Source organism: Arachis ipaensis, chromosome B3 (genome assembly GCF_059453495.1).
Source record: "Arachis ipaensis isolate K30076 ecotype BB chromosome B3, ASM5945349v1, whole genome shotgun sequence".
Taxonomy (NCBI): domain Eukaryota; kingdom Viridiplantae; phylum Streptophyta; class Magnoliopsida; order Fabales; family Fabaceae; genus Arachis; species Arachis ipaensis.
The window spans coordinates 119,301,300-119,373,388 of record NC_142438.1 but is presented as its reverse complement, the minus strand read 5'-3'; the positions used below and the strand labels follow the sequence as shown (position 1 = coordinate 119,373,388).

Genomic DNA, 72,089 nt, shown 5'->3' with positions numbered 1-72,089 from the left:
TACACATCGATGGTCTTTTTCGCGAGTCACGCGGACGCGTCGGTCACGCGCACGCGTCGATGTGCAAATCTTCAAATCACGCGTACGCATCAGTCACGCACACGCGTCAGCTTGGAAAGTGACAAATCACGCGTATGCGTCAGTCACGCGTACGCGTCGCTCCTCGCTGCCATCTCCTTTAATTCTCGTGCTACAGAAACTCCATCAAATCCAGCCGAACGCTACCTAAAATAAACAAAATTGCAAAGGACTCAAAGTAGCATCCATATTGGCTAAAAGATAATTAATTCTTTATTAAACTCAACAAATTAGATGCAAATTCACTAGGAAAAGATAGAAAAGATGCTCACGCATCAGTTAACCCAAAGGACATTACAATATATTCGTAGTGACCATAACGAGTTCTGAAAGCGGTCTTCGGGATATCTTCATCTCTCACTCTTATCTGGTGATAACCAGACCTTAAGTCAATCTTGGAAAATACACTAGCTCCTTGCAACTGATCCATTAGGTTGTCAATTCTCGGCAACGAGTATTTATTCTTCATGGTTACTTTGTTCAGTTGTCTGTAATCTATGCACAACCGCATACTTCCATCCTTCTTTTTCACCAACAACACCGGTGCTCCCCAGGGAGAAATGCTCGGACAAATGAAGTTCTTATTCATTAAATCTTCCATCTGAGCCTTAAGTTCAGCCATCTCTAAAGGCGACATTCGATAAGGTACAATTGAAATTGGTCCTAATCCAGGAACCAGCTCAATTGCAAACTCAATCTCTCGGAAAGGAGGAAACTCGGGTATGTTTTCAGGGAATACTTCCGGAAATTCACTTACAACTGGAATCTGATTCAAACTCTGTTCGTCGCCTGACACAATGGCAGCCAATAGTATGAATCCTGAACATTCACTTCTACTACAATTCACCATGACAGAATTCAGGTAATATCCATTCGCCACCACCGGTCCTTCAGACCCTTCAGACATAAATTGCACTGACTATTCAAAATAGTCTAGCATCACGTGATACTTTGACAGCCAATCCAAACCCAGGATTAGATCGAGTCCAGTCATCGGCAAGAAAATTAAATCATGGACAAAATTTCAGTACTTAATTCAAAACGGAACTTGTTGACAGCCTAATCTAGTTACGACAGCCTTAGAGGCAGGAGTATGTACTTGCAAATCATAAGTTACCATGGTTATCTTTAATCCTAACTCACTGGCTTTCTCAAACGATATAAATGAATGTGATGCCCCAGTATCAAACAAAGTAATTAAGATTTTACCACCAATTTCACAATTACCTCTAATTAGAGTATCTGACCTCTCAACACCATCTGTCGACATGGTAAACACACATTCCTGCTACTGAACTCTCTCAACTTCCTGTCTCTTCCTCTCTAGACAATTCCAGGACAGATGTCCGGTTCTACCACAGTAGTAGCATACACCCAGTCCAGCTCTGCACGGAGTATTCGGGTGATATTTTCCACACCTCATACAAGTCAAGTCATTCTATGGAATCTGAGCTTGCTTTTCTTTGCCTCTTCCCTGGTTGCTGTTATTATTGAATCTTCGAAAGGTGTTATAGCTCTAATGTAGTTGTAGAACATAGCCTCCTCCCTTGAAATTCTGTCCTCTAGGCGCAAAGTTCCTCCCTTGATCTCTCCTAACGAAGGCTTGGTGTTCACCCTTGTCTAATGCCACCATTCTCACACAATCCTCAGCCATTCTGCTCTTGTTTACTAGTTCAGAGAAAACTCTGATCTCTATCGGGCCCACTGTACTCAGGATGTCATTCTGCAGACCACCTTCATATTTTATGCATTTGCACTCTTCAAAATCCCCCAGAGCATCCTGACAAATCCTAGAGAACCGGCATAGTTCCTCAAACCGACTGGTATACTCTGCCATTGACATAGGACCCTGCTTCAGCTGTAACAACTCAAGCTCCTTTGCCGTCCTGGCTGAATTAGGGAAATACTTCTTATAAAACTTAGATTGGAATACATCCCAAGGGATTGCAACATTATCTCGCTGCAAAAGGCGTCGGGTCCCCTGCCACCAATACTGAGCTTCACCCATCAGCTGATAAGTAGCAAACTCGACACACTAGTCTTCAGGAAATTGTTGCGCTCGCAAAGCTCGTTCCATCGCCTGAAACCGATTATCAGCCTCTGTGAGATTTGTTGTTCCTCTAAAGGTTGGTGGGTTTATCTTTAGAAAAGTTTCCAACATCATCGGCCCATTATCTCTGATACCACCGTTTCCATTATTAACTTGCTGACCAACGACCTCAACTGTTGCCTACATAGCATCCTCCATATTCTCCAGGGAGTTCATGAAGTTCATGAGATTATTCATTGTTGTCTCAGTTTCCACATTACTATTCCGACCTTTACCTCGACCGCGTCTGCGTCCACGAGTCATCATTTAGTTCTTATTCACACGAAACAAGTGATATCAAGGTGATCAGTCTCAATACCTTTAGTCTAATGCTTCAAAGTCCCAAATGCATGCTCATAAATAAATATGCCGCATATATCAACTAAATATCCTAATTAGCATATACACACCCAAAGTATGCCTAAAAGCATAGTTAGTTCATCCCTCGGGCTCAACAGAAACAAACTGCTTTGATACCATAATGTAACACCTAACCACGCAAAGCCTTACGCTTAAGTCGTAAAGCAGAGGTGACAAGGTATTACGACCTCTAAAAGAAAAGACGTATATAAATATAGTTGAAAGAATTTTATAACTAGGAGTCTTGAAGAAGAAGATAAGCAAAAGCGAAAAATAGAAAATCATGTCTCACTTGCGTGGAGAATCGTAAAACGGATAGGTAAGATCAAAAGAAGGCTAAAAACATAATATACAGATCAGTATTTCAAAATACAGATATCAATCTCCAGACTCGACCTGCGAAGCTAAGGCCAGCCAAAGTATGTAATTATATATATCTATACAACCCAAAATAAAACTCAAACAACAGAATAAACACATGTTTCTCCAAGTCAACCTCTAGGAGGGACAAAATACAAAATATACATGCAGAGATTCTATATACATATATACATAGCCTAAAACAAAATATAACAGCCCAAGAGACAGTTCTTCACTTGTAAGGAGGTTCTCCAGACGCTTAATGAGGTGCCTCTCAACCTGCATCTGAAAAATATTAGAAATATGTATGGAATGAGAATCGGGGTTCTCAGCATGGTAAAGATGCCTGCATAATTAATATAAAAGGTCCCGGAAAAGCTAGAGGCATTCCTAGAACTCCGACACTTAGATTTTCAGCTTAAATATCCAACTAAACCAAAAATTAAGTAAGTTATCTGAGGCATTTCAAGTTCTGAATTTAACCTTAACCTAACACTTCACTTTCTGTCTCTTCCAGTCTTCCGAATCACCGGTGGAACAACCCCTCCCCCCTCCCCCACACCTCCACCAAGAGGGCTCTCTCAGAAAACATACACATACAATTCAAGTAAGGAAAACATAGATAGAGGTGCAATTACAGCAAGTAGAATAGGTAGCAGATAAGCAGAGTTAAGCAATTAAGAAAACTAAAACAATGCACACTCAAGCAAAACATACAAATACACATGATGTATGCCTGTCATATAGCTTATGAGTCTCATTTGTCAGTTGTACAGCTAACCCGACATGTACTGGTAGCTAACCATTGGACAGTCTCTCTGTGCGCGCATCCCCAAGCTCTAAAATATCCATGCGAAAAATCCCAACCTCAATTTCTATATATATTTGCATGCCCATGGGGGAACCCGGAGAGTTAAAGTGCCCGGTCACATCTTACAACAGAAGGTCAACAATTAGTCTCACATATATAAGCCATATAATAATCTTTTTCTTTTTAAAATAATACTTCAAATCAAAACTCCAATTTTTATAAAAATTTCAGCGGCATCTCCTCTAAAACTCGAACATCTACCGCTCTTCAAGGGTCCCAACCACCAAACCAAACACCTCTCAGTCATTCAAATCATTTCCAGTATCAGATCATTTCAAAATCAAACCAATTCCAATATTAAATCTTTTCTCAAGACTAACCAACTCCAGTAGCAAATCGTTTACAAAATCAAACCACGCATTTCTCAATCAATCCATTCAATTCAATTTCACAAACCTACCATCAACCCTCAATACATCAACAATCATCATTAATTTATATTCATCAAAATCATAATCCAACTCATACAAATTCATTCATCCTTTATACACACATCATATACCATATACACAATCCATCAATAATTTATTCAGTTCATTCCTATCTTAAGGTCTTCTAGCCTAAGTTTTCACGTGACATTAAACATTAACTACGAGAAACCAAGATCATACCTTGGCCAATTCCTCCCTAAACTTAGAACACCTCAAAACCTCTCCTTTCACAAATCCCAAGCTTCCAAACGTCAATTCCTCAAGCTTAATCACCTGAATTTCATTCCAAACCGCCAAATTGAACTCCAAATCAACAAGAACACAATCTAATTCATACAATATCATTATAATCATCGTAGGATTTACCAATTCAATGATTCACAAGGATTCAACAGTTTCTTACCTTACCTACAAATCAATTGGATAAAACCCAGTGATTACTCGCTGCTAGAGTTCACCTAAACCATCAAAATCATTCAATTCCTCAATACCCAAACTCAAAATTCACAAAATTGAGGAGAGGAAGAATTGGGCAAGAAATGCAAATTTCTTACCACTTTGTTCAGATAGAACTGAAGATAATTTCGAGACGACCACATGGCCAAAAACGGCTCATCAATCAGAGTTGAGAGTTATGAACGATTGAATTTTTGGAGGTGAGGTTAGGGTTTTAACGTTATTTCTCTCTTCTTCAACGTATCCATAGTGAAAAATGGGGAAGAAAGCTTCATTTGGGAGTTTTATAGGTTGGACCTTGAGTCCAATTTGGATCCGCTCCAACCAATTTGGCCTGTTAGTCTAATTTTAGGTCAAAAATTTTAAAATTAGTGTCAAAATTCATATTTTTAATGTTTCTACCTCTCTAAATTATAAAATTTAATTTTTTTATTTTTAAACAATAGTTAATTTATTAGCTAATTTTTTATTAATTTCGCGAGGTTTACATTGGGCCCTAAGATAATCAACCTAATTCGGATTTGGAATCTTAACAATGGACCTAGGTTGATCTTGCTCACTTGAGTTATTGTTTTGAGTCATTACTATATCAAATACTATACTATTAAATATTATTACATTTAGTATATATAAAAGTTAGATATACTTACAAGAGAATTTTTAATCAAATAAACTAAAAAAATTTCTAGTTATCTTTTTTTTCTTTTTTAGTTTTAAATATTATATACTAACATAATAAAAAAATAAATAATAATAATTACTCACATAATTAAAATAGATCATCCTAATATATACATGACATTACATATATCAATAATTATTATATATGATAATTTTTTTGTAAAATAATTTATGTGTAAATCAACTAATCTTTATAACTTATGATTTATTACATAATTTTTCTCCTCTTATTAGGATAAATTAATAAATTGAATATACAAAATATATTTTATATTATTTAACATAAGAAACTTAAGTTATTATCTTGGGCAATAAATATAATAGTATAAATATTTATTTATTTATTAATATTAAAAAATATATAAATAGTATAAACGTGATCTTTTTGGTAAAAAAATAATAATAAAAATTATTAATTAAGTTAATTACATAATAAAAAATTTTAAATAATTTTTTAAATAATAATAAAAATAAGATCACTATTTTCACGTACTATAAAGCTTATAAAAAAATTTTGGACAATAAACTAATCTTCAATAAATTATGCATTAGACTTGTCAAAAAATTAAATAGATTATACATTAGATATTATTATTTGCATACTGATGTGTGTGTAAATTATTAAATGACAAATATATTGCACCTAATTAATTTTGTTTTTGTTATTAAAATTAAAAAGGGTGAGTTGTTAATCCATTATAAATTCAAATTTAAATTTGTATAAAAAATTATTTTAAATTTTATCTCACTAACTAGAATTAATTTTAAAATAGAAAATTACTTTGTACATTATATTATAAGATGAGTAAACTACCATTTGTACCCACGAAAGTTGAAAACGCTGACATATCTACCCATTGAAAAAAGAAATTACCATTTGTACCCATAAAAAATTGTTTTTACAGGCAAAATTATCCAAACCCTAAAAAATTATCTAAAATCCCTAAATTACCCTTCTCTCCACACTATCATCTTCTTCCTCCCTCCCCTCTCTCTCTCTTAATGTTCTCAGCCACCCAATCCCAGCATCAACCACAAACCACCGTCTCACCCTCCTCATCATCGTTCACCCTTCTTCACTAGCAACGTCGCGGACCTCCGCCAGCCCAGGAGCACCGCGCCAGCTTCTCCTCGCCACCATCACCATCGGCCTCAAACCAGAGCCTACCGTGTCAGAGACCCTCCTCTTCACGCTACCTTATCGCCGCTATAGCCAACCCTCTTCACCTCTTTCTGCGTCGTAGAACCACCACCGCCGCTGCCCTTCCAGTTGGGAGGAATAGCGCCAACCCTCTCTCTCTGTCAGGACAGGTGTCAATGACTCCAATGACGAGATCTGAACCGAAATTTGTCTCCTTGAGGAGGCCGGCCCTGTCAGCATTTTTGAGGCCCAAGAACTGCGGCAAGCGGGTAGTGCCGTAGTGTGGAGTTGGAGAACCTGCTCCGGGATCACTGCGATGATGTGGGACAGGGATTCCAGCTTCTGGGCCTCTAAAGGTGAGAGCTTTGTTGAGAAGTCATGAAAGACAGTGTCATAAGTGTGAAAGACGGCGGCAGAGGCGGCGATGGTGGTGGTTTCAGCTGCAATGGCATGGTTGATAATAGAAGCGAGAGAGGATTCGTACCAGTGCTTGTGGGTTGGGAAGATGGAGGACTTGGCTTCATGGTGGACTTGCACTGTGAAGGTGCTCTTCTTCTCCGGGGAAGCGGCAGCAAGTGTAGCTGTGACTGTGAGGATGAAAGAGAGGAGGGTGTGGCAAGGAGCCATTGGAGCAGCGGTGGGGACTGAGTGGGAAGTAATAGTGAGAGTGTGTTAGAAAGAGAAAGAGGGGTGGTGGCTGGGTGAAGAGGGTAGTGGTGGGATTTAAGATTAGAAAGGGAAAGAGGGGTGGTGGCTGGGTGAAGAGAGTTAGGGTTAGAAAGGTGATTGGGTGAAGGAGGTGGTGTGGTGGTGAAGATAAGGGTAATTTAGGGATTTTAGATAATTTTTTAGGGTTTGGATAATTTTGCCTGTAAAAATAATTTTTTATGGGTACAAATGGTAATTTCTTTTTTCTATGAGTAGATATGTCAGCGTTTTCAACTTTTGTGGATACAAATGGTAGTTTACTCTTATAAGATAATATAATCATTCATTTTTTTAATGGTAATTATTGTCAAATAAAATGGTGTAATAAATAAAAAAAATATTTACCAATTTATGAATAATGATTTATTTTTCAGTAGAATAAATTATATATTGAATAACAAATTATCATTGTTTCTGTTCACAAAAACTAATACTCAACAATGATGTTTTAGTAATATTACCAAGGAATATTAATTAATCTAATAGTTTTTGTAATGATATAAGACCATAAATTTAAAAACTTAAAAATCTTATCATAATGTGAAATTTTAACGGAAGGTGACCACTTAACCAATTCAAATTAGTTAAGACAAAACTAATTATTTTTAATATTTTTAATATTAAAATCGTTAAACTTTGATTTTAATTATAATTTTGTAAAATATTTATAGTAATAATTATTTTATATATTTTTATTTAATTTTTAATAAAAAATTTCATAATTTTTATTAATTACTCATGCAGTTTATGGAAAATATACACTAATTTAATCTTATAAAAATAAGATGACGATAAATCTAGAGAATTTTACAAATATGTAGTATTATTAATATTAACACGGAAATAATAGTTGGAACGTTTTAATTGTAGCACCCTAACTTTTAGCACCTCATAATCGCACTAAAAGTCCAAACGTTACTTACCTCTATACCTTTTATTTAGTACTATATTTATTTAATATTGAGCCTTCACAAAAATACAGCCGGATTTTAATTATAAAAACAAATGTCTTTATTTTAAACCACTTGACACATAATCATATTCCCATAGTACATAATATATAGCATTATTCAACCATCCTCAAATACAAGTCTTGTCCCTCTAAAAACTCAATATCAAATGACTTTGAAAAAAATCTCAATTAAACAAAAAACAGAAAATATATATATATAAAAGCTCTAAAGTTCGGTCGCGGCTTCATGCCAAAGATTTCTGAACCTGTCACTGAAATGTTGGGTATAAAAAGGGATGAGAACAAACCACACGTTCTCGGTAGGAAAGAGAATACCATCAAAGCAAAGAAATACTTGCAAATAGAAAGAATTTCATTATAAAAACAATTTATCTTTGAAATAACCTTTTGGAAAAGTTTTGTGGGAAGACTTACTTTGAAAGGTCGTAAAGAAACTCTTTTAGTTTACAATTATGTAAAGTAAAATGTTTAAAAAATGAAAGGACCAAAAATGCGCCTAAGGGCTTCCTCCCCAATAAACTTATATTGCTCATTCCTATCCATTCAATACATAAACTAGAGAAATAAAATAATACCTAGCCCAATCTACCTCAACCTCCCTCACCACAACAGAAGCAACCCTCAGCGTCACCACCGCCAGCATAAAGAATCTCTCAATTTTCAAACACATACAAAATATACAATGAATACACAAGTATGGAGAGCAGATACAGCAATTAGATCAAGTAGCAGGTAAATACAATATAGCAAGTAAGAAAGCCAATTACCAATGAACTTCCAAACAAAATATACAAATACAAATGATGCATGCCTACCCTATGACTAATAAGCTCATATGTCAGTTATACAGCTAAATTCGACATGCCCGGTAGATAACCCGGATATGAAACACCACAACACGGAATAAGTATTACTCGTCCACCCATGCTGGTGTTTCACCACAATTTGGAGTAGGCATTACTCATCCACTCAGGTGCCTCAAACCATAACTCGAATAAGGATTACTCATCTATCCTCAGACCATGACTCGGATAGGAATTACCTATCTATCCTCAAAACCATCACTTGAATAGGAATTACAGATCTATCCTGAAAATCACAATCCCATTCAACCATATTAACTCATCGTTAATTCAATCCTTCACTTCTCAATCTCTTTCAATATCAATCTAATACTCCCAAAATCCTCAACTATTATCTCATAATTCTTATAAATCACAACTTAACTACATATTCTGCAGTATCTCTTTTCCCTTCGACCCCATTGCTTAACTCTAATAACATTATCTCCGTTCACATTTCCTAAACCCGAATCCGTGGATTAATAAGTAATTTAACTTTTTAAAACTTCAACTAAATAAATAAATCCTTTTTTGTTGTTATCCAAATTTAAATAAGTTAAATCATAAACCAATTTCAAAATCATTTCAAACTTTAAAACTGAAAATCTAAATTAAAAAACCTCAAAAACATTTATCCTCAAATCCATTACTTTGCTTGCTTTAAAATCTTAAAAAAGTACTCAAGCCATATTTCTTTTGATGAATTAATCAAACCAAACTCATTTTTAAAACCATAACCAAAACTTTCAAAACCCTTCGATTTTTCAAAAATTCCGTTAAAACCTCCCCTAAAAACCGGAGTTTACCACCCTTCATAAGTTCCCTCAATTTAACCTTAACGAACAAAATCAGCATTTCAATTCAACATTTCCAAGTCCTTCACAAAATCAATCATTATCAATTTCAATCTAAAATTCAGAATCAACATGACCAAACATAATAATATCTATCTTTCAAACACAACATATTCAATCACAACAGAAAATTATTTACATCACAAGCATTCATTCATTTGCATTAATCTACTAAACTTGTAAGGTATTCACAAAGTCTAAAGCATTTTTATTTTAAAATAATCCCATACCTCGAGGAATTAAGTCCGCAGCAATTTTAATACAATAAACCATATATTATCGTTGATTCTCAACAGCGGCAACAACCTCAATGATCTCCAAGCAACCGCAATGATCACAGCAACAACATATCTAACGTAAATTTGAATTTAACGCGAAAAGTGAGGTTAAGCGAAACTAGAATAAATTATTATGGCGAAAAGAGGTAGAATAGATTCGATCTTATCATGAGGGACAACTAAGAATGCTATGGCAGTAATTCCAGCAGGCAGCAGGCACAAACACATAGGGGTGGCAAAACGGGTCGAGCCCGTCAGGCCGATCCGCTAAACCCGCTAAAAAGGCGGGTCGGGTTAGGATTTGGAGCCCGCCAAACCCGCACCGCCAAATTGGCGGGCGGGGCGGGCCGGTCCGCCGGGTCGAATTTTTTTTTATTAAATAAAAGAGTGATTACTATTATAAAATTAATAATTATAGAATTTTTAAACACTTTTTTTCATTTTTTGTTTTTATTCTTATATTTTAGTTATTAACTTTATTTATTTTATTTTACAATTTCGTATATATGCTCAAATTATGTGACTTATTTTTTAAAATAAAGATGATTCTATTGACAAATATTATTTTAAACAGTTTTATTGAAGTTAAAAATTTAAAAAAAAATAGTAAAAAAATTATATTATAATTTGACTATTTTTTATTTGTATTTGATTTTTTAATTATTATTTTTTGGTTAATTTTAATGAATTTTATTTTTAAAAAAAAAACACGTGCTAGCCCGCCAACCCGCCAATCCGCCATAAAGCGGGGCGGGCCGGTCCGCTCCGTTTATGGGACGGGCCTAGGCGGGGCGGGGCGGGTTGGGACGGGCCGGCCCGCTTTGCCACCGCTACAAACACAGCATGCAACAATAGTACACAACCCTACGACATCCGATACCTCAAATTCTTTAACAAGTTATAATCGAACACTAACTGCGACGGTCTGGAATAAAATACACTTACCGTAACAACAGAATGAAGCAGCAGCAACTTCAAACTGACCCGGCAGCAGCTCCAACAGCTACCTCAAGTGACTGCGGCAACCAAAAATGCCGATGACGGCAACTATAACAGCCATGCAGTGACAACCTTACTGGAAGAAAGAATGAAAACTAGAAGCAAGAACACCCTTACTGGAAGTTAATCCCGGCGACCGAGGCTCGGCGATGCAACCCGCAGCGACGGTGATGGCTGGGCAGTGACAGAGCTCCCGCGAAGCACCAAATTCTCTCTCCCATTGGACTCTTGGTTCGTCTCTCTCTCCTTGGGCCTCCACTATTGTGACGGCGGTGACTTTGAAGCTTCGGCGGCGGCGATGGAGTCTACGATGACGGCGACAGCTCGCAACGAGGACGGCGATGGTAGCGACTTCTCCTTGGCGATGGTGACGTGGACGGGATCCTCGACGGTAGCGGCTTGGCGGCGAGGCAGCTTCTTCCTCTCCTCGCGGCGGTTCTCTCCGTGTGTCTCCCTCTCTCTTCTCCGTGAACTCTCTCTCTCCCTCTTAGTGATAGCGACGGCGATGGCGGCACCCAACCCCGCCGGCGCCGTCTCTCTCCTTCCCCCTCCTTCTTTCTTCTTCCTTCCTTTCTCTCTTTTCTTTTCCCATGTGTGTGTGTTACAGTGGAAGGGGGGTGAGGTGAGTGCGGCGTGTGTGTTAATGTGGGTGAAGGTGAGTGAAAATTAGAGTTAGGGTTGGATTTGGAATTTTTGAGTTAATTAGAATTTAGGATAGAGTAATTTTAATAAAATTAGGATATGGAATATTAATTTAAAATTTAATTTAATTTTTTAGAATTATTTTGAGAATATTATTATTTATTTATTTTATTAATTAGCTTTCAATCAATTATTCTAATTTAAAATATAAGATAATATAATTAATTTTTTATTTATAAAATTTAAAGAATTAAATTTTAAATAGAAAAATACTCAAAAATTATAAAATTAGATAAAAAATTTAATTTATTTTAAATTCAATTTATCAAAGCTTGCTTTAATTACTTTTTGTTCATATCCTGGCCTAAATTATAAAGCCAGACCCAATAAAGACACAAGGCCCACTTTAAAGGATGGTTTCTATCGGATATACGACCTCTTTGAGAGGTCAGACACGACGAAAGGGACCGGCTTGTACTTATCTAAATAAGTAACTGTCTCTCCAAATCTCTCGTACTATCTCTATCTCATCTATAAGATAAGATCTCAACAAACTCCTAAGATATAAAATAAGATAGAACTACCACTACTAGGAAGGTCATCAAACTCTACTATAAATACACTGGCACCCTCCAGGTATGACTCACGTTCTAATCTACTAAAAATCTGTCTAAAGCCCATGCTAACTTAAGTATTGGAATCTCTTGCAGGTACCACCACCCACCTCCTCACGAGGAACTCGGACAGAAGGCACCACGATATCAACAAGTCGAACGCTACCACTCGAAGGGACCTGGACCTCACGTTCAGACCCGACTCAACGTTTCAGGTAACCCTCGAAACATTGGCGCCATTGCCGAGGACCTGGAGCTTAACCCTTGATAATGGCGGATGATCAACAAGATGGTCAGACAAACCACTTGACATGAATAGGATGCAAGCATATTAAAAAGAAGCTAGAATACAATTTCTATGGATACCAAAAATTCTGTAAAAACTTCTCTCAATGAGCAGAGGATATCAAATAGGGATGATGATTCTGTTTCTACAGTTAAATTGGATTAAATATACCAAACAGTAGAGACGAGGATAATGCACTCGTAGACACCAACCATGGATGGGAAGCCGTAGATTCATCACCATCATCAAAAGAAAAGGAAAAGGGAACGTGACCGATCCCAATCTCCTCATGGAATAGGATGGACAACGACATCTGTGCTGACTTACAACCTCGAAAAGAATCATGATACACACTCATGGTAATGAAGCAGTTGCATATTCCAAATAAATAAATGTCCCATATTGGTCAGTAATTAAAGGAGGAAGAGAAAACATTATTGGTAAAAACAATGAAACTTTTCTTCCCTACTTATGTCAGAAAATAGAGCATCAACCAATTTGAATGCAACCCAATCAAAAGATCTTCAAGGCACATCTTTTCTTGGTTACTCACAAATTGCATCACCAATAAAGATAGATGGCATCCAGAAAGAAAGCACACCACAACCAAAACAAAAGAGCAAAAAGCACTGTCCTAAGGTCATTGTAGAAAGCAAACCTAAATGAACTCAAAATCCAACTGAAGAAAAGAATGTTCAAAGAAAACTCAATTGGTAAGAGAAAATATGTGAAAAGGAAATGAGTAATTAAGACCCCTACTACTCCAGCAGAAGAAACAACTAGTCTGATTAAAGACTTAATGGCAGAATCTACAAAAGTCCTATAGAAGGACTTTGTTTGATGGATTTGCTGAAAATACAATCGCACAACCAAGTACAGTGAAATTGGAGACAACATAAATGTAAGTCTTTCTTGTGGTATAATCACTTCCATGAAAGAGGCATCAAAGTTATGAAGAGAAAAAAAAATCAGAAGAAAGTCAAACTGTCAAGAGAAAGTATATAACAAAAAAAAATAATATTATCACACGAAGAATATACTCCAACAGCAGAAGGGACCGAAGAAAGAAATTGTCTAATAAGTCTTATCCAACAGAGGCTACAGTAGAATTCAGTGAACCATTAATACTTGGATCTAACACAAAATCAGAAGTAGTAAGAAAATAAGAGGAGAAAGCTCTACTATGAAAGGGGCATGGCGTGTGTGAACCAAGAATGCAAACAAGTCTTTCAAAAATTTGTAAAATTCTTACCTTAGCCTCCATTTCTTACCCGTCATGAAATGGGAGAAAAGCTTGTCCTATATTTAGCTGTGGCCAACAAATTAGTAGCCTCTGCACTATTCAAAGGAGATGACGTCGGGCAAAGCATGCCTACTTCACCAGCAAGGCACTATAAGGAGCAGAACTCAATTATCAGAAAATTGAGCAAGTTGCATATACTTCGGTCTTGGCATCGCAGAGATCGTGGCCCCACTCTCAAGCTTACACCATCAAAGCCCGAGCTAATCAGACAATGAAGCATATCCTCTAAAAAATGGATATTGTGTAGAGCGAATCCTACGGTGGGCTGTGGAGCTGTCCGAATTTGATTTGAGATACGAAGCTCGGACGGTCATCAAGTAGCAATGCTTAGATGAATTCCTTATGAAATATACCGAAGAGCAAAAAGGGAGCTCCACGACTAAGAGATGGATCATCAAACAAAGCTGGTAGGGGGTAGGGATCATCCTTAAGAAAGAAGAAGGAAAGGTCAGACATATAAGCCAAGAGTAGAATGGTCGAACTGATTCCCTCTCCAAGCTAGCCAGTACAAAGCCTGGGACAATAATAAAATTACGATTCAAGAAACACTATAGTCACCTTCAATATCAAAAGAAGTCAACAAGACGGACATCCTCATAATCTAGGGATGGATGACTCCAAGCATTGAATATATCAAATTCAACATCCTTCCTCAAGAGTAAAAGAAGGCAAGGAGATTAATAAAAGAAGCTCAGCACAACATCTTAGAGGGATCTCAACACCTCTATCAAAGTACATCCCGACTTCGAATACAAGAGGTTCTAGATGAAACTGAAAGTAAAATCTGTGGAATTCATCTAGGGACAGGTCACCGAAAAAAGGTGTTACGAGCTAGCTTCTACTAGCAGATTTTTCAGAACTCACACAAATACTATAAGTATATGGAATGACTCAAACCATCACTGAAGAATCCCCCTTTTGACATGCATATGACACAGAAGCCATGATTCCCATTGACATAAATAAATAAAACTCAAGGACAACATTTTACAATGAAAGAGCCAACACCCAAGCATAAAAAGAAGAGCTCGACCTCCTCCTAGAAGTTTGAGAAAGAGCTCAGATTAGAGAGGAAGCTCTAAAACAGCGGATGGCTCTAAGATACAACCAAAAGGTGGTTAAAAATAACTTCAGCGTCAACAACCTCATCCTGATCCGGAAAGACATTGGGGTACAAGAGTCAGGAGAAGGGAAGCTGGCCACTAATTGGAAACGACCTTACAAGATAGTAAATGTCCTAGGCAAAGACTACTACAAAGTGTCTGACCTCCAAGGGCGGGAGCTTCCAAGGTCTTGGCATGCATGTAACCTAAGAAGTTTCCTGTCTGAGAACGCATTAACTTAAGCTCGACAAACCGAAAAAACTCATTGTCCGACCTAAACAAGGTCAGCAATATGAGGCAACGAGGTCCAAGTTAATGTAAGAGGTTACATAAACAGCTCGTATAAAGCGATCTCAATGAGATCGGATAAAAAATGGGTAGTAAAAGTAACTTGATAAAGGCCGATTACTCAAAGTCGAACCTAAAAAAGGAAACTCAGCATCCTAAAGTCGCAAAATAGACAAATCAGAAAGTCGACTACAAAAAGCCTAGCTTCATTTCAAAGGTAGAAAAGTTCTTTGGAAAATAAAGAGAATAACTTTGAACAAAGTTGTGGAAACAACTAAAAGAAAAGGGAAAAAAGAAAGGCCACAATACTTTTATAAGAAACAAAGGATAACGGGCCTAATAACTCCTCTATTAAAACGTGCGCACAAATCAAGGAAATAGCCGCGCCGACCTAGACCCTCATTTAAAGGGGGTAACGTTCAAAATTTTGAAACACGTTGAGTACTCGACTTCAGGAAAGGCAGGGCACCCGACGTCCAAGCAAGAGCCTCGAGATGCTTGAGCCCGACCTCTGAAAAGCTCAGGACTCAAACAGGGACATATTGTTCATACCCTACCCCAAACATAAAGCCAGGCCCAATAAGAAAGAAAGGACCAACATTGGAAGGTGGCCTCTCATCTTGTTCTAGATTCCACAATATAAGGACAACTCGGTTTAAACGAATTGTGCCAATCAACCATATTTTTAACAAACTTGTGTCAAGTACAAGTCGTGTCAACCTGAAAGCAAAGCTTTAAAAAGTGATTTGTATCAAAATGAATCACTAAAACAAAATTAAAACAACTCGATACAAAATGAGTTGAAAAAAATCAAAAGGATAAAAACAAAAATCCTTCGACCAAACGACTCGTACAAAAAATGACTTGGAAAAGAAAGGAAGGATGGTAAAAGCGTTTTAAAATTGAAACGTAAAAACAATCCTCCAATTAAAACAGGTTAGGTAAAATTAGTTACATCATATACAATGATAACAACCTTGTAAAAACTAGAAAGGGAAGGGAATAAGCATATAATCCCTTCACCTAAGTTGCCAATTTATTCTCGACAAAGTGCAAAAATCACGAGCCGGCCTTCTTATTGGTTGCTCGGATAAAGCAATGAGGTTCAAATTGGTGTCTAATATTTATAATACGGCTTGATGATTTGAAACAACTTAAGCTCATGACTTGAACAAAATCGAGTAAAAAATAACCATATGATCTAAGCAATTTATATTAAAACAAATTGCGCAAAACAACTTATCCACAAACTCAATATTTCGACTTGGTCATCTAATTTCTCCAGCCCGACTTTGTAAAGCTCGTATTCAAGTAGGGCACTGTTCATACCCTGACCCAAATTATAAAGCCAGGTCCAATAAAGACACAAGGCCCACCTCAAAGGATGGCCTCTATCGGATACCTGACCTCTTTAAGAGGTCAGACACGACGAAAAGGACCGGCTTGTACTTATCTAAATAAGTAACTGCCTTGCTCTCCAAATCTCTCCTACTATCTCTATCTCATCTAGAAGATAAGATCTTAACAAACTCCTAAGATATAAGATAAGATAGAACTATCGCTACTAGGGAGGTCATCAAACTCTACTATAAATACACTGGCACCCTCCCAGGTATAACTCACGTTCTAATCTACTAAAAACCTACCTAAAGCCCATGCTAACTTAAGCATCGGAGTCTCTTACAGGTACCACCACCTACCTCCTCACAAGGAACTCGGACAGAAAGCACCACAACAATAACAAGTCGGACGCTACCACTCGAAGGGACCTGGACCTCACGTTCAGGCCCGACTCAACGTTTCAGGTAACCCTTGGAACAACTTTAATAAAAATAATTTGTGAAATTAAAATCTTTAATAAATAAGTAAATTAAAATTAGCTCATAATAAGATTTTTAAAAAATTCTAGGTCTTACATTAACAACATAATATTTTGTTTAAGATTATAAAAGATATAGTTAATATTGTAAAGTTAATACATAATCACTCTATCATTTATTTCACAATATAAAAATTTTAAGAGATATGCTACACATCCAAACATTATTGTCATCCAAGTTTAACACTAATAAAACCACTCTCATTAAAAGAGCATGATTACACGTAGGAGCGTCTTCTTCCTCCTCCTCCTCCTCTTCCTTCTTCTTCGCATTCCTCCTCCTCCCCTTCCTCCTCTTTCTTCTTCGTGTTCCTCTTCCTCCTCCACCTCCTCTTCTTTCTTCTTCGCTTTCCTCTTTCTCTTCCTTTTCCTCTTTCTCTTTCTCCTCCTCCTCCTCCTCCTCCTCCTCCTTCGTGTTTCTTCTTCACATATTTTCTCCTTATCGTCATTCTTTTATTGCTGTTGATGTTGCTGTATTTTTTTTCTTTTCCTCCTTCTCTCCCTGGTAATGGTGAGAAGGAAGAATTTTGAATTGTGCATAACAACAAAACCAAATGTACCTTAATTTGCTCAGAAATAAACTGAAATTATATTCAGAATGAACCAAAAAGTGAATTCAGAATATAAACTTGTTTCAAAACAAGCACAGACTAAGTGGACCTTATTTAAATCCAGAATGAATGAAAATTATATTCAGAATGAACAGATAACGATAACGACGATACGTATTAGAAGAAGATGACAATGATGATGATGATGATGATGGAGAAGGATGAAAAGAAAGGAGGAGAAGAAATTCCAATGAGAAAAAGAAGAAAAAAGAGGAGGAGGTGTTGGTGACGACGGTAACGAAAGTGAAAAAGAAAAAAGGAGAAGAAGAACACATGCGTGAATTTAGAAGAAGAAGAAGAAAAAAGCGCGTGACCTAAATCACTTAGATGACTTGAATGCTAAAATTATTTAGATGTCGAGAATATCTCAAATTTGTAAGTGGTAAATTTGATGATCTACGAGATCTTTTTATTTTTAAGAAGAAAGATTTTTTTTCTCTTCTAATGGTAAAACATAAATTTACAACAATATTAATAATAATAATGAAATAGCTTGACATTATCATCTAAACAGTCATATAATACATGATTAAATGATAGGATATGTTTTATTTCTGTTATGATTTATCATATCAATATAAATCAATCTTATCTTACATTATTTAATATACAGAATAATAGAAAGATTCAAGTAAATTAATTAAAATGATGAAATACATTAAGTTTTATATGCAACAAAAAAATTCCTTTTAAAATTTAAGAATAAATTTTATCATACTATTATTGGTTTATTTATATTGTGTGAAATGGATTGTTAAAAGATAAAAAGTGATCATAAATATAAATTTACTGTGGAGAAGATTGATAGAACATTCTCTAAAAAAAAGTGGACTAGATGAATGAAAAACTATTGATTGAATGGTTAAAAATATGAAATGGTCAAACGAATGTTGTTGTATACTTCTAATTTAATCCAATTAATAAATTTCAAATTATATTAAAAAGTGATTCATCATTTGCAAGATCTATTTCCATATTATATAATAATTTTTGGTTAAAAAAACAGGGCCAATGTCCAAAAAGAAACATTAACTGAACGAGATGGGGCACTCTTGGGGTACTATAACTACTCTAGCATCATTAACTATGATATTCCAAAGGTCTTAAGACCTATTCACGAAATAAAAACCATATATGCAGCCAATGCTATTTGAGTATTTTCTGCTAAATGATCCGCTGCCATGTTTCCTTCGCGATACGTGTGGGAGAAAATTAGCTGTCAATTTCTCTTCATGTCTATTAATCTTCTAACTAGAGGTATCATCCTTGTGGCTAAGCGGTAAAATTTTTTTCGTAACCAAATTCAATCAAGTCATGATAGATAGGCATCTATAAAATACGGACATCTTATTGAGTTGTTGTGCAATTTTAGACACAACACTCATCAATATTCGTCCAATAAGTATGTTTGTTGTATCTAAACGTGTCTTAATAAAAAATAAAAAATTATTCTTTGAACACACTTAGACATACTTAAATATCATCACATATCAACATATCCAGTCTTATTTTTAATATGTATTTTTGAAATGAGTTTAAAAATAATATATTATTATTTATTAAAAAAATATTTTAAATACTTTATATAAATAAAAGAAGACATTAAAAATAGTTAAAATTTTATTTTATATTTTATATGTATGTCATATTCCCGTATCTTGTAAGATTTTAAAATTCGTGTGTCCGCGTCTTCTGTGTCGTGTCGTGTCCCGTATCCGTGCATCATAGTGCGCCTTCTTTTTTCTTTGCTCTTTTTCTCTTTTTCTTTATTTTTTCTCCTCTTCATTTTTTTTCCCATTTGAATTTTTTTCTTCCCGTTTTTTTCTTCTTTTCCATCATCAACATTATCGTTATTATTATTACTATCGAAGATCTTTTCATTTATCCTCTTTTTTTTATCAAAATTTTTAAACCTGCAACTTAAATTTTTGTGAAAACTAAAAATAGAACTAAAATAAAAATTATCTCTGGAAATGAAATTATCTTTGAAGATTTTTTCACTTATCCGCTTTTTTATCAAAATTTTTAAATTTGCAACTCATTTATGTGGAAATAATTTTTAGTTCAACACATTATTTAGTTGTAAATAATATAGAAATTTTTAGTGAATGCACAAGAAATATTCAAAGGATCACAAGTCTAGAACGTTAACTCACTCAACCAACAAAATATATTCAAATACATTTTGGATTTAAAAAATATATTAAAAATAAATTCAAATGTGACACAAAAATGACACAAAAACTCACTCAACCAACAAAATAAATTCAATATAAATTCAATACCACAAGCAGTATGATACAAAAATACATTATTTAGTTAAAAATGACAGGAATTTTTTATGAATAAATAAAAAATTTTTAAAGAATCACAAATCCAAAATCTTAACTACTCAACTAATAAAATAAATTCAAATATGTTTTGGATTCAAAAAATACATCAATTAGTTAAAAATAATATAAGAATGGCTAAACTTCTTATATATAAGTTCAATGCCACTCAATCAATTCAGCAAAAATGACACAAGAATCTTTGATGAATGACACAAAAAATCTTTAATAGACCACAAATTAAAAAAATTTATGATGATTTATAATTGATTAAGAAAGTTTTATATATCACAGTTAATAAATCCAAGTGCTGTTATTTTATACAATTCAAAATTTTTCTTCCTCTTTTTTTCATCTTATTTCACCTTCTCATAATTTTTTTTTTGTTTTACTATTTTAATAAAAATAAAAAAATAAATCAACCTTTAATAAGAATAAAAAAAAAATCAAAGGAAAAAAAATGCTGCAATAACACTGAGAGAAAGAGAAGGAGAAAAAACGTAGAAATAATAACAATAAAAAGAAAAAAATACGTGAATATGCAAAGTAATACGTGATACACGCACGTGTGAATAATTTTCCAGCCCCTCAAATCCTTGCCGCCTTCCTGGCCGGAACATGTGGTCCCCTCATCTCACTTTTATGTTCTAAAGCAGGTCCTTTTTAATATTTTTTTTTCTCGAATTATGCTATAATATTGCGAATTTGTTGAGTGTTTTTGCCACTTAGTTTCTGAATCCAAGCTGTTCTTTTAGTATGACTCTCAGGAATGCATTGCCCCGTTTGTTAGTGTGATCATCATCTTACTCAGTGGCTTAAGATTTTGTCCCATTTAACCCAAAATAAAAAAGGATTATGTAATTCACACCGGTGCCAACCGGCCCACTTATAGTCAAAATTAATCTCATCCGAGATAAAATATACAAAATAATTGGGGGGAAAATATCAGTACTGTATATCCTATCTCAAGGAAGGCTAAGGCGAATCCACCCAATGGAAATCCAATCCTCACAAAAATGCCATCACAAGAAACGCAGGCCCGTCTTCATCTATCTAGCAGACGACTTCTTTTCCAGGAGCCTTACCTTGTCAAGCAGCTCCTGTATTGTGTTTGATGCATCCTACAACATAACACAAATCTTGTAAGCCTCATCCAAAAATACCAGAATTCAACAAAGTCTGGATTGAACAGAGAAAGACAGTGGAACCTGCAGCTTCTTTCTCAAACTTTTTTCTTCAGCATCCCGTCGATCCCTCTCTTCTGAGAACACGTCGATTAGATTTTCTTGCTCCTTATTCAAGTCTTCAATCTTTTTTCCTGCATCACGAAGCTGATAACAAGATATTGTATGAAACACGCAATCAAGATTTTAAAAGGGCACCTCTCAAATATGTCCAACAGCTTCAGAAACGGAAAATCCATGTGCATCTTAAGAAAAAGTCAGTAATAATAATAATAATAATAATAATAACAACAACAACAAAGGTGGTCAGAATCCAACAAGCTTGATTTCAGACAGAATTACAAACATAAATCAATAAAGAAAAATCAGAATCCAAACCTGAGTTTCCAGAGCTTTACACCTCTCTTTCTCGTACTGCAGTGCCTCCAATACTTCTCCCAATATTTCTTCCTCCTTCTTCTCTAATCTTTAATCCGGAAAGTGAACAGATAGGAGAATAACGAGTTAATAAAGTCCAACATAGAAACCACAACATGGCAACATGCTATGAAAAGAAGGAAGTTAGACGCCTAAAATTACAATGTACCTTTTCTTCAACTCACGATTCTCTTCTCGCAACTTTTCCAGAGTAAGTGCACCGGAATCTGATACTGGATGTTCACCATCATTTACATCCTGTACCTGCGAAGTTCAACCCCTGAGGATCCATTCTTGAAATAAATATAAACCAGGAAGGAAAAAAATCAAGAGAATGAATCAAATGGAGAACCTTTAGCCTGGATACTCGTGCTGACCGCAAGCCTCTTCCACTAGATGGGATGTCCGGAAAACTTCCATTTTCTTTTTCAAATGATTTTTCAGCTAGAGATGTCCTCTGACTGCTCCCTTTTGCTTGTTTCTTGGGTACAACAGTAATTTCATCACTCTCATCCTCAGCAGATGACGATTGTCCAGATGAGCTTGGCATCCTTGACGTCGAGCTCTTGTAGGCACTATATTTTTCTGATTCTTTTCGGCTCCGTTTCTGATTTAATTGTGAATGTGGTTGGTCTGATGTCAATGGAGTTCCCTTGCCATTTGTGGCAGAATACTTCCTTTTTGAAGCTTCTGGGACAAAATCAGGTGATGCCTCTACAAAACAGGATTCATTCATAAAATATCACTAGGCTATTCAAACCAAAAAACAGAATGAATGTTACCCACAATGAACAATTGCCAACTATAATTATGATTGTGAATGAAACTAAAATAAAGCAAGGGATGAAGTCATACCTCTGTCAACTGAACTGTTGTTTTGTTTTCTAGTTCGATTGGAAACATAACCAATTTTATGGCAGTTAGTGGCCCTAAATAAAGTAGAAAATAAATTCAGTAAAACAAAAACAACTCATGCTTCAAGCAAGCTATATTATCATGAAAGAACCAATGGAACATCAAGAATCACCAGTAACTTTTCTGCATCTGTACCAATTTCGCTTCCAATCTAGATAAAACTAAAGTCCTCTCAAAGCCTTGTTTATCATGAGCAGGTTCAACAAAGTTGGCTTCTAAAACACCTGTAAATAGAAGTGAATCTTATCATGAATGAGAATAGTCAAGTTACTAAAAGGAGCTTAAGAAAGGGATAAAAATCCTACCTATGACCCCACGACCACCACTTCCTGCAGGATTCCACAGCCTCCAGAATGGCTGACAACCATGAAAAACGGCTATAAGAATAATTTCTAATGACCATATCTTCCCAAGTTAAAGTTCTAGATGATTGAACAAAACAAGGTATCAGAAGATATAAATTTGCTTTGCAATTGCAAACAGACATGCAAATTCATCTGGTCCAAATTTACACTTTATAGCTAGGACATGTTTTTCCCAGTTCAGAATGAACCCAAAAAATACTACAAATCAATTAACGTTGACAACAAACAGTACACAAGTCTGATGATTCTCTAGTAATAAAATGCCAATACCAGTCACTAACGACATTGCTTCTTGGCAATCACTAATTTTTTAACTACACATAAAAGTTTGACATTAATTTAAAACAAACAAATGTGAATTAAATTCAACATAAGCAAACTTCAACTGGAAAGTATATTTTGTTACCCGAGTAAATAGCCATTTCGCATCCTGAAAGATTACAATCTTCACAAAATGGACCTCAAAAAATACAAACAACAAAATGACTCCCCAAAGATATGCTCTATTTGACAAAATAAACCAAACGTATATAAATATATAAGTAAAATTGACTAAATGTCAGGTTTAATTTGACAAACAGAACATATCTTTGGGAGTCATTTTGTTATTTAAATTTTTTGGGATTCATTTTGCCAAAATCATGATCTTTCATGGGTCAAAATGGTTATTTACTGTTGTCATTGCAAAATCAAGTGGACATAGAATAATTGAAGCAGCAAAAGAATAATAAGGAGAGAAGGGGAAGGGAGTACTAGCTTTGCATGCAACATTACATTCATAGCCACCTCAGAAAAGATGAAAAAGATGTGTTTACCATGACAAACCCTACCTTAATGAGTCGATTCTTATGATAGACGTTGAACCCTGAAACATCAATATGATGAACTGCGTCCTTGACAAATCCAATAGTAACAATAGCAATCATCTGTTACAAGATCTAAATTTTAATTGCACTGATCCACAAGCAAGGAAGATTAAGCCTTAAACATTTTATGGAGATTTTACATTTGAATCCTTCGGGATCCCATCAATCCCAGCTTGTGGCCTGTATGTCACCTCCTGAGACAACATCATGTCATTCACTATATTGTGATGCACAATATCTTTCCCACGAAGAATAATTCGGAAGCCTGGAGGAAGCCTCAAATATAAAATTGAGGCATAACTCTAAATAGACAAAAAAAATAATGAGAAACATACTTAAACAAACACACAAACTTTAGATATGTAGACATCTATATTGAACGCTAAATGAACACTTCTTCATTTAATCAACGTCTAATCAATTTTCTCTTTTTAAGGCCTCAAGTGTCAACTTTCAAAAGTTTCAAATAATAAACATTGCTAGCAAACCATGATTGCAATATGCTGTGTTTCTAAAACAAATACGAACAACTTACCCTTAGAGAGTGCCTATAAGTTAAGAAGTGTCTTGAGTTGGGATACTCTTTAGCCATCTGTATGTTTTTCTCCTCTCTGTTTACGCCTCTGATTTGAATATCCTGAGACAAACCATAAGCATGTCAAAATTGTACGAAATATGTTCCAGAATAAAGTGGATCACTACTCTTTTTTGCTGTATGGGGGCAACAAAATATTGATTATCAGACATACATGTGGATCTGCATCAAAATCAAGCTCCAGCTCTCCTTGGTCATCCTCCCAAAGATTGTATATAATTACACGTGTGCCGTGATCCTTCATCAGATTGAACTACAAGTGTAACAGTAACGGCAAAAATTTAATCCACATACTCATAAAACTAGGCAAGATGCCCCAGTAAATGATGAGATGAAAGGATAAGATGAGCCCCCCCCCCCCCCCCCCCTCCTTTCCCCCTCTTTTTTTTTTCCCCTTTTTCCTGTCTCTATCTCACACACACACACACACACACACACGAGAGAGAATGTCATTACCTGACGAAGAAGATCTGTTTCACTTGAAAACGGTGACCAATGCACAATTGTTTCAACATTTTTATTCCAATCTTCAATAGAAGTCCGTAACATCTTATTCCATTCCCGTCCTCGTCTTTCATAGTCCAACTTTCAATAAGTAGGTATAACAACATTCAGAAGGGGGAAAAAGAAACAAAAGACAACGACGAAGTAGTCAAAGAACTCGAAACCAAAACCACTAACAATCAACAATCCCTCAGAACTTTAGAAGCAGCAAGGGTAAGGTCTCTTGTAATCTATTAATTAAGACTTGATAAAATTAAGATAAAAACAGTAAACAAAAGAAATTACCATGGGTACTACAATGTCTTCCTTCCCAGTACTCCTCAAAAATGTGTAAGACAGCAAGCCTATGCTTTGTGTAGCACTAGTAACAAAGATAGATCACCCAGTTAGAAATAGAGCATGACTTGTAACTAATGATGTAACTTGTATGTATAATAGCAGTAGACGTAGAAGGAAGACAAATTCAACTACTACTAGTGTAACTGACTTAGTGATACAGTCCAGGAAGCCTAATATACATGGTCTGCTCATCCCAGCAAAAATAAATCATCATAATCCAGGAAAAAAAGAACTGAAACTGACAACTACAAGTACTACTAACTGAGTGATAAACCAAGGCACCCAGAGCATGCTTCTCAAAATTACAGAAATTTCTTCCACCAATATGCAAATGATAAATATGCTTTTTATCCTTTAAGCTTTTGAAATTCTTCAAAATTACCCTCGTTGTTTAATTTGATTCAATTTTAGTCTCATCTACAAAATAAGTTTCAAATTTACTCCTATCAATAATTTTTTGAAGTAAACTGTTAGTCAATCTTTTTTTTCTTTTTATTTTTGAATTTTACCCTTAGTCACGTCATCCCAAAAATTAGGTACTAACTGTTGACCATCCAAAAATTTAACATAGGTGTAGAATTAGAACTTGTTTCAAATGTTGACAGTAAAATTGAATCAAATTAAACATTAGCAGTAGTTTTAAAGAATTTTGAAAACGTTAAAGACAAAAGTATACCTTACCGTAATCTACTAATCTTAGCTTATGAAATAAAACATGAATCTAATTTTCATGTACAGGGAGTGAAAAAGAATTTTACACAAACAACCAATTGTGTATTGCCACATCAACAAAAATTAACTAATTTTCAAACCCACTATATAAAAGTTAAAAAGGCATCTAAATGCATAAATCTGATTGGATGACCGTGTAAAACTCTCTATACTGTCAGTGCATCAAAATTAAACTCAAAAAACATTATCTCTTGATAACATAACATTCAACTGATATCATTTAAATGCTTGATCTCATCCACAACATGCAACCCAAATCAAACAAAAGCTAAAACATAAAATAATGATATTATCTTGATATGTTAGAGGACAATACAACTATCAAACAACTAGGTCATCGTTTTTCTTATCAATATGCATACATAGATCTTCAAGTGTTAACTAGGAAAAAAAATTATTGAATAAAACAATGAGACCGTCAAACAAACCTCTTCCCATCTTTGCCAGAGCAGCGAGAGAATACTATCACATCAGCCCCAAGCCTCATAGTACTTGTTTTAAAGCCATTTCCATCTATCACATGAACAACAAAGGATCAGTATACCGTCTGAAATGAAATCGTCATAAGATTTATACTCTTCCCAAAATGATGTTTACATTGCCCAATTGTATTTGCCATTTTGCTTTTCACTGAATACCCCAGTGACATGCATTGACGCATTTTATCCGGATCCATTCCACCACCATTATCTGGAAAAAGAATTAGCAATCCAACATTTGAGATTCCAAATAAAGAAAGAAAAAAGAAAGAAGGGAGAGATCAAAATGCTTCAATGCTTCTATTAGGAATACTCATAAGACATCCTTAAAATCATAGATGCAAAAGCTTTTAACACATATTTGTCACATTACAAATGGCTTTTACTTACTTTAAAAACCCCAAATGAACTTTTGGCAGAATAAAAATGATGCATAATATCCAACACATGTTCAGCAATTTTTCCGTGCTACTACTTTTCACTTTAGCAGAAGTACTTTTGACATAAAAGATTACTGTAACACTTGCTGAACGACTAAAATTAATTTTTGTTTTATCTTAACCAACCAAAAGTCAGTATTTAAAGTTACATCTAACATACTCCAACTCAAATACAATAAAGAGATGCACACCTTCAATCAGCAACATCCTGGTTCCATCTTTCTTATTTACAAGCATATCTACATTGACATATGTAGCGCCATTGCAAACCTAAAGTCAAATTCAAATAAGTAGGCCGGAAAAGGAATAATCACAACAAGTGCGTCATTATTCAAAACAAGTGAGGCATACCTCATCCAACGAGTTATCCAAAAGCTCAGCAAAAGCTGCATAAAAATATATTTATATAAGAATGCCTAGTAGTGATAAATATCCAAGAACCAAAGGGAAAAATTCTGAATTCACTGAATACATTTTTGTACCATGAAAATGATTAACCATTCAAACAAATTAACAGACATCTACAATTTACCTCCTAGAGCCCACTTATGACTTGTGGCATTAGAATGCAGAAACTTCGGATGAACTCTGACGTGGTCCATTCCAACTGCACATTTTTTAAGAAATATCATGTTATTATTTCTTTGTCAAAAATAAATAAAAAAATATATTAAAGAAAAACAAAGAGGTTAACCCAACGAACCTCAATTTCGAGGCTCAAACAATCTACACAACAGCTAAAAAATGAGTAAAAAAAGTCTACAAAATTTTAAAAGCAGTTTTCGGATTTATCCAGCGCATAATTAACAAACAGAATATTCACAATAAATACTTTATTGAGTTATGGGCTTATGACATGCAATTAATGTTAGTCAATTATTGTCAAAATTCAAGGGTATCAAATCAAACCTGATCCCATAATGACTGAGTTGAGGATAGGTTAATAAAATACCTACTTTGGAAAAGAACTGATTGCTGCCATAGTGAAACAAATAAATCAAAAACGATGATAGTTATACCTAATGGGAGGCATGGACCAAAAGTTCAACTCAGTAAAGCTTGTTTGTTCAAATAAACAATAGGTTATTAAAGTTACTGCTTTGCAAAAGAACTGATTGCTGCAATGCTGCTACAGTGAAACAAATAACTCCACAATACAGGTATACCTTACGGGAAACATGAATCAAAAGTTCAACTCAGTACATCTTGTTTGTTCAAAAACACAAACAATTTCAAGCTCATATTGAGCTTCATTATCTGATAGGTGCAAGCACAGCCAATGTAGTCCAACCTGTAAACTTGGCTTATTTGCAAGAGGAAGCAGTCTTGTAGAGAACTGCTAGGCATGAGTTTCAAATGCTAGACTTTGCTTGCCTCCTTTTCCTCCCTTAAAGGAAACATTACTCCCCTAAACATTCTCTCCCTCACCTCATCTTCAAGTAAGATCACACTTTTCTTTCCAAAATTGGGACACAATGTTTGGTACAGTTGTGTGCTTCACCATGTGATGGTTTGGCCTTCATAATTACCACAGAGCTATTGGAGTTGTCAATTTAACAGATGAAACTAATGGAGACTCTTGTATTCTCACACTATGGATAATAGAAGATGAGGGGAAAGGTAAGGATGGAAAGAAAATATTTTTTCTTGTTTTGGACTGTAAATATAAATTGGAACCGAGAGGAATCTACTACTCATTTTCTTCAAAAAGCCAAATTTTATTTAGTATGAGGGAAGCTAGAAATTGTAACTTATCTAAACAAGATAAAGGAATTGTATTATGTTCTCTTATTAATCACCCAAACAAAGAATAGGAGACCTCCAACATAGTCCTCCTCTTCCTTTTCTAGTCCAATGCTGCTAATCCATTCCTTTTCAATCAACTCAACTTTTTCATTTTTTTTTTATTTTTTATTTTTTCATCTTTAAGAAAAGGTAATCAAGCTAAAGTACAATGTATCTTTTTATACACAAATAAGATTCAATATTGTTTCATAGCAATAGTAGCTAATCATTTAATTGGGTGATTAAGTCAAAAAAGAAACCACAACTATATAACTGAACTTATTAAACGGATTTGCCTGAGGACTACAGTCAATTCTATCATGCTTACATGCACATAAGCCATAAGGACCCCCCACCATCCCCAAAGAAAACTATCTTAACTCTAATACAACAATATAACTTCACCTTGCTAAAAGTACAACATGGTGAAGGTTTTAGGATTTAAGGCTTTAAATAGAGAGCATTAAAATAAAAATATAAATCTTAAATTTCCAAAGGAAATTAATTAACAACAAAGAGTAATAAATGCTATTTTTAACTATTAGGAATCCTGAAGGTAAAACACTTGACGTTCTGCATTCCAAGTTCATAACTGCAGAACTGATGCAATCTTAAGAATTGAAAGGCATATCCAGAGGAGAAACATTTTAAGGAAGAAGATTGCATCTGTTAACCAAGATAAAATGAACTCCCATCTCTCCCAAAGTCAACTCATAACATGAAATCTAGAAGTTTATATCACAAAAATCTCAGCATTAAGGTTTCCCTCCATCAAAATCTCCAGTCTCATCTATACCTCAAAATTGTAATGTTATGCCCGGTAAAATGGCATCTTTTGCTAAACAAAGAAATTGTAACTGTAATATGATATAAATCAGAAAAAGTAATATCATCTAATATCACATGGCCATAAAAAAACCAGGGTTTGAAATTAGAAAGCAGCGATAAAACCCTAACAGAAAAACAGATGCGTTATACGCACCGGTTGAAGATGATTCGAAGCTGCTGGAAGGAGCACCGTCGAAATCACCGGCTTTCCAAAACTGCCTGCTTCCCCTAGTAGTCGGCGCCACGCTGGTGCTCGTGGTCCCGTTCAGATGCGCCGAAGAAGAAGCCCCCTGCGGCGCCGGTAACGACAGCACCGCAGGGGATGGCGATAAGGGCGGAGGGAGAGGGCTCAAAAATCCAAGGGGAAGAACCTCTCCATCGTCATTCATCTTGCGCCTCTTGGTCGGACTCCCTCCTCCGGGCGAAATGGTGCTTTCTACTACCCCGGCGACCAAACCATCCAAATCCGGCTCCGAATCGGAATCGCTGCTGCTACTGAGTTGAATAACTGCGGAGCCAGGAGGAATGGGTGAAACGGCACCAGTTCGGGTCCTCCCTGGGGGCACATTGGGAACATCGCCGGTGAGTTCCTGTTTGACGCATGCATCCATCTCTCCAAAGAAGCGAAAAATAGAAAGTGGCGATGCAATATTCAGCAAGATTCAACAACGCCTATGCACGAATATGCTCGAAGAAAAGAAAAGAAAGAAAGAAAGAATAAGAACGATTGAAGAAATGCGAAGGTTTACAAACTGAGAAGAGAATTTCGTGAATGAAAAGGGTCAGAGGAAGACAACAGAGGAGAGGGGGGAAAGTAAAATAGAAAATAGAAATAGAAAGGGGCAAGTCAAGAGTCCAGAAGAATGAAAAATGAAAAACGCGACTTTCTAATATGTTAATTCACTTTATTGTTTATTTTTTTAATATATTTTTCATTATTATGGAATTTATATCGTTCGGGAAGACTCTACAGTCTACTGTGTTTGCTCTGGAGGGAAAACAGCGTTTTGTTTTTGAAAGGTCATGGGAGTTTTAAAAAAAATTGTATTCGTGCCACTTTTAGATAGACGCGTTCCACCGTAAAGTTAATGAAATATTTGTACAATAGACTATTTATTTGGTTTAATATAAGTTAAAAATAAACATTAATCATTCAAGTATTATTGTATCAGGGATAATAAACATCTAATATCTTACTGAATCGAACATCTAATTTAAAATACTTAAAACTGATCACACAAATACACCTTTATTATTCTAAAATAAGTATATGTGAACAACTTTAAATAAACATTCGATATTTTAATTTTAATTTGAAATTAACTCCCATTATATGCATTGTACGACACATATATTGGCTCCCTATACTTTCTATTACATTAAGGGCCCATTTGAATAGGTTCATAAGTAACTTTTTTTTAACTTTTAACTTATGAAAAGGTGTAGTATTAATGTCTGGTACAATTTTCAAAACAAAATTACAACTTTTTAAAAAGCTATTTTTGTGCTTAAGGAGAAGTTAAAAAAAATTGACTTCTCTCATAATAAAAAGTTTTTTATCACTTTTCTCTTAAAATAAGTACTTTTAGAACTAAAAAATCAAACACAAAATAATTTATTTATAAGATACTTTTAATATAAGTATTTATTGTTTAAACTATTTCTTCAAAAGTAATTTAATTAAGTTGTTAACCCAAATGGGGCCTAAAAGCCTTGATATTTTGGGTTCGAGTCACATATCTTTCCAAATTTTTAAGTGGGAGTATGTACTCCTCATCTAGCGCCCGACGCTCTGTTAGGGTTTTACTGCGCCGCCTCCATGGTTACACATTTCTTTGTCTTTTCTTTGTCAAACCCTTTTCCATCTTTTTCTACTTTCTTTTCTTAGTTTCTTTTCCACTTAACTCCCTAATTTTCGTTTTCTCTCCTAATTCATTCCTCTTTTAATTCATTCCGTTTTTTTATTCACTCATTCCATATATCTTAATTCTCTTTGGAATCATTGAATACCAATTCTGATTTTCTCTACACCATGGGCAACAAATCAGAGACTCAGAACCCTCATATAATTGCTATAACGGTGGAGGGTGTCAGCCTTCAAGTGGCACCCAAAGAAATATGAAACTGCTCTCGTGGAATTGTCAGGGTTTGGGGAGACCCCTGACAATCCACAATCTTAAAGGGATTTGCAAATCCTACTCCCCCGAGGTTGGTTTTATCTGTGAAACAAAAAATCAATCTCGACAAGTTGAAGGAAAACTAAGATCTTGTGGTTTCAAGAAATGGTTTATTGTGGATCCGGATGGATTATCAGGGGGTTTGGCAATGGCATGGAGGGATGGTTGCACTGTTCAGATTTTACAGCATGGTAGATTTTTCATTGCGGCATCAGTTCTGACAGCTGGTTCTAATGATCCCTATGGTGTTCTAGGTGTTTATCTCAGTTCAAATGATCAACATAGAATAGCTCAATTTACTGAATTAACTTCAGTCACCCAACAGTTCGATGGTAAGTTTGTGTTAATGGAGGATTTTAATGCCATTTCTAATCAATTGGAGAAAGAAGGTGGGGGTGCTAAATCTCCTTCTTCTATTGAAACCTTTAATAGTTTTATTGATGATAATTCCCTGATTGATATTGGTATGGTCGGAAGACCATTCACTTGGTCAAATAGACGGAGGGGTGATGAGTTGATACAGGAAAGACTGGACCGATTCCTGGTAGGAGTTGATTGGCAGCAACTCTATCCCAATGCAACGGTTCTTAGACTGTCAGAATCAGGCTCGGATCACGCCCCTCTTCTCTTAGACTCTAATCCGAGAACTGAGATATCTAAACGCCGATTCAAATTCCAAGAAAGATGGTGTTCCAATGATGAAATAAGGCAGATTGTTAGAGAGGTTTGGCATGAACAGATTGATAGTTCAGCCATGTATATCCTAGCTCAAAAAATAAAGCATTGTCGGCATAAGATTGTCAGATGGCAGCAAGAACACAGATCTAATTCGAAGGTGGAGATTGATTTACTACAGTCGGAATTAGAGGAACTTCGTTTAGCAGGAATTCATGGAGGTGACATCATTTCAAAAATAGAGGACAAACTTGAAAAAGCATTGCAAAATGAGGAATCTTATTGGAAAGATAAGTCTAGAGTCAAATGGCTCAAATTTGGTGATCAGAATACAGCTTTCTTCCATCAGAAATTTAAAAATCGAACCCGAAGGAATAGAATTTGGCAACTAACTGGCAGTGATGGTGAAGTGGCTACTTCAAATGCTGGTATTGCTTCTGTGGCTGAATCTTATTTCAAGGACATCTTTTCCTCCACTTGTCATGAGAACCCTGAACCTCTGTTTACTGATTTTGAACCTAAGGTTACAGCTCACATGAACCGTAGGCTTCAAAGACCAGTGACTATGGAGGAAGTGAAACGCGCAACATTTAGCATTCATCCTCAAAGTGCTCCAGGAGATGATGGTATGACAGCAAAATTTTTTCAAAGCTTCTGGAACATACTTAGTGGTGATGTGTTTCGAGCAGTTAAGAGCTTCTTTTCTGGGGGCAGAATCTTGAAGGGTTTTAACCACACTCAGATCTATCTTATTCCCAAGATTTCTGATGCTAAAGATATGACTCAGGTAAGACCAATAAGCCTATCTTCAGTCTTTTACAAGATTATCTCCAAAGTATTTGTACATAGGCTTCAGGGTATGATGAATAGACTAATTAGCCCTACGCAAAGTGCTTTTATTAAAGGCAGATTAATCTCTGATAATATCCTAATTGCTCACGAGTGTATGCATTACTTGAAGAACAAAAAAAGGGGTCTCGAAAATGAAATGGCGCTAAAACTAGATATGAGTAAGGCATATGATAGGGTGGAATGGCACTTTCTTTGGTTTATATTAGAGAAGTTTGGTTTTGACTCCCGGTGGATCATGTGGATTCGAGAATTAGTGACAACTGTTTCTTATTTTGTTATTGTGGAAGGACAACCTTATGGTTTCTTCAAACCAAATAAAGGTATTCGACAAGGAGATCCTCTATCCCCCTATCTTTTTCTTTTCTGTGCAGAAGGTCTCTCCTTCTTGCTACACAAGGCAGAACAAAACAGACTAATTCAGGGTCTTCAGATACATAGGCGATGTCCCAAGGTCAACCACCTCCTATTTGCTGATGATTCCATCTTATTCTGTAAGGCTAATCCTGAAGCATGTTCAAATATCCTGCATTTATTGAATTCTTATGAAAGCATCAGTGGTCAGAGGGTAAATCTTAATAAATCTGCTGTATTCTTTAGCCACAACACTCCCTCCACCACTCGTACACTACTGGCTAACTCAACGAATATTAATCATATTGGGGCTCAGGATAAATACCTTGGTTTGCCTTCTACAGTCTCTAAATCGAAAAAGGCTTCTTTTAGTATGATCAAAGAAAAGATTCAGAAAAGAATCCAAGGGTGGAAGCGCAATCTTCTTTCGTCAGGTGGTAGACACATATTGCTTAAGGCAGTGGGAGAAGCTATTCCTATTTATACACTGTCTTGCTTCAAGTTGCCTGATGGTTTAATTTCGAAAATTCACTCTTTACTTTCTCAGTTCTGGTGGAGACAAAAAGGTTCTGAAAGGCAGATGGCTTGGATTAGCCGGGACACTATGACTCGCCCACGAAAAGAAGGAGGCCTTGGATTTAAAGATCTCAGAATCCAAAATCTGGCGCTTTTAGGCAAACAGTTTTGGCGACTTGTAACACAGCCTACTTCCTTATTATCTAAAATACTAAGAGGTAAATACTTTAGCAATGGCAATGCTATAACGGCAGAAATTGGAGTCTTACCTTCTTGGGGATGGAGGAGCATACTGGAAGGCCGAAAGATTGTTGAAAAAGGACTTAATTGGGCTGTGGGTACTGGTGAGAATATCCGAACCTTTGAGGATCCTTGGCTGCCTCCTCCGTATCCTTTATTGATTTCTGACATGCCAAATAGACAGGCTATTTCTGAGTTGGTTCCAAGAGTTAAAGATCTAATTACTGAAGATAGGAATTGGAATCAGAATCTCATTCAAGAATTATTTCCCCAAGACGTTGCAAACAGGATTTTGTCAATTAAAATTCAACAAGGTAGGGACAAATTGCAATGGGATTTGAACAAATCCAAGCAATATGATACAGCTTCAGGTTACAAAATTGGCTATTTATTTTACCATCCGCCTCTGGAGCTTTGCCCTAATTATATGCAGCAGAAAAAGCCGTGGATTGATCTATGGAAGTTGAACTTGCCTCACAAAATTAAGCTATTTATCTGGAAAGCTCTCCATGGCCGACTTCTGGTGCTTGCTCAGATTCATCACCGCATCCCATCTATATCACCAATATGCCCCTGCTGTCATGAAGCAACGGAAACAGTCACTCATTGTTTGATCGATTGCTCTAGAATTAAAGACGTATGGTCTCAGAGTTATCTTCATGACTGTCTTCCCCCTCAGAGTTCTAACGACTTTTGGACATGGTGGACTGCATCAACAGAGATACTTAACCCGTTGAAGAATGCTGACCGTAATCCTCAATTGCTTGCCATCATTTGCTGGAACTGTTGGAAAGCTCGCAACCAGTTGATTTTTGAAGGTTCTACTTCTATGTCGTCTGCCATTCTAGCAAGCTCTGTCAAGTTGCTCCGTGAAATCCAAAGAACTCCCAGTTTAGGTCGTCATCTCCATGAGGCAAGCTCTTAGTTGCATGCAATTGGATTTATCATTCTTTCTTCTTTAAGATTTTTCTTCGTTTTTCGACCACGCACCGTCGGATGAATACCTTTAGTGTAGTATTTTTGGGAAATCCCCACCTTTTATTATGCTGTCCTGCTTTTGGACATCTTTGTATTTCATTTTTTAATAATTAATGAAATATAACCTATTATCTTTGGAAAAAAAAATAAAAGCCTTGATATTTTTTTGAGTTACTTTATGACTTGTATAAGTGTATTTAACTGTGTATTAATAAAAGAGAGATTAAATATGATTTTGGTTTTTAAATTATAGGTCAAAAAATTTTTTATTTTTAATTTTTTTTATACAAAATTGTTCCTAAAGTTTAAAACCAAATTTTAAAATCATCCTTTTTATTTAAATCTTAAATTTTAGACTAAATTACCCATAAAAATATAAAATAAAAAAATAAGATAAAACAAAGGTAGCAGAAAAGAAGAATATAATATTGTCCATTATATCTTACATGTGTTCGCTGGTCGTGACAAATGTATTCTCCTTAGTTCTAACATGTCAAACATGTGTCGCCTTTTCTCCTTCTCGCAGATTGTGAAAAGCATCTTGTTCCCGCAACCCACCAGCAACACTTCGAAAATATGACTTTTCCTTAAATGATCAGAGGTTAATATTTGCAAGTTACTTTACATGTGTTTGCTGGTTGCGACAAGTGTATTCTCCTTAACTCTAGCATGTCAAACATGTGTCACCTTTTCTCCTTCTCACATACTGTGAAAAGCATTTTGTTCCTGCAACACAACAGCAACACCTCGAAAATATGACTTCTCCTTAAATGATCAAATGTTAATATATATAAATACGAGTTAATACTCAAATTGGCCCCTAAAATTTGACCTCGACTCAATTTAGCCCTCAAGGTTTCAATTGACTCTAATTGTACCCTGAAATTTTGACCTGAGCCTCAAATTGGCCCTTCCAACGTTTTTCGTCACCGAAAAGCTGACCTGTCAATTTTGGTTGACACCTGGCACCCTTGTAGTTAGATGACATGGCAAAATGTTTGAAGGCATCAATTTAGCCCCTAAAAATTTTAAATAAAACCTAGAAGTCCCAATTTTTCCAAATCGCAAGAGTGTCTCCAAGAGTTGAGAAGAATGTTGGGAAGCAGCAGCCAAGGCTCAGGTAACTCTAGTAGAACTCGTTCGCATAGTGGCTGGGTGAAGAACACACACCGTGATAGAGGTGACAGAGGTGGAAAGGTTCCGCATTGGTGCAGTTGTGGGTTGCGTCCTATTCTTTGGTGGACTGGGACGAATTCCAATCCAGAAAGACCATTCTATGGATGCTCTAACTATAATGTGAGTTGGTTGAATTGTTGCAAGTTGATTCTGTGTCTTATTTCTTAAATACTTATTGGTTTTGTAGTTGTTCTTCCTCTCAATTTTTTTTGGATTTTTGTTGTAGACTACCGGTAAGAGATGGTGCGACTTTTTTAATTGGGCAGATGTTGAAAAAGAAGAAGCCATAGTTGGTAGAAATGAAAGTTCAGTTAGTGAAGACCATTGAAAAATATCTCAGGGATGGAAAATTAGTGCAGTTGAAGCTAAAATTAGAATATTAAAAATGTGGAATATTATGTTGTCTGTGTTTGTTATTATTTTTGGAATTGTGATTGTAGCTTATGGATTATGTGGGATAAAATATACGTAACTGTGATGTCAGTTATGTGAATGAAGCATTTTTATGTATTTAATGACAAAATAGAAATGGAATTTTATGTTCTCTTGGTAATGATATATCCTATAAAAATTCTTTAAAACTGAGATTATACAAAAGAGGAGGTATAACTTATGACCAAATAAGTATCAGAAGAGTATAATTTGATCAAATCGGTCAAGCTGTTATGAGTCTGTATATGAAGACAAGATCAGGAGCTGGCTCTGATAATTATATATGTAGTATGCACTTTGACGTGGCAGAAATTGGCGAGTTAAGAAATCATTGTAAGAGATGCGTTGCAAGTATAGTTCTTAACCAACCAAAAATCCGCTTATCAATTTAGAATGGGTTGTCACAAAATTAGAATTAAAATACTAGGAGTATGAATTCCAGGTCGTCTCCCAACGAGTTGCAGAAAGGTGTACTATTTTATTAATCAGAGGTTTTTCTAAAATGGTTTGAGTTGATAAACAGAAAATTAAATCAGAGAATATATGTAATTTAAATAAAAACCTTGACCGGGAGTAGATTAGTCAAAAATCCTATCCTTGTTGGAGTTCTCCCAAGATTAATTGATAATTGAAGGTTGTCTGCTCAGTTATCCCTTACCGGATAAAGGAAAGTTAAGCAAGTAGGAAGTCAGTTTCTACTCACAAGTTCTAATCCTCTCCCTTGGGAAGGACTAGTGTCAGTGACTAGAGGGCGACCTAACGCTAAACCCAACTATAATTTTACTCTTGAGCATTTCAACTAGGTCCTCCTTTCAACCAACTCCCAATCAAGTTATGGAACTACTCGCTCATTATGAATGTAAAATTCACGAAAGGGAAATAAAGAAAGACATGATAAATAATAATTAAAAGGATCAATTAAAATAAAAATAGTTCTTGTATTAATAAATTCTAAAAATAATTCAATAGTAACTCTGAAGAAATTAAGGATATGAAAGAGTAAGTGACAAGTAAGGAAACAAACTAGAATGACGAAGTCTTGACGGAGGTAATAACTCTTCTCAATATCCCAATCCAAAAGCAATAAAATCAAATTCCTAAGAACTATGAATGTGTAGAGAGAAAACCTAGAGGAGGAGTAAAATCATATCTAAAACTAAAAATTATGCGGAATGAATCTTCTTGGTCTCTGCATGTTCCCTGGCTCTAATCTGCTTTTCTGGGCCAAAAACTAGGTCAAAACAAGGCCCAAAATCACCCCCAGCGAATTCTGCAGATTCTGCAGATCGCGCACGTCACGCGATCGCGTCATCCACGCATTCGCGTCATCCAGCGTTTTGCCTTGCCACGTGTACGCGTCGTCCACGCATTCGCGTCACTTGTGCAGTTTCCAATTCATGTGTTCACGTCAGGCACGCGAGCGCGTCACTGCAATTTCCTCTAATTCGCGCGGTCGCGTGAACCATGCGTCCGCGTCGCTTCTCGCTGGTCATCTCCTCAATTTCTTGTGTTCCTTCCATTTTTGCAAGCCTCCTTTCTAATCTCCAAGTCATTCATGTCCTATAAAGCCTGAAACACTTAACACACAGATCACGGCATCGAATGGAATAAAGGAGAATTAAAATACATAATTAAAAGTCTCTAGGAAGCAAGTTTTCAACCATGGAGTAATTTTGGGAAGGAATTGTAAATATATGCTAATTTAATGAATAAATGGGTAAAGATTTGATAAAACCACACAATTAAATACAATATAAACTATAAAATAATGGTTTATCAACCTCCCCACACTTAGACATAAGCATGTCCTCATGCTTAGTTGAAGGAGATAAAATAAATGAGCAGAAACATGTAAAACTCATGTTATGCAATGCAACCTATACATATGAATGCAACTATATGATTCTTGTCCACTTGGTTAAAAGTAAATAAGCTCTTCAAGACAATCACAAATCAAATTCCACGAATTCAATTCTTATATAGTAACAACAGATAAAAATGCAAGAAGGTATCTCATGAAAGCAGGGAACATAGAATTTAAGCATTGAACCCTCACTGATGATGTATGTACGCTCTAATCTCTCTAGTGTATAGGGTAATCACTCTATCCTTCTCTAATCATGCTTTCTAATTTTTTTGTTCTTCACCTAACCAATTAACAACATTTAATGTACCAATGCAAACATCATGAGGTCTTTTCAAGGTTGTAATGGGACCAAGGTAAGGGTAAGGGTACATATATGGCTAAGTAAGCTTATAAATTGAATGTTTAATTAACCCAAGCTTTCACCTAACACACATATATACATTCTATATAACTTAAATTTCATACCTAGCTACCCAAAATTTCCCTTTCACATTCCTTACTCATGTATCAACTTTTATTTTAATTTTATCATATATGCATTGATCCTTGAATTTTAACTTAGCATTGGGGTAATTTTGTCCCCTTATTTATTTATTGAATATTTTTGAATTTTTTTTAACATAAACACAGCTTATCAATGCACATAGAATTTTAATTTTTCTTTTATAGTTTCACATGAGAAGGTACCCAAATTCCCATTATATTATTGTGACACATTTTCTTATTATCTTTTGTTCCCACAATCTTCCCATACTCAATTAACACAAAATTCTATCTCAAGCTAACCAAAGATTCAATTGGGATATATAATTGTTTTTCCGCTTAAGGCTAGTGATGTGGTAAAATAAAGAACGAATGGGATTTAAAGGCTCAAAGTGGCTAACAAAGGTAATTGGAAAGGGTAGGCTGATTTGGGATAAGTGAGCTAAACAAATAATGGTCTCAATCATATGCAAGCATAGAAATATATTAAACATTGGACATATAGGATGAAACAAAATATAGATTACAATCATAGAGAAGTAAACACACAAGAATAAAATAATTATGGTTAAATAATATAATCATGTATTTAGGCTCAAAGTCTCACAGGTTGTGTGTTCTTTAGCTCAAAAACCATGTTCCAAATACAACTTCAAGCAAATTTAACATAAAAGTTTTGATTAAAATTAGTGAAATTTTGTTCTAAAAATAGAGTCTTAGAAGGAACTTATTATCTTTTCAATCAAGTAGAACATGTATGCAACTAACCTATTACTATGCAATTTATCCTATTCTACAAAAGAAAAATTAACTAAATATCCTATTTTATTGGTGTTAGGGAAGAGAAATTACCTCCGGAAGTCAGGTACTGACCGACCTCCCCATACTTAAGGCTTTGCACCGTCCTCGGTGCCATCTGTCAGGAACAAAGGTGGGTTGGTAGCAGTATCTCCACAGTCGGGACCGTCATGGCTCCCTGTGCTGGTAAATAAAGTGGAGTCCGGGGTGTCTGGGTCGTTGTATTTTCCCATAAGTAGCTCCTTGAGGTATGTGAATCAGCGCTTGTTACGACGCTCTCTTAGCTTTGCTTTGTGTTCATGCCGATCCAACCTCTCAAGTATCTGATGGAGCAGTTGGTTTGTTATAGGTGCTTGTGGTGTTGAAGGAAGAATGTCTTCAAGCGGTTCAGTAGGTTGGCTTGTAGTGGCTGCTGGAAGTCTAATATATTTCCCGTTAGGGACGTACTGATAATCCCGTGGGAGCATGGCTTTGGTGTCTCCAGCTCTGTAGGAGGCTCCGGCTGTTGAGACAAGATCTGAGACCAAGGCGGGAAAAGGTAAGTTGTCCATAATTTGTACGTGTCCCATAGCATTCCGGATGTGTCTTGGTAGGTTTAGAGGCTGGTTTATAAGGATGCACCATAGTAGAATGATCATGTTTGCAGTGAAGAAGGACTCGTGGGTGCTCGAAAAGACGTAATAGGACATAATCTGTGCCTATACGCGAGCCTCCAAAGTAAGTGCGGAAGCCGATATTTCCTTAGGACGGGAACGATGGTAACCATAAATCCATCTGCTGCCAGGTAGTGCGATAACTCTGAGAACAGCGTCCCAATCAAATTAGTACATCTGGCGCTTGAGTGTGGCCTCTTGAAATGCGTCCAGTCCTTCTGGAGTAGGGGGAAGATCTAAAGCTCGCTGAATGGCCTCTTTTGTAATGGGAACTTGCTTCTGACGGACATAGACAGACTGCAGGGTTGGCAGGTGGAAGTTAGAGTAGAACTCGACTACCCAGGAAAGATTAACCTGCCGTGGCTGTCTCTGTAGGAAACCCCATTGTCTTCGTTCAATTTGCGGCTCAACAAATTCAGCAATACGGGTCGGGAGGATAAGAAGATATTCGTTGTTGTAACTCCTTTCTGCCAGGATGGGGAACATCTGCTCACAGTAGCGATTGGAAAATCGCGCAATGTCCTTTGCTGGGAAGGCTTTCTCTTTTTCATCAACCTTGATAATCCTCTTAATTCTTTTTGTTGAGGGCTTAACTGCAGTTGAAGATGGCTCAGCCACTAATGCTCTTTTTGTTCCTCTTCTTGCTGGTGGTTTGGGAGTAGCTTTTTCCTTGCCTTTCTTGGTGGCCATCCTAAAAGAAAGAAAAGAGAAAGTATGTTAAAATGTCAAGGTTTGGAGCAAGGAAGAGAACGGGAAAGGTGGTAATTAATGCACATTAAAAGATGAATGATGTTAACACATGGTCATGACTACATGTGAAAACTCATCAACGGAAATATAGCAAGTGCATATGATGACAATTAAATGCAAGGTGTTTATTGACATGCAGGCAAAGGCATGAGTAGCATAGATTAAGCATTCAATGTTCAAGTTAGATTACCAAGCCTTTCAAACTAATAACTTGTTTGTAATGGCAATTATATTGAATTAATATGATATGAAAAAGGGTTTCGTGAAAAGCAAGCATATAGAGTAGTAGGATAAAAGATATCGAAAAACAGTGCACAATGCCATACGGGCGTTTTCACAAACACATAGCATGCATGGTAAATAAGCTAATGAAAATAATAAATTGAACATGCAAGCAACCCTTTAAAAATTGATATATAATTGCCAAATAATTTCTTAACAATCCACAAGCATATAATAAGAAACAATGACCCAAATAAATTTTCAACACCAATTAAAAGAAAAAGAAAGAAAAAGAAAACATGGATAATGAAAGTAAAAAGAAAAAAGAACGGAAGAAGAAAACATAAAATAAAGAAGAAGAATAGAAAAGTAAGGAGGGAAGAAAAAAAGAAAAACCTTGGTAATGGTGGTGAGAGAGAGAGAAAGTAGAAAGCGAGAAAGAAGGAAGAAGGAAGAAAGGGGAAAGAAAGAAATAAGAAGGGAAAAGAAAAAGTAGGATCTGGGGAAGAGAAAGATAAGATATTTTGGCAGATTAGGGTAAGCTGTGCGGCGTAAGCGACGCGGACACGTGGGGTACGCGTTCGTGCGGATGGCGCTTATATGAATCGACGCAGTCGCGTCGGTCACGCGGACGCGTGACTCGTTCGGTGCTACTGGCGCGAGGGTAGCCTCGCGCTCGCACAACTCTCTGTTCGAAACTCATTGTTGCCAAATTCCAGGGTGACGCGGTCGCGTGGTAGACGCGATCGCGTGGGTGGCCAATATTGGAATATGACGCGGACGCGTGGGGCACGCGTTCGCGTGGTAAGGCTTGTGCGTCTAGCACCAGTCCAGTCCCACTCAAGCACAACTTTCGGCCATGCACCCTTTCTTACGTCGATTTTCAGGTCACGCGTCCGCGTGGGTGACGCGGACGCGTGGGAGGCATTATTCCCATATGATGCAGATGCGTCAACGATGCGGTCGCGTAGATCAATTTGTGCCTAAGGCACGCCTCCAGCCACGCTCCCGCGTGACTTTCTGTTCGTTTTATTTTTTCTTTCTTACTCACCTGCTACGCGGACGCGTCGCGTGCCCCCCTATTTTTTTATGCAATATGCAAATGAAGATGTAAACTATAGGCACTAGTACTGAGAAGAGTTATTGGGAAAGGAAATAAAGAAATAAAAGAAAGAAACGATCATACCACGGTGGGTTGTCTCCCACCCAACACTTTGCTTTAACGTCCTTAAGTTGGACGCTCTACTAGCTCAGTTTTCTGCTGTGGATGGATCCTCCAAGAGGAAGATCTCTAGCTCCTTGGTTTTCGTCGCCTTCTCACCATGATATAGCTTTAAGCAATGTCCATTAACTTTGATGAATTCAGAGCTTGAAGGATGACTTAGGTGAAAAACTCTGTATGGCTCGGCCTTCTCTACTCTATATGGACCTTCCCATCTTGATCTTAACTTGCCTGGCATGAGCCTCAGTCTAGAGTTGTAAAGGAGGACAAAGTCCCCAGGTTTGAACTCTCTCCCTTGATGTGCTTATCATGCACAACCTTCATCTTTTCCTTGTACAGCCTTGAGTTCTCATAAGCTTCTAGGCGAAGGCTTTCTAATTCTTGCAGTTGCAACTTCCTTTCAGTTCCGGCCTTTTCAAATTCCATATTGCACTCCTTTATTTCCCAAAAGGCTTTGTGCTCTACCTCAACTGGAAGGTGACAGACTTTTCCATAAACTAAGCGGAAGGGACTCATCCCAATGGGTGTCTTGTATGCCCAGAGTACATCTTGTAGCCTGGTGCTCCAGTCTCTTCTATTATGTTTGACTATCTTATGCAATATACTCTTTATCTCTTTGTTAGATACCTCAACTTGCCCATTAGTCTGGGGATGGTAGGCTGTTGCCACTTTATGAACTATCCCATGCTTCTTCAGTAGTCCTGTTAGTCTCCTGTTACAGAAATGGGTGCCTTGATCGCTCACGATTGCTCGTGGTGATCCGAAGCGACAAATAATATGGGTTCTAACAAAGGAAACAATAGTGTTAGCATCATCAGTGCGGGTAGGAATTGCTTCCACCCATTTAGAAACGTAATCTACAGCTAACAATATATAAAAATAACCATTAGAATTTGGAAATGGACACATGAAGTCAATGCCCAGACATAAAAAATTTCATAGAAAAGCATAGTCATTTGAGGCATCTCATCCCTCTTGGATATATTACCAAACCTTTGGCATGGGAACAAGATTTACAAAATTCAGCAGCGTCTTTAAAAAGAGTAGGCCACCAAAATCCACAGTCTAAAATTTTTCTAGCTGTTCTTTGAGGGCCAAAATGTCCTCCACTCTCAGATGAGTGGCAGGCCTCTAAAATGGACTGGAATTCTGATTGAGGCACACACCGTCTAATTACCTGGTCAGTGCCACATCTCCATAAATATGGGTCATCCCATATATAATATTTGGACTCGCTTTTCAGCTTGTTTCTTTGATGCTTAGTAAAGTTTGGAGGGAAAGTGCGGCTAACTAGATAATTAGCTACAGGTGCATACCAAGGGACTACTTCAGATAATGCTTGTAAGTTGTCGAATGGAAAATTATCATTTATAGGAGTGGATGTATCCATAATGTGCACAAGGCGACTCAAGTGGTCTGCCACTAGATTCTGGTTACCACTCCTGTTCTTAATTTCTAAATCAAATTCTTGTAGTAGCAGTATCCAACGTATAAGCCTTGGTTTGGACTCCTTTTTAGCTAATAAATACTTTAGGGCTGCGTGGTCTGAGTACACTACTACTTTAGCACCAAGTAAATAGGCTCAGAATTTATACAGAGCAAAAACAATAGCAAGAAGCTCTTTCTCAGTAGTAGTGTAATTAGACTAAGCAGCGTCTAAAGTCTTAGATGCATAAGCAATTACAAAAGGGTCCTTACCTTCACGCTGAGCCAGCTGCTCCTACTGCATGGTTGGAAGCATCGCACATGATTTTAAATGGCTGGCTCCAGTCTGGTCCTCTCACAATTGGAGCTTGAGTCAGGGCGGTCTTCAACTTATCAAACGCTTGTTTGCAATCCTCACTGAACTCGAACTCAATATCTTTCTGCAGTAGTCTGGATAAGGGTAGTGCTACTTTACTAAAGTCCTTAATGAATCTCTGGTAAAAACCTGCATGGCCAAGGAACGAACGGACTTCCCTCACAGAGGAGGGGTAAGGTAAACTAGAAATAACATCCACCTTTGCTGGATCTACAGAAATGCCAATATGAGACACAACATGTCCTAGTACAATCCCTTGTTTTACCATAAAGTGACATTTTTCAAAATTTAATACAAGGTTTGTACTGACACATCTATCTAATACTCTAGATAAACTATCCAAGCAAAGGCTAAATGAATCACCATAAACACTAAAATCATCCATAAAAACCTCCATACAGTTCTCAATAAGGTCAGAGAAAAGACTCATCATGCACCTTTGGAAAGTAGCTGGTGCATTGCACAAGCCAAAGGGCATTCTCTTATAAGTATAAGTGCCAAAAGGACATGTAAAATTAGTATTTTCCTGATCTTCAGGAGCTATATGGATTTGAAAATAGCCTGTGTAACCATCTAAAAAACAATAATGGGATTTACCTGACAGGCAATCAAGCATCTGATCAATGAATGACAAGGGGTAATGATCCTTGCGAGTGGCTTGGTTGAGACGCCTATATTCAATGCAAACTCTCCATGAATTCTGTACTCTAGTTGTCAGAAGCTCTCCATGCTCATTTCTTACTATTGTGATTCCAGACTTCTTGGGCACCACTTGTACTGGACTGACCTATTCACTATCTGAGATGGGGTAAATGATATCTGCTTCAAGTAGCCTGGTCACTTCTTTCTTGACAAATTCTAAGATGGTGGGATTCAGTCTTCTCTGAGATTGACGGACGGGCTTTTTTCCCTCTTCTAGGAATATTCTGTGCTCACAAACTTGAGAGTTGATACCTACTATATCCATCAGGCTCCATCCAATTGCTTTCTTGTGTTTTCTCAGCACACTGAGTAGCTGTTCTTCTTGTTGAGAAGTGAGTTCCTTTACAATGATAACTGGAAACTTCTGCTTGTCCTCAAGGTACGCATATTTGAGGTGTGGAAGGAGGGGCTTTAATTCCAATTTCTGCTCATGGCCAGGCTCTGGATCATCCGGAGCTGGTGATAATGGCAAAGTGCCCTCATTGTCCTCTGAAAATGTCTCCACACTTGGACCTTGTTCTGTGTACTTCTCTTCTAATTCCTCCTGGTGAACTTCAGCCACGGTTTTATCTATGATGTCACACTGGGAGATAGAATAATCATTCGGAGGGTGCTTCATAGCTTCATTTAAACTGAATTTCACCATTCTACCATCTATTTCAAAAGAATAAGTTCCTAAAAATGCGTCCATCTTGAACTTTGAAGTCTTCAGGAATGGTCTTCCAAGCAGGATTGATGATGGCCTTCCTGAGTCATTAGGGGGCATTTCCAGAATGTAGAAGTCAATGGGAAATGTGAGTCCCTTAATGCTCATTAATACATCTTCAGCAATTCCAACCACTGTAATAATGCTTTTATCTGATAACACAAAATGAGCTGCCGACCTTTTTAAGGGAGGGAGCCTCAAGGTATCATATATAGACAAAGGCATTATACTAACACATGCTCCTAAATCACACATGCAGTCAGAAAATATCACACCACCAATAGTACAATTAACCATACATGGACCTGGATCACTACACTTTTCAGGTATACCTCCCATTAAAGTAGATATAGAACTACCTAAAGGAATAGTTTCTAATTCATTAATTTTGTCTTTTTGTATACATAAATCTTTTAGAAACTTTGCGTATTTAGGTACCCGCTGAATAACATCAAAAAGGGGAACAATTACCTCAACCTTTTTGAATATTTCTACCATTTTGGGATCAAGTTCCATCTGCTTCCTGGGCTTCCTTGCAATTTGTGGAAATGGAATAAGAAGGACGTTTTCGGCATCATCTGTATCCTTTGGTGCTTCCTTCTGTGGTTGGGCTTTTTCTTCTTCAACCACGTCTTGTATGTCCTCTTCTTCTTCGGCGTCCTCTACTTCCACCACCTCTTCAGCTGAGGCGTGTTCTGATGGGATTGGCTCCTCCTAATTCCTCTCTTGCAGTGTGGTTCCGGACCTTAGGGTGATGGCATTGATGCCACCCTTTGGATTGGCTAAGGGTTGAGAAGAAATTTCGCTGGAGCTTGCATGTTGAATGTTTGAAGTATTGGGTGATGCCAGCTGAGAGATGAGAGCTTGTATAGCGGATGCTAGGCCATTAAGTGAACTTTCCACGTTCTTTTGTCCTTGTGTAATGGATTGAAGCACCTCATCACTCAGAGAGGAATTAGATTGAGTGATCTGTGGAACTTGTTGTTGGTTGTGCTGTGGTCCTTGGGACTGCCTCAGGTGAGGTGCTCTGTAAGGCTGGTTCTAGTTCTGCTGCCTGTTGTTGTTATTATTCCACCTCTGATATCCTTGATTGTCTCTGCCTCTTCTATTATTGTTGTCCCTCCAACTCTGGTTAGAATTATCTCTCCAACCTTGGTTGAAATTGTCCTGCCATCTATGGTTGTAACTGCTACCTTGATTGTATCCTTGATTGGGGCGGTCATAGAAGTTATGAGTGGCTGCCACAGTGTTGTCTTCCTGCTAGAGTTGCGGACATTCGTCAGTATAATGGCTATAATCAGCGCAGATCCTGCACACTCTTTGTGGGACTAACTATTAGCTTTGCTGCGCTTCTTGTTGACTTAACTGCATCTGCTTCAGTAAGTTGGTCATTTCACATATACTCTGAGTCAGAGCAGTAGTTTCCTTGCTAGAAGATACCTCTGCAACAGCTTTTGACCGGCTTTGTTTCTGCCTGTGATTCTGAGTAGATTCAGCCAAGTCACTGATCAATTGCCATGCCTCATCAGTGGTCTTGTACTTTTTCATAGACCCATTGCTAGCACTTTCCAATGTGATCTTATCTTGGGGCCTCATGCCTTGTGTGACGTAGCCGAGCAACACTATCTTGTCAATCATATGGTGGGGACATGCTTCCAGAAGGTTGTTGAAGCGCTCCCAGTATTCATAGAGGGTCTCAGACTCGTCTTGAACAATCATGGAAATGTCTTTCCTCAGTTTATCAGTAACTCCAGCTGGAAAGAATTTTTCCAAAAATTCTCTTCTAAGCGTATCCCAGTCAAAAAACAGTTGCTGCGGGTTGAGTGTAGTACCACTCTCTCGCCTTTCCCTCAAGAGAGAACGGGAAGGCTTTTAACAGAATAGAAGTTTCATCTGCACTATCATGTCTGACAGTAGAACAGGCTGCTTGGAAATCCCTAAGGTGCTTGATAGGCTCTTGAGCAGGTAGGCCATGAAACTTAGGCATCAAGTTGAGTAGTGCAGTCTTTATTTCAAAATCTGTAGCCACTGCTGGGTGATGTGCTTAAAACGGTTGCATTGTAAAATCAGAGGCTCCAGCCTCCTGGATAGTAACTCTCCTAGGTGCTGCCATGTCACCTGCACGTAAATCAACCAAATCAGTAGAAAGGGAGCTTGTTTCTTCCTTACGTGACGTTTCAGATTCGCCCTCGGGGAAGACTAACCGATGCCGAGCTTGCCTTATACGTGAAATAGTTCTTTCAATCTCAGGATCAAATACTGGCAAGCTTGGATCAGGAAGTAAACGCGTCATTTAATGAAAGAAACATGCAGCTCATAGTAGAAAAATAAAATAAAATGCAAATAAATAAATTCCAATCAATAACTTAGCACTCTATTGCAACTCTCCGGCAACGGCGCCAAAAATTGACGTGGCAGAAATTGGTGAGTTAAAAAATCATTGTAAGAGATGCGTTGCAAGTATAGTTCTTAACCAACCAAAAATTCGCTTATCAATTTAGAAGGAGTTGTCACAAAATTAGAATTAAAATACTGGGAGTATGAATCCCAGGTCATCTCCCAACGAGTTGCAGAAAGGTGTGCTATTTTATTAATCAGATATTTTCTAAAATGGTTTGAGTTGATAAACAGGAAATTAAATTAGAGAATTTACGTAATTTAAATAAAAACCTTGACCGAGAGTAGATTAGTCGGAAATCCTATCCTTGTTGGAGTTCTCCCAAGATTAATTGATAATTGAAGGTTGTCTGCTCAGTTATCCCTTACCGAATAAAGGAAAGTTAAGCAAGTTGGAAGTCAGTTTCTACTCACAAGTTCTAATCCTCTCCCTTGGGAAGGACTAGTGTCAGTGACTAGAGGGCGACCCAACACTAAACCCAACTATAATTTTACTCTTGAGTATTTCAACTCAAGGTCCTCCTTTCAACTAACTCCCAATCAAGTTATGGAACTACTCGCTCATTATGAATGTAAAATTCACGAAATAAGAAAGGAAAATAAAGAAAGACATGATAAATAATAATTAAAAAGATCAATTAAAATAAAAATAGTTCTTGTATTAATAAATTCTAAAAATAATCCAATAGTAACTCTGAAGAAATTAAGGATATGAAAGAGTAAGTGACAAGTAAGGAAACAAACTAGAATAACGAAGTCTTGACGGAGGTAATAACTCTTCTCAATATCCCAATCCAAAAGCAATAAAATCAAATTCCTAAGAACTATGAATGTGTAGAGAGAAAATCTAGAGGAGGAGTAAAATCAGATCTAAAACTAAAAATTATGCGGAATGAATCTTCTCCTTGGTCTCTGCATGTTCCCTGGCTCTAATATGCTTTTTTGGGCCGAAAACTGGGTCAAAACAGGGCCCAAAATCACCCCCAGTGAATTCTGCAGATCGCGCACGTCACGCGATCGCGTCATCCAGCGTTTTGCCTTGCCACGCGTGCGCGTCATCCACGCATTCGTGTCACTTGTGCAGTTTCCAATCCATGCGTTCGCGTCAGGCACGCGAGGGCGTCACTGCAATTTCCTCTAATTCACGCGGTCGCGTGAACCATGTGTCCGCGTCGCTTCTCGCTGGTCATCTCCTCAATTTCTTGTGTTCCTTCTATTTTTGCAAGCCTCCTTTCCAATCTCCAAGTCATTCATGCCCTATAAAGCTTGAAACACTTAACACACAGATCACGACATTGAATGGAATAAAGGAGAATTAAAATACATAATTAAAAGTCTCTAGGAAGCAAGTTTTCAACCATGGAGTAATTTTGGAAAGGAATTGTAAATACATGCTAATTTAATGAATAAATGGGTAAAGATTTGATAAAACCACAGAATTAAATACAATATAAACTATAAAATAATGGTTTATCATACTTCCATTAGTGACAAAAGAAAATCTAATAAAACCTTTTGTGGTTCTTGCACTTGACAGAGGACCCACAAATAAGTAATTCATAGTCATTAATCATTGTCAATATCACAGCATTAGCAATAGCAGTATCTGCATCATACTTTAAATACCCTAGATAACATAGTTTCAAATATCCTAAACTGAAACAGATTACTCTTCATAACATAGTAACAAAATATCAAAAGAGCATAGTTTGATCAAATGCTTTCTACAAAATATGTTCTACACAACTTCCAGTCAACATTGCAAATCGTTTTCTATTTTGTTGTTGGTGGTTTGAAGCCCGGGGTGGGGACGAATGTCATAAACTCTGCCAAGCGTGCAGCTGTCCCAGAACTTGCTCCTTGCATTGGGTCCACATTGAAAGTTTTTTCCTCTTAGATTGCAGTTTGTCAGGCCTTGTGACCTGTTGTGGAGGTGGAGGTGGGTCTGATGAAGGGACCTAGTGAAATTGTTAACAGAATTAGTGACCAATACATCCCAATAAAAATCAAGCAATATATTATCAAATAGTATCAATCAATTGGATCTATCCAACATTTACTCATGTATTATAAACCAATACAAACTAGTTAACAGTTAATCAAATATTAGAAACCAATCATTACCTGTTCCTGATTTTCTGGCTGTAAGTGGGTTGGGTGAGATCAATCTCTGAAGTATTTGCATCATCAACAGCTTGCCCTAGTGCTAATGGAGCATTTTCATTAATCTCAGTAGCTTGGGTGTTAGTAGTAGCAGCATTTGCTGGATCTCTAGTCTCTCCAGCCTTAGAACCTTTTTCTTTTGCAACAACAGCCGCTGTTGCATTAACAAGGGCACTAGCAAGGTCATCAGCCTTAGTCTCCCATTGTTCTTTGCATAGAAGCACATCTCTACTAGCTCTTTGTCATGACTTAGTGCTCGCAGTCCACTCTTCATAGGTCTACCAGAAACAAGCCACCAACACTCAACCATGTTATCATAACCTAGGATTTTGTAGTAGTCTCTTAGTGAAAATACATCTAATATGTCATCATCCAGCCCAGTCAACTCATCAGTGTGATCATTATCATAAACCAAACTGCCATTTGGTTTGGTGACAAAACTGCCTCCATGATGATACACAATCGTTATACCTTCATCCATCTATAAATAAGATTCAGGAGACACAATGGTTAAAAATAACACTACAATAAATTAAAAATAGTAATTCAAATTATAGACAATTCAGTTGGGGCTTAGTTCTAATATATTAAACAACTTAATCAATTAAAAGTGTTTTGGCTACCATTAAAAACATGAATATTTTGTTAAAGGTATTTGGTTTAATTTCAATCTGTCTCATGCAATCCTTAATCATGAAACATGAAAGAATAAAGCAAGTAAAATCAATAATATTTGGATACAATTACAACTTTGCTAATCAAAGTAAATTCAACTCTGACTCAAGTATCAAACTATTATGCCATACAACACTACCCAACATTGCCAATACTTCACAGAATACAATGAAACAAGTACAATCCTTTTTACTTTATGAATGGCCAGAATGAATAGGAACTAGGAGACCAGGTATTTTTAACCATAATAATAATAATAATAATAATAATAATAATAATAATAATAATAATAATAAAAAACAGGAAACCTTCAACAAAACATACCAGCTTGATATGCGTTTTAATTATTGTTAAAACCACTGAGTATTATTTTTAATCTTTAAGTGAAAAAATAAATAAGAGAAACTCATCGTCCTATCTAAAAAAAAAGAAAAGAGAATAAAAGGACAAAGATTTTTATAATTGATTGCCAAAGTAGAACAAAGAAGTTAAAATCTTCACACAATCAATTACATAACTAACAGTCACAAGTATCTGAAATACCTAAACATAAAGGATTATGCTTTTTACAAGAATAATTAATGGCAGAGTAATTCAAACACCAGAAGCAAAAAAAAATCCATTTCATTTCTCGTTTAACAGCTTATTTGCTGTACCACTTAATGCAATAATCTGCACAATAATTATGCATAGAATAACAATATAATGTTCACATCTTAACAAGAACAAATAATTTGTAATGAATCTCGTAAAAACTTATTAAGGAAGTACGAAAAAGTAAACTATCACATGCACTATCGAAAATATTAAGCATTCAAAAAGATGCCTTTTTTGCTTTTTAACAAGTGCCGTGTTAAAATACTCATGCAGAAAATTTAAGGGAAGGGTTCTTGAGAAATAAAATAGACTCCACTTTAATCATTAAGTCATTCCTTCCCTCAAAGATTCCAACTAGTAATCACACCCGTAAAGTTCATGTATAAAAGTAGGATTTTTTTTATCAAAATTATATTCTTGTTATGATCATTACATAATGCAGTATTCCCTTTCCACTATATTAGTACTCTTGTAAATAATAGTATAAGAAGGAACAAGGAAACACATGAAAGCAAAATTGTCAAGTGTGTTTATTAAGCAAAATTATATTCCAACTAGTAATCACACCCTTAAAGTTTATGTATAAAAGTAGGATTTTTTTATCAAAATTATATTCTTGTTATGATCATTACATAATGCAGTACTCCGTTTCCACTATATCAGTACTCTTGTAAATAATAGTACAAGAAGGAACAAGGAAACACATGAAAGCAAAATTGTCAAGTGTATTCATTAAGCAAAATTATATTCCAACTAATAATCACACCCTTAAAGTTCATGTATAAAAGTAGGATTTTTTTATCAAAATTATATTCTTCTTATGATCATTACATAATGCAGTACTCCTTTCCACTATATCAGTATCTTGTAAATAATAGTACAAGAAGGAACAAGGAAACACATGAAAGCAAAATTGTCAAGTGTATTCATTAGTCGAGGGACGGAAATTCAAGGATCCCATTTTAATATATAAATGCACTGAAATCTTGAATATGATCATCAACGATACCTCCAAGCCATAGTACTAATGTCAATGTCTAAGGAAAATCAAGAAGTTCAGATTATCACTTAATTTTAGATGTATAATAAAACATTCATGGTGGTCATTGATGCAGACAATGTTCAGTACAAAAAATTCTTTATTTTTACAAGAAATTACCCAGTTAATAATTAAATTAAAATGGGATATCAAGGTGTAAAATTATTATTTTAAAATGGAATATGAAGAATCAAAGACTACTCAAATAGACAAAGAACTGAACGATTCAATTGATCACAGTCACACACATGCAAAAAAATTAAACCCTAACAAACAAAAACTCTATCATCATCAACAACCATAATCAACCACATTCTCCCAAAGTTTCACTGATGAAGTAGACTGAAAAAAATGAAAAATAACCCACAACCAACATTTTGAGAAAAACAGAGCATGGTAGTTGAGAGCAGCATTTTTGTTACTAACCTGTTTTCCAAAAGATGACTCCCAGGTAATTAATCTTCACAATGGAGAGCGAAACAAGTAAGAAAAGCTTCAAACTTCCATTACTGCGATACCCATAGTGCTTCTCTGACGGAACGTATACGACGGGAAGAGAAGGAAGAGAAAGGGTCAATTGGGTTTTAGTTTTGAAGTGGTTAATGTTTGGATTTCATTTAACCCCTTTTCTCATGTCAATGACGTCGTTTCTAAGGATTTCGGCGCCAACAATAAAACGGCGTTGTTTTGAGACTGCCAGGTGTCATTTAAAATTGCCAGGTCAGCTCTCCGGTGACAGAAAATGATATAAGGGCTAATTTGAGGCGCGGGTCAAAATTTCAGGGTACAATTAGAGTCAATTAAAACTTTGAGGGTTAAATTGAGTTGGGGGTCAAATTCCAAGGGCCAATTTGAGTATTAACTCATATAAATACACTAGTGTGAGTTTACGAGTAAATTATAATGATGAGATTATACCACATATGAATGCGGTACATGTGTTTGCTGGTTGCGACAAGTGTATTCTTCTTAGCTCTAGCATGTCAAACATGTGTCACCTTTTCTCTTTCTCGCAAAATGTGAAAAGCATCTTGTTCCAGCTACACACTGTTCCAGCAACACACGAGCAACACCTCAAAAATATGACTTCTTCTTAAATGATCAAATGTTAATATTTTGCAAGTTGCGGAAAGCAAAAGCAACCCATATATATTTATGATACTTCATTTATCTAGTTTCAAGAATTATATCAGTTATATTCTCTTTTAAAAATGAATAAAGCTATATATTTAAGTATTTTTATGAATTAAATCTAACCAAGTTAAATAATAAAACTTAGAATAATATTAGTCATAACTGATTTTTATTATGTTAGACCAATTTAACTAGATTTAATTAATAAAAAAATTTAAATATATAGTATTATTTTTTAAAAATCAATTTGTGTCTTATTTATTTATTTATTTATTATTTTTTTAATAGATTTATTAAGTGTCTATATAGATACCAACTTTTACTATGCAAATAACATTATTATTATTATTATATCATCTAACTTTAAGGGACCTCAGCTTAATTTTTTTCTAGTTTCTTTAATGGCAAGAAGTTTATCTATCTTTTGAAGTCCTTTGAAGCATGATTACTGGTCATGAAGGAGGGAAATCTAATAGTCAAGTTTTCAGCTGCAAAAGTGGATATATGGCTGAATGACCAAGCAACCAACCCTTACCAAGTTATCATTTTGACTTAAAAGTAACATAAATATCTCTTTACACTGCAAAAACAATAATAATACAAATAAAAAATAGAGCGTTACGTTTTTTTAAGAGGACTTTTGATATATATGAATTAGTTGTAAGAACTAGATTAGACCGATTAATTTAACTAAAAAATTGGTGAATTGAATTTTTAATCGGTTCGGTCTAATATTTAAACTATTTAAAAAATAGAATTGGTAAAAATTGATAAGAACCGGTTAAAATTGTTGAAAATTGGTTCAACCGAATTGTTCGAATTTTTTTTTTTTTAAAATTGATAAAAATGTAGTTTAATCTTAGGTTTTCTTTGTGCATGCATGATTTGCTTACCACTAAATTATGTTATTTTTTATTATTTTAAATGCTAATTATTAATTATATACTGAAAACGTACAATAATTTTTTTAGATATTATTTTATTTTTATACTCACTTATATTTAAATTAATTATATTTTTTAGAAAAAATTTTACTCCCTTCTCTTGAGAGATGCTAAAATGACACTCTTCTCCCTTCTATTTGTAAAATATACATTTTCTTCCCTTATAACTTTTAAAAACCTCCTCTTTAATCCATTTTAATTTTTTTGTGTTAATTTCATCCATTTTTTAAGAAAAAATAAATTATTTTTTTATAAAAATATCCTTTAGCAAAAATTTTATTTTATTTTCTCATTAAATTTTGCTTACCAAAATACCCTTTAATAAATTATTTTTTATTAATTAAATTGTATTTTTATCAAAATATTTTTAAAAAAATTTAATAATTCATTTTTTTCTAAAATACATTTCAATAATTTGTTTTAATTATTAAATTATGATTTTACTAAAATTTTTATTAACAATTATAGTTATATTTTATTATTAATTTTTCGATATCAATATATATTATTTTAACATTGAATAAAAAAATCTTGGTAAGATTATTTTCCAATATCAATATATCTTGATTGTTATACATATTAATAGTGGTAAGATTTCTTTATTTAATATTAAAATAATATATATTGATATCAAAAACTTAATAATAAAATATAAAAATAATTATAAGTGAAAATGTTGGTAAAATTATAATTTAATAATTAAAAAATTATGGAAGGGTATCTTAAAAAAATAATTTAATTATTAATTTTTTTAAAAAATATTGTAGTAAAAATACAATTTAATCAATAAAAAAATAATTTATTAAAAGGTATTTTGGTAAGTAAAATTTAATGACAAAAAAAATTTTTTGTTAAAGGATAATTTTGTAAAAAATAATTTATTTTTCTTGAAAAATAGATAAAGTTAATATTAGTTAAAACAAAAAAATTAAAATGAATTAAAGAGGAGGTTTTTTAAAAGTTATAAGGGAGGAGAATGTACATTTTACAGATATAGAAGAGGAGAGTGTCATTTTAACATCTCTTAAGAGAGACGAGTAGAATTTTTTCTATTTTTTATTATTCATAATTATTAATATAAATGTAATTAAATATGTATAAATAAAAAATATCAAATATTTTTATTAATTACAATATAATTATTTTTTTATGATTATTTGATATTTATTAATATTATTTTTCAATAAATATATATAGTTTATAACAATATAATAAATATAAACTAATTAATTAGTTATTAAAATAAAAAATATTTACTTTAATATAAAAATAAAATTAAAAAATTTTTATTATGAAAAAATACTAGAATTTTATATACTTATTTAATAATAACTAGATTATAACTTGTTGATTATAATTTGTTGAAACTTGATTGTTTTTAAAATATTAATGATGATATATATTTTTTAAATTTTAATTTTAGGTTTTAGACTATTTTATATTTTTATTTATGTAAGACTGATTCTGTTGGTTCAATCAATATCAGTTGAACCAATAAACTAATAAAGCAGTAGTTTGATCGGTTTAATTACTGGTTTGATTCTGACAATTATGATCTGAATGAATCACTTGGACGTGAATCAAAGTAAAGTATATATATTGTATGGGATTTGCTTTTTTTTTTTAATTTGAATTTTATTTTAAATTTAAATTATATCTTGTTATTTTAAATTTGAATCTTTTAAAATTATAAATCATATCATAACTCAATTTAAAGTAGATTCAGTTAGGATTTGATCCAAACTTAGAATTCAAATCTAAAAATAGAATAAATAATTATTCTCAATTCTTATTTAATATTTTCAATTATCATATTATTATTATATTCTTAGTATTAGCAAAGAATATAATAATATTCTATTTGAATTAATATAATTATTTGGCAAAAAATTAGAATATTCGTTAGTGTGTAATTTCATAGATTTAATACTAACTAGGTAGTAAATTAGTCATACTAAATTTATTAATCAAGGTTGGCGTTTAGCAACATTTCTCAATGATCCAATAATATAAAATAGAGTAAAGTATCGTTTTTGTCCCCAACGTTTGGGGTAAGTCTCAAAGTTGTCACTAACGTTTCAATCGTCCTATTTAAGTCCCTAACGTTTTAAAACTGACTCAATATTGTCCTGCCGTTAGGGATCCGTTAACTGAATTGACAGCGGGACAAAATTGAGACGATTTTGAAAGGTTAGAGACTTAAATAGGACGAAAACGTTGGAGATAAAAATGATACATAGAAATAAATTTTAATTTTATCCTTTAATAATATCAATTTTTTACTATATATAATATTCAATTATTTTTTAATCACATCTAAGTAAATTACACTTAATCATATTACTTTCATTTTAAACAAATTAATTTTTTTTATAATTTTACTCTTAATGATTTTTAGTTATCATGAAATGTTTGTAGAATGACTAGTATATAAACTTGTAGAAAAGAAAAAAATAATATATATACAATAAAATATAAATTATATCTTTTGTCTCTGATATATCAAAATTCTTTAAAATTATAAAAAAATAAATTTATTTAAAATAAAAGTAATGTGATTAAGTGAAATTATTTAGATGTAATTTGAATATTATGTACAGTAAAAAATTAATATTATTGAAAGATAAAATTAAATTAAAATTTATTTTTATGTATTATTTTTGTCCTTAACGTTTTCGTCCTATTTAAGTCCCTAACGTTTCAAAATCGTCTCAATTTTGTCCCGCCGTCAATTCTGTTAACGGATCCCTAATGGCAGGACAACATTGAGTTAATTTTGAAACATTAGGGACTTAAATAGAACGATTGAAACGTTAGGGACAACTTTGGGACTTACCCCAAATATTTGGGACAAAAACGATACTTTACTCTATAAAATAATATGTTTTTACTAAGAACCCGAGAAGAACAAAGTATAATTTCATCCATTTTTTCAATATTTGGTTAACCCTTAGAGTAGTACAGTTTAATTATCATACTCTAACTTGTTACCATTATTATAATGAACGGTAAATGACCTAAGAAACTCGTTTCTTCATTCATTTAGTTTCCTTGGTCAAGGTTGTATTTATCTCAATCATTATAATCATATAGTTCAAACTCTTTTTCGAGAGTTGACAGATTCTTTATTGACTATTTATTAATTCTACAAGTATTTAAATCATATTCAATATCTATTCAACTAGCACTCTATGACATTAGGTGTTCGAAATCAAAATATAATAAATATATTATTAATTACCATGACAGTCGCAGGTCAAAATAAATTCTATTACCATGTTCTTCTTGAGATTACCCCATTTATAAATATGTGATAATTATAACTATTAGGAATTTCCAGAGTGAATCAGTTCAAATTTCATGAATTCAGATGAAGTTGGGTGGGAGCAACTTGGCAGGATAAAAGAACGTCTTGTTTAAAATCGGTAAAAAAAATCCTCACACCAAATCTTAGAAAAAGGCATTCGTACATAAAAAGAGAGTGGAAATCCAACTTGTTAAGTCAAGCATAACAGATTCTCTCTTCAAGATCAAGAAAAATTAGGATATAATTCTCCTTTTCATAATGTTTTATACACATAGAGTGTTGAAATTGGAAACTCTTTAAGGTCTCCCTATCCATCACAGAGACAACTCCTAACACAATACTACCTATCCAATCTAAATTCTTAAGAATTTTAAAAGGCATTATTTGAACTATAGAATCAAATATAAATATTGTTATACCTACAAAAAAATAATTATTATACATGTGAAGAGAAGAAAGTCAGTCACAATATCAATCAAGTCGGTATTAACAAAACAACCAATCTAAGCCATCAAATCAGTATCAACAATAGTAAAGGACAAAAGATAGCCAGAAATACAAATGACACTCTCATCAAGAGCAATAATAGCGCCTTTTAGGGGGGGAGGGCAAAGGATGTCTTAGGCGCACAAGTTAAAATGAAGCAATAAAACTACTACTTAGAAAATTCGAATTTATTTTTGTAAAAATAACTCCTTATTTCTTGGGCACCTTTTACAGGAACATTTTAAAAATAAAAAAGTAAACAAAAAAAAATTCTAATACATTAGCAAATCAAAATATTAAAAAAGATTACAAAGTGAGAATAAAAGTATGGCAAAAAGTACCACAAGAACACTTAAAAAGAGTGGAGGCAGCAAACAACAGCACGAAAGATAGGTCATTGGAGCAACAAAACACAGAAGAAAGTTAGAAAGAAGATGAAGAATTTTTGAAAATATAGAAGAAGGAGAAGATGAATGAAAAAATAGAAAGAAGAAGAAGGAAACTATATATGCATGCAAATAAACTAGAGGAAAAAGGATAATTTTACCATATTAAATGCTGCGCACGATGACTAAGGAAATTGAAAAAGCATGCCAATAGTTACAAAAGGTGAAACGTCACTTTAATTGAATCATATCTAGTTGGCTGACTACCCTGCTCCAATCACGTTGAGAAAACTGAGCTGCTAGAGCAACAAATGCGGTGCACATACAACTTCTCTACAAACTAAGCATTAACTAGCTGACGTGCTTTCTTGCTTACTTGCTTGCTCGAGGTCCGACTTATATAAACTCAACTTCAAGTATGGACATTGTTCACATCCAGACCCATAATAAAAATTAGGGTTCAAATATACTAGTCCAATTCTATAAAGCGTCCAAAAGAAGAACCCAATAGATCCATACGAGGTAGTCTGTCCGATTTGCCCAGAAAACCATGCTCAACCCGATTTGCATGACAAGTAAGCATGCCACTACTCTAGGTATGTATACTTAATGATAATTTATGATAACTTCCCAAATAATTAGAGAAGTAACTACCCACTAGTACAAATGGAGAAATTCAGGAGTGATGGTTAAACTATCATCTATCTCAAATACCCCATCAAATTAAGGTATTTCTCAATTCTAATTCATTTAAATCTGTCTAAAATTTTTGCTAACTTAAACATCAAAATTCTTTACAGGTACCCCTATCACCCTCATTCAAGGACGTCGAGCAAGTCGAAACATTCGCCCAAAAGAGTCTAGACCTCACATTTAGTCCCACGTTACATTTATCTCAAATAATTCTTTAAAACACTATATTTAAAAGGCATCTTTTTTTTTTTAAATTTTAAATTAATTCAATTAAAACCGAAATTTGTTGTGAATGAGAGAATATTAAAAAAAAAATCATGCGATTTTTAAATTAAATCGATTCTCATTTTTTTCTCTAATTCCAAATAATAGGAAACACATTCGATAACTTTGTGGAGGCTTTCCAAATGTTGAAATTTTTGTATCGCCTGTTTTAATGTTTTGATGATTATGAATTGGGTTGGTCTTTACTATTTTTTTTTGTGTTTTTAGGTATGTTTTAAAAAAATTACTATAAAAAATAGTAAAATCATTTTTTAGAAGTTATAATTTTATTTTAAATGGTTTTTAGAAAATATTTTTATTAACATAAAATAAACTTAATAATGAAAAATTATTTTAATACTACATTCAATTAGAAATTAAAAAACACATTTTTTATATATGAAAAACTTGAAACAACATTTATTTTTCAACAAATTTTTAAAAGATTAAAAAGATAATTTATATCGAATCGAGCATATATCAAGTAAATATAGATAGAGAGTATTTAGTTATTGGATTTTGCCCTCATATTTTATAGGATTATTATGTGTTTATAATGCACAACAAAAATAATAAAATAATTCATAATAATTATATTTTGCGTTTTAAATTTTATTCAAATAATATAAATCAAAGATAATATATAAACGCCTAAAGACACTTTAATTGTTAGTAAAAATCTACTATTCTTTCAATTATATGAAGGCTTTCTGTGTATTTATAATCTGATTCGAAGTTACTTGGAACGAAAATAGAAATATTGGTATGAGTCTTGGATAGTACAGTTAGAACACTTGGATTAGCTTTCGTATCTATTATTTAGACAGTAGTTGAGAATACCTATAAGAGACTTCAACTAGTTAAACCCTAAAGTAGTCCCTGAGATTCACGAAATGTATCGATTTGATCCCTGACTTCCTAATTGCATTACTTATATCCTTGACATTGAAAAAAAAGCACCAAGTTTGTCTCTTCCCATTTTTCCGTCCAAGTTGCTTTCCGGCAAGAGTTGTAACACCCTAATTAGCCTAAACCTTACCTCGCGTCGTAAAGCAAAGGTTAATCAAAGGTTACGACAGTTCTAAGCTTTTACATATGTTATATAGAAGGAATTAGTATTATCTAAAAGGCCGATAAAAAAATATAGTTCAAAATAGGATTTCAAAAGCAGAAAACGTGCTAACGAAGCTACTAACTTAAAGCATAAGAAACAGGTATGGAATAGCAATACATCATAGAATAATAGTATAATATCATAAGACGCTAGTCACGACTCATGGAGTTTAAGCCGGCTAGCCATATACAGACTAGGTATGAAACCAGACCGTAAAAACAGCTTTTACAAGTTTTGTTCTCTCAAATACACGCCTCTAGGCAAAACAAAATCAAAAGTGAGAGACATATTCAAAATAAACCAAAAGACTCCAAAAGATATCCGGATCCTCTGCTTCTGTCACCAACCAGACAACTCACCGAGGTGGGTTGCGACCTGCATCTGAAAAACACAACAAAATATGGTATGAGAACCGGAGGTTCTTAGTATGGTAACAGTGCCCAGTGATGTAGGATATAAGACCCCAGGACGCCAAAGGCACTCCTAGACTCCATATCCATCACAAGAATTCAACTTAAAGCATTCTAAACCATAACAGCATAATATGTAGTTTCTTAACACGACTTAACCATAGTACCATAACAGGGTAATCTATCTTAGGGGATTTCTACTCTATCCAAACCCCGCCGTCCCACGGCCTTCGCCACCCGATCCTCCATGCGATCCCATCACCACCGCCTTCCGAACCTCCTTAATCCCAGTAAAAGCACAGATATATATACAATACAAGTAAAGCACAAGTAGAAGCATATACGGCAATTAAGTCAGATAGCAAGTAAGCATGTCATTCAATTGGGCAAGCCATTACAAGTAAATAAAGCATACAAACAGATAGAAAATGCATATGATGAATGCCTACCCTACTGGCTGTGATATCACATTGTCGGTTCAACTGCCAACCCGACACATCTCCATGGAGATGTTGCCCTTCGGATTTCTCATATGGGAATCCCCAAGATATAGTGCCCGGATCATTGTCTAGGTACCAGCGCCTGCACGCCCTATAGATCTGAAGGGATGTGAGCGGGATCTCTTGCCTCCGTCCTCACATCTAAGCGCAAGCGGGATTAACCACCGTCCTTACGCCGCCGCCGCTACCTCGATAGGCGGGATTAACCACCGTCCTTACCGGGCGCATATCATCTTATCATCTCAATAAAAGTGGTACAGTGGTTTTCAAAACATTTTAGTACAAGGTGGATCCATCACTTTATCCAGAGTCCTCGACTCTTTTCAACCATTGTTCTTTCACATTTCAACCCCTTGCTTTCGCATTTCATTCATCAACCATTCATCATACACCATTAAACTTTCCCTGTACAACAGAAACCTAGAACTCCGTTTGCTAACCTTTTCCAAATGTCAGTGTTAAAAATCCTTAAACCATTCCCAGGTTTGAACACTAAAAAATATGCCCAAAAGTCTAAAAAGGTGTTACAGAAGCTTACAACCTTGCTGGGGAGGTAGAATAGTTGAAAACAAAGCAAAATTTGAAAAACAGGGCGTGTGCATCCAAACGCCCAGGAAATTTTTAAAAGTGTGCGTACGCACAGGTACCAAAGCACAAAGGGTCTGTACGCTCGCACAACCTATGCCAACGCCCCCAACAGACAGTTATCCCCAACGTGTGCGTCCGCACAGGTTGAAATGTTTCCTTAGATATGCGCGCGCACAAGCTGTGCTGGCGCTGCCACCAGTACGCACTTCCCTTCCTGTGCGTGCACACAGGTGTGTGTGCATCTGCACAGGTCAAAATTCTCGCAAGGTGTGTGTGCGCACAAGGCTGTGCGTCCGCACATACCAGAAAACTCATAATTATGTAACTTTGCAAAATTTTCAGATTTTTAACACCAACTTTGAATAATCATAACTTCCTCTACAAAATTCTAAATTTAATAAACTTTATACCATTTTAAAGGGTTTTCAAAGATCTTTAATTCTAAGCAAACTTCAGCAAATTTTAAAAACCGAGGCCAAAGTTATGATCAATCAAAATTCACCAAAATTCTATTTTTACCCAAAATTACAATTTTCACAATTCCTTCATAAGACACAGCCAAACAAACCCAAACCACTCCAAAACTCCAATTTTCATCAAATTCAACACTCTATGACATATTACACCAAGTATACCACATTTTCCCTTATCCACAACATCAGTATCAATATATCTCATATATCCAATTTTATTAACAATTTTCCAACTATATTACAAATAAATCAATCCCAATACCACATATATCAACACAATCCACTACTCCACTTCACAAATTATTCATCCTCAACATATCACTATTAAGTGACATTATCAACTCAAAATTCATCATTTCATCAATCATCATCATACAATTGCACCCAATAACTCATCAACCATTCAAAATCCAATCCTATCCTATGGGTCACTAGCCTAAGTATCCATTAATATTATATACTACATAGAAGAAACCGAAACCAAACCTTGGCCGATTCTCAATATGAACCAAATGAGCTTTCACCCAAGATCCAACCACCAAAGTAGTTCCAACAAGCACCCACAAGCTCCAAACTCACAAAAATCAAGCTATATACACATAAATCACCACAAATCAACCTAGGGCTCAACATAAATCAAAGTTCACAAGAGTTCAAAGCCTCTTACCTCTCCCAACAGATTTGATGGCCAAGATCCAAGGCTAAGCAAGGATTAAAGCAAACCTAAACATCCAAAATCACAAAACCCATTTAACCCAAACCCTAACAAAACCCAAAATTTTGGAGAGCAGAACTGGAAGGATTTCGAGCTTATCTCTAAAGTTTCTTGGATGGGTTTTGTAGAGCTCGTCGCAATAAACGCGTAGCCGCTGACGGCACGCAAATTAGAGCTCTAGAACTCAAGATATGAGCTTGGGAAGATGGAGGTGGTTAGGGTTTTCTTCTTCCTCTCCTCCCTCTCTCAATTCTGAAGTGTGAGTGTTTATGGAGGCTAAGGTTTATTAAATGAACCCTTATATATGTTGGACTTGGGCCCAACTTGGGCCGGGTTCAATCCGTTAGCGTTTTTAGCCCGTTTGGCCCAACTTCAGGCCAAACCTTTAAAATTAACGCCCAGTTTTCTATTTCTAATATTTTTCTAAGGTTTTTGACTGTCTCAACTTTTTCTCGCGCAGCACCGGGAAGACTTGAACCAGTTCAACTGTCGGTTCGTAGTTTTTTACGGTTTTTCGTAGAAAACACATTTTCTGACTCAGAAGGACCCACTAAGTCCAAAAATGATGTTTAAAACATCGAATTCTCACTCAAACTTTTCGGAATCAAATTTGGGCAATATAACCACTTAATTAACCGGTTCAATTAATTGCGGTTCTTACATTCTCCCCACTAAATAAGAAATTTTGCCCTCAAAATTTGAATTACCTGAGAAAAGCTCGGGATAATCCATCCGCATCTCGGATTCCAATTCCCAAGTATGCTCTTCGACTCCTGCTCACTGCCACGCAACTTTAACCAACTGAACTTCTTTTCCTCGCAGCTTCTTTACACTGGTGTCGTCAATTCTAACCGATGTCACTTGGAAAGTCAAGTTTTCCCGCAACTTGATCGTCTCGGGATCCAACACATGAGCCACATCCGACGTGTACTTACGGAGTTGTAACATGTAGAACACATCATGTAGGTTAGACAGGTGGGGTGGCAAAGCAACTTGATACGCCACCGGCCGAAATCGCTTTAGGATCTCAAACAGTCCTATATACCTCAGATTTAACTTCTTGGTCTTGATTGCTCTTCCAATCCCGGTTGTGGGTGTGACTCGTAGGAACACATGCTCTCCCACTTCAAACTCCAATGGTTTTCTTCTTTAGTCTGCATAACTCTTCTGTCGACTCTGAGCAGTCAAAATGCTTTCTCGTATTTTCTTAATCTTCTCCATAGTCTCTGCTACCACATCTGAACCCAATACACTTGCTTCACCAGATTCATACCAACAAAATGGAGACTGACACTTTCGTCCATACAAAGCCTCATACGGAGCCATCCCAATGCTCGCATGAAAGCTGTTGTTGTACGAAAACTCTACCAATGGTAGATAGCGGTCCCAAGTTCTGGGTTGATCCAAAACACACGCTCTTAGCATATCTTCCAGCGTCTGAATAGTCCTTTCTGACTGTCCATCTGTTTGTGGATGATATGCCGTACTAAGACACAGTTTCGTACCGAAAGCTCATTGGAAAGCTCCCCAAAATCTTGAAGTGAATCGGGGATCACGATCCGATACTATGCTCGACAGCACACCGTGCAACCTTACTATCTCCTTTATATACAGCCTTGCTAACTCTTCCATAGAGCAGTTTACTCGAATAGGTAGAAAATGAGCAGATTTGGTTAAGCGATCCACGATCACCCAAATCGCATCAAATCCCGACCTAGTCCTCGGTAAACCGGTCACAAAATCCATTGCAATTCCTTCCCACTTCCACTGAGGAATTTCAAGTGGCTGTAACATTCCTGACGGTTTCTGATGTTCAATCTTCACTTTTTGACATGTTAGGCACTTTGAGACATGTTCTGCCACATCCTTCTTCATACCAGGCCACCAGAACATCTTCTTTAAGTCATAATACATCTTCGTGCTTCCAGGATGGATAGAAAACCCACTGTTGTGAGCTTCTGACAACAAGTCCTGTCTTAAACTCCCAACATCCGGTATACAAAACTTCCCTTTATATCTCCACAACCCCTCATCATCTTTGGTGAACTCTTCACGCCTCTTATCACCAACTGGTTGAAACAATTGCTGAAGCTTTTGCTCATCTTGCTGAGCTATTTAAATCTCTGTCTTAAACGTACTTGATATCTGTAACTGGTTCAAACAAGCTTTTCTGACAACCTCTCCGATATCCAGCTTAAGATCCACAAACTTATCCACCTACTCCTCTTCCTTGATCCTCATTGGTGCACGAAATTGTGATCTCTAGCAACGGCGCCAAAAATTCAGTACGCACGTTCATAATCTCAAATTCTTTTTCACAACTCCGATACAACTAACCAGCAAGTGCACTGGGTCGTCCAAGTAATAAACCTTACGTGAGTAAGGGTCGATCCAATGGAGATTGTCGGCTTGAAGCAAGCTATGGTCATCTTGTAAATCTCAGTCAGGCAGATTCAAATGGTTATATGATTTTGATAATTAAAATATAAATAACAGAAAATAAGATAGAGATACTTATGTAATTCATTAGTGAGAATTTCAGATAAGCGTATGAAGATGCTTTGTTCCTTCTGAACCTCTGCTTTTCTACTGCCTTCATCCAATCATTCATACTCCTTTCCATGGCAAGCTGTATGTTGGGCATCACCGTTGTCAATGGCTATTTCCCATTCTCTCAGTGAAAATGGTCCAAATGCGCTGTCACCGCATGGCTAATCATCTATCGGTTCTCGATCATGTTGGAATAGGATCCAGTGATCCTTTTGCGTCTGTCACTATGCCCAACACTCGCGAGTTTGAAGCTCGTCACAGTCATCCCTTCCCAGATCCTACTCAGAATACCACAGACAAGGTTTAGACTTTTCGGATCTCAGGAATGACCGCCAATAATTCTAGCTTATACCATGATGACTCTGATCTTTCGGAATGGAGGCTAAGAGATACACGCTCGATCTAAGGTAGAACGGAAGTGGTTGTCAGGCACGCGTTCATAGGTTGAGAATAGTGATGAGTGTCACGGATCATCATATTCATCATGTTGAAGTGCAAGCGAATATCTTAGAATAGGAATAAGCTTGAATTGAATAAGAAAACAATAGTACTTTGCATTAATTCATGAGGAACAGCAGAGCTCCACACCTTAATCTATGGTGTGTAGAAACTCTACCGTTGAAAATACATAAGTGATGAAGGTCCAGGCATGGCCGAATGGCCAGCCCCCTAAACGTGATCTATGAACATAAAATTATTCAAAGACTAACCAAAGATATCAAATAAAATTACTAAAATTAGTTTTTATACTAAACTAGTAGCTATGGTTACATAAGATAAGTAAATGATGTAGAAATCCACTTCCGGGCCCACTTGGTGTGTGCTTGGGCTGAGCATTGAGATTTCATGTGTAGAGACTCTTTTTGGAGTTAAATGCCAGGTTGTAGCCTGTTTCTGGCGTTTAACTCCAGAATAGGGCAGGAGGTTGGCGTTTGAACGCTAGTTTGCATCATCAAAACTCGGGCAAAATATGGACTATTATATATTGCTGGAAAGCCCTGGATGTATACTTTCCAACGCAATTGAGAGCGCGCCAATTGGCTTTCTGTAGCTCCAGAAAATCTATTTCGAGTGCAGGGAGGTCAGAATTCAACAGCATCTGCAGTCCTTCTTCAGCCTCTGAATCAGATTTTTGCTCAAGTCCCTCAATTTCAGCCAGAAAATACCTAAAATCATAGAAAAACACAAAAACTCATAGTAAAATCCAGAAATGTGATTTTTATTTAAAAACTAATAAAATTTACTAAAAACTAACTAAATCATACTAAAAACTATGTAAAAACAATGCCAAAAAGCGTATAAATTATCCGCTCATCACTCATCCAAGCTATTGCTAAAAATTTTCGACTTAATGCATCTGCCACTACATTCGCCTTTCCAGGGTGATAACTCAGATCAAAGTCATAATCCTTAAGTAACTCCATCCACCTCCTCTGACGCATATTTAGCTCCTTCTGATTCCCTTGCCTTTTGGTTTAAAGGGTTACTGGCTTTTTCTGCTTGCTTTTTCTTTTTCTTTCTTTTTTTTATTTTTGCCATTTTTTTTCGCAAGCTTTGTTCTTCACTGCTTTTTCTTGCTTCAAGAATCAATTTTATGATTTTTCAGATTATCAATAACATTTCTCCTTTTTCATCATTCTTCAAGAGCCAACAATTTTAGCATTCATAAACAACAAATTCAAAAGACATATGCACTGTTCAAGCATTCATTCAGAAAACAAAAAGTATTGTCACCACATCAAAATAATTAAACTAATTTCAAGGATGAATTCGAAATTATGTACTTCTTGTTCTTTTGTAATTAAAACATTTTTCATTTAAGAAGGGTGATGGATTCATAAGACATTCACAACTTTAAGGCATAGACACTAAACGATAATGATCATGTAATAAAGACACAAATATAAATAAAACATAAGGCTCAAAAACCGAAAAATAGAGAAATAAGCGTATGGAGATGCTTTGTTCCTTCTGAACCTCTGCTTTCCTACTGCCTTCATCCAATCATTCATACTCCTTTTCATGACAAGTTGTATGTTGGGCATCACCGTTGCCAATGGCTACTTCCCGTCCTCTCAGTGAAAATGGTCCAAATGCGCTGTCACCGCACGACTAATCATCTGTCGGTTCTCGATCATGTTGGAATAGGATCCAGTGATCCTTTTGCGTCTGTCACTACGCCCAACACTCGCGAGTTTGAAGTTCGTCACAGTCATCCCTTCCCACATCCTACTCGGAATACCACAGACAAAGTTTAGACTTTCCGAATCTCAGGAATGGCTGCCAAGAATTCTAGCTTATACCACGAAGACTCCGATCTTTCGGAATGGAGGCTAAGAGATAAACGCTCAATCCAAGGTAGAACGGAAGTGGTTGTCAGGCACGCGTTCATAGGTTGAGAATAGTGATGAGTGTCACGGATCATCATATTCATCATGTTGAAGTGCAAGCGAATATCTTAGAATAGGAATAAGCTTGAATTGAATAAGAAAACAATAGTACTTTGCATTAATTCATGAAGAACAGCAGAGCTCCACACCTTAATCTATGGTGTGTAGAAACTCTACCGTTGAAAATACATAAGTGATGAAGGTCCAGGCATGGCCGAATGGGCAGCCCCCTAAACGTGATCTCTGAACATAAAATTATTCAAAGAGTAACCAGAGATATCAAATAAAATTACTAAAAGTAGTTTTTATACTAAACTAGTAGCTAGGGTTACATAAGATAAGTAAATGATGTAGAAATCTACTTCTGGGCCCACTTGGTGTGTGCTTGGACTGAGCATTAAACTTTCATGTGTAGAGACTCTTTTTGGAGTTAAACACCAGGTTGTAGCCTGTTTCTGGCGTTTAACTCCAGAATATGGCAGGAGGTTGGTGTTTGAACGCCAGTTTGCATCGTCAAAACTCGGGCAAAGTATGGACTATTATATATTGCTGGAAAGCCCTGGATGTCTATGTTTCAACGCAATTGAGAGCACACCAATTGGGTTTCTGTAGCTCCAGAAAATCCATGTCGAGTGCAGGGAGTTCAGAATCCAACAGCATCTGCAGTCCTTCTTCAGCCTCTGAATCAGATTTTTGCTCAAGTCCCTCAATTTCAGCCAGAAAATACCTGAAATCACAGAAAAACACACAGACTCATAGTAAAGTCCAGAAATGTGATTTTTATTTAAAAAATAATAAAAATATACTAAAAACTAACTAAATCATACTAAAAACAATGCCAAAAGCGTATAAATTATCCGCTCATCACTCATCCAAGCTATTGCTAAGGATTTTCGACTTAATGCATCTGCCACTACATTCGCCTTTCCAGGGTGATAACTCAGATCAAAGTCATAATCCTTAAGTAACTCCATCCACCTCCTCTGACGCATATTTAGCTCCTTCTGATCAAAGATGTACTTGAGACTCTTATGATCAGAAAAGATGCTAAATCTTACTCCATACAAATGGTGCCTCCAGATTTTTAATGCAAACACGATCGCGGCTAATTCCAAATCATGAGTTGGATAATTCACCTCATGCGGTCTCAGCTGACGCGACGCGTAAGCCACCACGTTCCGGTGTTGCATCAACACACAACCCAAACCCTTCAACGAAGCGTCACAGTATACTTCAAATGGTTCATGCGGTTCCGACAAGATCAAAACAGGTGCTGAGGTTAACTTTTGCTTCAAAGTCTGAAAACTCTCTTCACACTCTGACGTCCAAACAAAAGGCGCTTCTTTTCTTGTCAACTTCGTCATTGGTAGTGCGATCCGGGAAAAGCCTTTGATAAATCTCCGATAATATCCGGCTAACCCCAAGAAACTCCTAACTTTTGTCACCGTCGTCGGTCTTTCCCATTCCATCACCGCTTCTACCTTAGAAGGATCTACCGCTATGCCTCCCTTGCTTACCACATGACCTAGGAACCTTACTTCCTCCTTTCAGGACTCGCACTTCGACAACTTAGCATACAACTTCCGCTCCTTCAGGATTTGAAGCACAATCCTCAAATGCTCCTCATGTTCTTTCGCCGTCTTGGAGTAAACTAAGATGTCGTCTATGAAAGCCACCACGAACTTATCCAGAAAGGGACGAAAGACTCTGTTCATGTAATCCATGAAAATAGCAGGTGCGTTCGTTAACCCAAAGGACATCACTACAAACTCGTAGTGTCCATAACGTGTTCTAAATGCGGTCTTAGGGATGTCATCCTCCTTCAGCCTTATTTAGAGGCTGGTCTGTAAGGATACACCAGAGTAAAACGGCCATGTTTGCAGTGAAGGAGAATTTATGAGTGCTCAGAAAGACGTAATGGGACATGATCTGTGCCCATACTCGAGCCTCCTAGGTGAGTGCTGAAGCCAATATGCTCTTAGGTCGAGATCGATGGTATCCATAGATCCATCTGCTGCCAGGTTGTGTAATAACTCTAAGAACGGCATCCCAGTCAAATTGGTATGTCTGACGCTTGAGTGAGGCTTCTTGGAATGCGTCTAATCCTTCTGGAGCAGGGGGAAGATTTAAAGCTCGTTGAATGGCTTCTTCAGTTATGGGGACTTGCTTCTAACAGACATAGACAAACTGCAGGGTTGGCATGTGAAAATTGGAGTAGAATTCAACTACCCATGATAGATTAACCTGCCGTGGCTGTCTCTGTAGGAATCCCATTGTCTTTGCTCAATGTGGGGCTCAACAAATTCAGCAATGTTGGTCGGGAGGATAAGAAGGTACTCATTGTTATAATTTCTCTCAGCCAGGATGGGGAACATCTGCTCACAGTAGCGGTTAGTGAACTGCGCAGTATCCTTTGTTGGAAAGGCTTTTTATTTTTCATCGACCTTGATGATCCTCTTGATTTGTTTTGTTGAGAGTTTCACCACTGTTGAAGATGGCTCTGCGATTAGTGCTCTTTTTGTTCCTTTCCTTGTTGGTGGTTTGGGAGTAGCTTTCTCTTTACCATTCTTGGTGGCCATCCTGAAAGGGAAAAGGTAAGTACTTTTAAAACTTCAAGGGTTAGAGCAAAGAAGAGGACAGGATGTGTGATAATCAATGCACGGTAAAGAAGGATGTAATTAACACATGGTCATGACTACATGTGAAAAGTTCATCACTGGAAATATAGCAAGTGCAGGTGATGACAATTAAATGTAAGATGTTTATTGGCATGCCGACAAAGGCATGTGTAGCATAGATCAAGCATTAAATGTCAAAGTTAGATTATCAACTCTTTCAAACTAACAACCTGTTTGTATTGAAAATTATATTTAATCAATAAAATATAAAAGGGGTTTTGTGAAAAAAAGTAATGCATGATGGCATACGGGCTTTTTCACAAACACTTAGCATGCATGGTGAATATGTTGTTAAAAGTATTAAAGTGAACATGCAAGCAACCCTTTAAGAAGTAATATTAATTGTCAAACAATACCTT

The 72,089-nt window shown here is 35.8% G+C and overlaps 2 protein-coding genes across 4 annotated transcripts; both read right to left on the bottom strand.

Moving 5' to 3' along the window:
* Nucleotides 1-1,594: 1,594 nt before the first annotated feature.
* LOC148572227 (uncharacterized) lies at nucleotides 1,595-2,086 on the bottom strand. Its single transcript, XM_088507415.1, has one exon. The coding sequence runs from the start codon at nucleotides 2,084-2,086 to the stop codon at nucleotides 1,595-1,597; it is 492 nt and encodes a 163-aa protein (XP_088363541.1).
* An 18,903-nt stretch (nucleotides 2,087-20,989) lies between these two features.
* On the bottom strand, nucleotides 20,990-30,507 carry LOC107630839 (protein MICRORCHIDIA 7). Of its 3 annotated transcripts, none has more exons than XR_015907275.1 (20): nucleotides 29,781-30,507; nucleotides 27,546-27,620; nucleotides 27,365-27,399; nucleotides 27,205-27,283; nucleotides 26,692-26,784; nucleotides 26,523-26,607; nucleotides 25,309-25,384; nucleotides 24,976-25,104; nucleotides 24,674-24,772; nucleotides 24,460-24,561; nucleotides 24,065-24,226; nucleotides 23,889-23,984; nucleotides 22,999-23,050; nucleotides 22,806-22,917; nucleotides 22,634-22,707; nucleotides 22,131-22,492; nucleotides 21,948-22,042; nucleotides 21,740-21,827; nucleotides 21,386-21,495; nucleotides 20,990-21,298 (listed from the first exon to the last, which is right to left on the bottom strand). XR_015907275.1 is itself a non-coding variant. In XM_088508458.1 (20 exons), the coding sequence occupies exons 1-20, from the start codon at nucleotides 30,235-30,237 to the stop codon at nucleotides 21,227-21,229; spliced, it is 2,466 nt and encodes an 821-aa protein (XP_088364584.1). In that variant the 5' UTR covers nucleotides 30,238-30,507; the 3' UTR covers nucleotides 20,990-21,226. The 3 variants fall into 3 exon arrangements, 2 of the variants coding, with proteins under 2 accessions (XP_088364584.1, XP_088364585.1); XM_088508458.1 differs by having other exon boundaries at nucleotides 21,386-21,508; XM_088508459.1 differs by having other exon boundaries at nucleotides 21,386-21,508; nucleotides 21,948-22,036.
* Nucleotides 30,508-72,089: the final 41,582 nt, after the last annotated feature.

Coding starts and splice junctions, on each gene's coding strand:
- LOC148572227 (XM_088507415.1), bottom strand. CDS start 2,086: ATGGGTGAAGCTCAGTATTGGTGGCAGGGGACCCGACGCCTTTTGCAG.
- LOC107630839 (XM_088508458.1), bottom strand. CDS start 30,237: ATGGATGCATGCGTCAAACAGGAACTCACCGGCGATGTTCCCAATGTG. Junction 25,105..25,308: donor AAGACATTGTAGTACCCATG/GTAATTTCTTTT, acceptor ACTTATTGAAAG/TTGGACTATGAAAGACGAGG. Junction 23,051..23,888: donor ATAAGAATCGACTCATTAAG/GTAGGGTTTGTC, acceptor CATGGTTGTCAG/CCATTCTGGAGGCTGTGGAA.